The following is a 72,089-nucleotide window of genomic DNA, read 5'->3' on the forward strand; positions in this document are numbered from 1 at the left end:
CGTTCCACATCACCATGAGAATCTCCCGTTCCACCACATCACCATGACTCTCCTGTTGCACCTCATCACCATGAGAATCTCCGTTCCACCACATCATGATGAGAATCTCCCGTTCCACCACATCACCATGAGAATCCCCGTTCCACCTCATCATGATGAGAATCACCCGTTCCACCTCATCACCATGAGGATCTCCGTTCCACCTCATCACCATGAGAATCTCACGTTCCACCACATCACCATAAGAATCTCCCGTTCCACCTCATCACCATTAGGATCTCCGTTCCACCTCATCACCATGAGAATCTCCCGTTCCACAACATCATAATGAGAATCTCCCGTCCCACCTCATCACCATGAGAATCTCCCGTTCCACCTCATCACCATGAGACTCTCACGTCCCACCTCATCACCATGAGAATCTCCCGTTCCACCTCATCACCATGAGACTCTCCCATCCCACCTCATCACCATGAGAATCTCCGTTCCACCACATCATGACGAGAATCTCCCGTTTTACAACATCATGATGAGAATCTCCCGTTCCACCACATCACCATGAGAATCTCCGTTCCACCACATCACCATGAGAATCTCCTGTTCCGCCTCATCACCATGAGAATCTCTCGTTCCACCTCATCACCATGAGAATCTCCCGTTACACCACATCACCATAAGAATCTCCCGTTCCACCTCATCACCAAGAGAATCTCCCGTTCCACCACATCATGATCAGAATTTCCCGTTCCACCTCATCACCATGAGAATCTCCCGTTCCACCTCATCACCATAAGAATCTCCTGTTCCAATACATCACCATGAGACTCTCCTGTTCCACCTCATCACCATGAGAATCTCCGTTCCACCACATCATGATGAGAATCTCCCGTTCCACCACATCACCATGAGATTCTCCGTTCCACCTCATCATGATGAGAATCTCCCGTTCCACCTCATCACCATGAGGATCTCCGTTCCACCTCATCACCATGAGAATCTCACGTTCCACCACATCACCATAAGAATCTCCCGTCCCACCTCATCACCATGAGAATCTCCCGTTCCACCTCATCACCATGAGACTCTCCCATCCCACCTCATCACCATGAGAATCTCCGTTCCACCACATCACCATGAGAATCTCCGTTCCACCACATCACCATGAGAATCTCCCGTTCCACCTCATCACCATGAGAATCTCCCGTTCCACCTCATCAGCAAGAGAATCTCCATTCCAACGCATCATGACGAGAATCTCCCGTTCAACCTCATCACCATGAGAATCTCCCATTCCACCACATCACCATGAGAATCTCCGTTCCACCACATCATGATGAGAATCTCCCGTTCCACCTCATCACCATGAGAATCTCCCATTCCACCTCATCACCATGAGAATCTCCCGTTCCACCTCATCACCAAGAGAATCTCCCGTTCCACCACATCACCATGAGAATCTCCTGTTCCACCACATCACCATGAGAATCTCCTGCTCCACCACATCACCATGAGAATCTCCTGTTCCACCTCATCACCATGAGAATCCCCCGTTTCACCACATCACCATGAGAATCTCCCGTTCCACAACATCATGATGAGAATCTCCCGTTCCACCACATCACCATGAGAATCTCCCGTTCCACCTCATCACCGTGAGAATCCCCCGTTTCACCACATCACCATGAGAATCTCCCGTTCCACAACATCATGATGAGAATCTCCGTTCCACCACATCACTATGATAATCTCCGTTCCACCACATCACCATGAGAATCTCCCGTTCCACCTCATCACCATGAGAATCTCCCGTTCCACCTCATCACCATGAGACTCTCCCATCCCACCTCATCACCATGAGAATCTCCGTTCCACCACATCATGACGAGAATCTCCCGTTCCAAAACATCATGATGAGAATCTCCCGTTCCACCACATCACCATGAGAATCTCCGTTCCACCACATCACCATGAGAATCTCCCATTCCACCTCATCACCATGAGGATCTCCGTTCCACCTCATCACCATGAGAATCTCCCGTTCCACAACATCACCATGAGAATCTCCCGTTCCACCTCATCACCATGAGACTCTCCCATCCCACCTCATCACCATGAGAATCTCCGTTCCACCACATCATGACGAGAATCTCCCGTTCCAAAACATCATGATGAGAATCTCCCGTTCCACCACATCACCATGAGAATCTCCGTTCCACCACATCACCATGAGAATCTCCCATTCCACCTCATCACCATGAGGATCTCCGTTCCACCTCATCACCATGAGAATCTCCCGTTCCACAACATCATAATGAGAATCTCCCGTCCCACCTCATCACCATGAGAATCTCCCGTTCCACCTCATGACCATGAGACTCTCCCGTCCCACCTTATCACCATGAGAATCTCCCGTTCCACCTCATCACCATGAGACTCTCCCATCCCACCTCATCACCATGAGAATCTCCGTTCCACCACATCATGACGAGAATCTCCCGTTCCACACCATCATGATGAGAATCTCCCGTTCCACCACATCACCATGATAATCACCGTTCCACCACATCACCATGAGAATCTCCGTTCCACCTCGACAATAAGGATCTCCGTTCCACCTCATCACCATGAGAATCTCCCGTTCCACCCCATCACCTTGAGAATCTCCCGTTCCACCACATCACCATGAGAATCTCCCGTTTCACCACATCAGCATGAGAATTTCCCGTTCCACATCACCATGAGAATCTCCGTTCCACCACATCATGATGAGAATCTCCCGTTCCACCACATCACCATGAGAATCTCCGTTCCACCTCATCATGATGAGAATCTCCCGTTCCACCTCATCACCATGAGGATCTCCGTTCCACCTCATCACCATGAGAATCTCACGTTCCACCACATCACCATAAGAATCTCCCGTTCCACCTCATCACCATGAGGATCTCCGTTCCACCTCATCACCATGAGACTCTCCCGTCCCACCTCATCACCATGAGAATCTCCGTTCCACCACATCATGATGAGAATCTCCCGTTCCACCTCATCACCATGAGAATCTCCCCTGTAACCACATCACCATGAGAATCTCCCGTTCCACAACATCATGATGAGAATCTCCCATTCCACCACATCACCATGAGAATTTCCCGTTCCACATCACCATGAGAATCTCCTGTTCCAACACATCACCATGAGAATCTCCTGTTCCACCTCATCACCATGAGAATCTCCCGTTTCACCACATCACCATGAGAATCTCCCGTTCCACCTCATCACCATGAGAATCTCCCGTTCCACCACATCACCATAAGATTCTCCCGTTCCACCACATCACCATGAGAATCTCCCGTTCCACCTCATCACCATGAGAATCTCCCGTTCCACCACATCATGATCAGAATTTCCCGTTCCACCTCATCACCATGAGAATCTCCCGTTCCACCACATCACCATGAGAATCTCCGTTCCACCTCATCATGATGAGAATCTCCCGTTCCACCTCATCACCATGAGAATCTCCCGTTCCACCACATCACCATGAGAATTTCCCGTTCCACCACATCACCATGAGAATCTCCCATTCCACCACATCACCATGAGAATCTCCGTTCCACCTCATCACAATGAGGATCTCCGTTCCACCTCATCACCATGAGAATCTCCCGTTCCACCTCATCACCATGAGAATCTCACGTTCCACCACATCACCATGAAAATCTCCCGTTTCACCACATCAGCATGAGAATTTCCCGTTCCACATCACCATGAGAATCTCCCGATCCACCTCATCACCATAAGAATCTCCCGTCCCACCTCATCACCATGAGAATCTCCGTTCCACCACATCACCATGAGAATCTCCCGTTCCACCTCATCACCATGAGAATCTCCCGTTTCACCACATCACCATGAGAATCTCCCGTTCCACAACATCATGATGAGAATCTCCCGTTCCACCACATCACCATGAGAATTTCCCGTTCCCCATCACCATGAGAATCTCCGTTCCACCACATCACCATGAGAATCTCCGTTCCACCACATCACCATGAGAATCTCCCGTTCCACCGCATCACCATGAGAATCTCCCGTTCCACCTCATCAGCAAGAGAATCTCCGTTCCACCACATCATGATGAGAATCTCCGTTCCACCACATCAGCATGAGAATCTCCGTTCCACCACATCAGCATGAGAATTTCCCGTTCCACCTCATCATGAGAATCTCCTGTTCCACCACATCAGCATGAGAATTTCCCGTTCCACCTCTTCATGAGAATCTACTGTTCCACCACATCACCATGAGAATCTCCGTTCCACCACATCACCATGAGAATCTCCTGTTCCGCCTCATCACCATGAGAATCTCTCGTTCCACCTCATCACCATGAGAATCTCCCGTTACACCACATCACCATAAGAATCTCCCGTTCCACCACATCACCATGAGAATCTCCCGTTCCACCTCATCACCATGAGAATCTCCCGTTCCACCACATCATGATCAGAATTTCCCGTTCCACCTCATCACCATGAGAATCTCCCATTCCACCACATCACGATGAGAATCTCCGTTCCACCTCATCATGATGAGAATCTCCCGTTCCACCTCATCACCATGAGAATCTCCCGTTCCACCACATCACCATGAGAATTTCCCGTTCCACCACATCACCATGAGAATCTCCCGTTCCACCACATCACCATGAGAATCTCCGTTCCACCTCATCACAATAAGGATCTCCGTTCCACCTCATCACCATGAGAATCTCCAGTTCCACCCCATCACCATGAGAATCTCCCGTTCCACCACATCACCATGAGAATCTCCCGTTTCACCACATCAGCATGAGAATTTCCCGTTCCACATCACCATGAGAATCTCCCGTTCCACCTCATCACCATAAGGATCTCCTGTTCCACCACATCACCATGAGACTCTCCTGTTCCACCTCATCACCATGACAATCTCCGTTCCACCACATCATGATGAGAATCTCCCGTTCCACCTCATCACCATGAGGATCTCCGTTCCACCTCATCATGATGAGAATCTCCCGTTCCACCTCATCACCATGAGGATCTCCGTTCCACCTCATCACCATGAGAATCTCAAGTTCCACCACATCACCATAAGAATCTCCGGTTCCACCTCATCACCATGAGGATCTCCGTTCCACCTCATCACCATGAGAATCTCCCGTTCCACAACATCATAATGAGAATCTCCCGTCCCACCTCATCACCATGAGAATCTCCCGTTCCACCTCATCACCATGAGACTCTCCCGTCCCACCTCATCACCATGAGAATCTCCGTTCCACCACATCATGATGAGAATCTCCCGTTCCACCTCATCACCATGAGAATCTCCCGTTTCACCACATCACCATGAGAATCTCCCGTTCCACAACATCATGATGAGAATCTCCCGTTCCACCACATCACCATGAGAATTTCCCGTTCCCCATCACCATGAGAATCTCCGTTCCACCACATCACCATGAGAATCTCCGTTCCACCACATCACCATGAGAATCTCCCGTTCCACCTCATCACCATGAGAATCTCCCGTTCCACCTCATCAGCAGGGGAATCTCCATTCCAACGCATCATGACGAGAATCTCCCGTTCAACCTCATCACCATGAGAATCTCCCATTCCACCACATCACCATGAGAATTTCCCGTTCCACATCACCATGAGAATCTCCTGTTCCAACACATCACCATGAGAATCTCCTGTTCCACCTCATCACCATGAGAATCTCCCGTTTCACCACATCACCATGAGAATCTCCCGTTCCACAACATCATGATGAGAATCTCCCGTTCCGCCTCATCACCATGAGAATCTCCCGTTCCACCTCATCACCATGAGAATCTCCCGTTCCACCACATCACCATAAGAATCTCCCGTTCCACCACATCACCATGAGAATCTCCCGTTCCACCTCATCACCATGAGAATCTCCGTTCCACCACATCAGCATGAGAATCTCCGTTCCACCACATCAGCATTAGAATTTCCCGTTCCACCTCATCATGAGAATCTCCCGTTCCACCTCATCACCATGAGAATCTCACGTTCCACCACATCACCATGAAAATCTCCCGTTTCACTACATCAGCATGAGAATTTCCCGTTCCACATCACCATGAGAATCTCCCGTTCCACCTCATCACCATAAGAATCTCCTGTTCCACCACATCACCATGAGAATCTCCGTTCCACCACATCACCATGAGAATCTCCGTTCCACCACATCACCATGAGAATCTCCCGTTCCACCTCATCACCATGAGAATCTCCCGTTCCACCTCATCAGCAAGAGAATCTCCATTCCAACGCATCATGACGAGAATCTCCCGTTCAACCTCATCACCATGAGAATCTCCCATTCCACCACATCACCATGAGAATCTCCGTTCCACCACATCATGATGAGAATCTCCCGTTCCACCTCATCACCATGAGAATCTCCCATTCCACCTCATCACCATGAGAATCTCCCGTTCCACCTCATCACCAAGAGAATCTCCCGTTCCACCACATCACCATGAGAATCTCCTGTTCCACCACATCACCATGAGAATCTCCTGCTCCACCACATCACCATGAGAATCTCCTGTTCCACCTCATCACCATGAGAATCCCCCGTTTCACCACATCACCATGAGAATCTCCCGTTCCACAACATCATGATGAGAATCTCCTGTTCCTCCACATCACCATGAGAATCTCCCGTTCCACCTCATCACCGTGAGAATCCCCCGTTTCACCACATCACCATGAGAATCTCCCGTTCCACAACATCATGATGAGAATCTCCGTTCCACCACATCACTATGATAATCTCCGTTCCACCACATCACCATGAGAATCTCCCGTTCCACCTCATCACCATGAGAATCTCCCGTTCCACCTCATCACCATGAGACTATCCCATCCCACCTCATCACCATGAGAATCTCCGTTCCACCACATCATGACGAGAATCTCCCGTTCCAAAACATCATGATGAGAATCTCCCGTTCCACCACATCACCATGAGAATCTCCGTTCCACCACATCACCATGAGGATCTCCCATTCCACCTCATCACCATGAGGATCTCCGTTCCACCTCATCACCATGAGAATCTCCGTTCCACCTCATCACCATGAGAATCTCACGTTCCACCACATCACCATGAGAATCTCCCGTTCCACCTCATCACCGTGAGAATCCCCCGTTTCACCACATCACCATGAGAATCTCCCGTTCCACAACATCATGATGAGAATCTCCGTTCCACCACATCACTATGATAATCTCCGTTCCACCACATCACCATGAGAATCTCCCGTTCCACCTCATCACCATGAGAATCTCCCGTTCCACCTCATCACCATGAGACTATCCCATCCCACCTCATCACCATGAGAATCTCCGTTCCACCACATCATGACGAGAATCTCCCGTTCCAAAACATCATGATGAGAATCTCCCGTTCCACCACATCACCATGAGAATCTCCGTTCCACCACATCACCATGAGGATCTCCCATTCCACCTCATCACCATGAGGATCTCCGTTCCACCTCATCACCATGAGAATCTCCGTTCCACCTCATCACCATGAGAATCTCACGTTCCACCACATCACCATAAGAATCTCCCGTTCCACCTCATCACCATGAGGATCTCCGTTCCACCTCATCACCATGAGACTCTCCCGTCCCACCTCATCACCATGAGAATCTCCGTTCCACCACATCATGATGAGAATCTCCCGTTCCACCTCATCACCATGAGAATCTCCCCTGTAACCACATCACCATGAGAATCTCCCGTTCCACAACATCATGATGAGATCTCCCGTTCCACCACATCACCATGAGAATTTCCCGTTCCTCATCACCATGAGAATCTCCGTTCCACCACATCACCATGAGAATCTCCGTTCCACCACATCACCATGAGAATCTCCCGTTCCACCTCATCACCTTGAGAATCTCCCGTTCCACCTCATCAGCAAGAGAATCTCCATTCCAACGCATCATGACGAGAATCTCCCGTTCAACCTCATCACCATGAGAATCTCCCATTCCACCACATCACCATGAGAATTTCCCGTTCCACATCACCATGAGAATCTCCTGTTCCAACACATCACCATGAGAATCTCCTGTTCCACCTCATCACCATGAGAATCTCCCGTTTCACCACATCACCATGAGAATCTCCCGTTCCAAAACATCATGATGAGAATCTCCCGTTCCGCCTCATCACCATGAGAATCTCCCGTTCCACCTCATCACCATGAGAATCTCCCGTTCCACCACATCACCATAAGAATCTCCCGTTCCACCACATCACCATGAGAATCTCCCGTTCCACCTCATCACCATGAGAATCTCCCGTTCCACCACATCATGATCAGAATTTCCCGTTCCACCTCATCACCATGAGAATCTCCCGTTCCACCACATCACGATGAGAATCTCCGTTCCACCTCATCATGATGAGAATCTCCCGTTCCACCTCATCACCATGAGAATCTCCCGTTCCACCACATCACCATGAGAATTTCCCGTTCCACCACATCACCATGAGAATCTCCCATTCCACCACATCACCATGAGAATCTCCGTTCCACCTCATCACAATGAGGATCTCCGTTCCACCTCATCACCATGAGAATCTCCCGTTCCACCTCATCACCATGAGAATCTCACGTTCCACCACATCACCATGAAAATCTCCCGTTTCACCACATCAGCATGAGAATTTCCCGTTCCACATCACCATGAGAATCTCCCGATCCACCTCATCACCATAAGAATCTCCCATCCCACCTCATCACCATGAGAATCTCCGTTCCACCACATCATGATGAGAATCTCCCGTTCCACCTCATCACCATGAGAATCTCCCGTTTCACCACATCACCATGAGAATCTCCCGTTCCACAACATCATGATGAGAATCTCCCGTTCCACCACATCACCATGAGAATTTCCCGTTCCCCATCACCATGAGAATCTCCGTTCCACCACATCACCATGAGAATCTCCGTTCCACCACATCACCATGAGAATCTCCCGTTCCACCTCATCACCATGAGAATCTCCCGTTCCACCTCATCAGCAAGAGAATCTCCGTTCCACCACATCATGATGAGAATCTCCGTTCCACCACATCAGCATGAGAATCTCCGTTCCACCACATCAGCATGAGAATTTCCCGTTCCACCTCATCATGAGAATCTCCTGTTCCACCACATCAGCATGAGAATTTCCCGTTCCACCTCTTCATGAGAATCTATTGTTCCACCACATCACCATGAGAATCTCCGTTCCACCACATCACCATGAGAATCTCCTGTTCCGCCTCATCACCATGAGAATCTCTCGTTCCACCTCATCACCATGAGAATCTCCCGTTACACCACATCACCATAAGAATCTCCCGTTCCACCACATCACCATGAGAATCTCCCGTTCCACCTCATCACCATGAGAATCTCCCGTTCCACCACATCATGATCAGAATTTCCCGTTCCACCTCATCACCATGAGAATCTCCCATTCCACCACATCACGATGAGAATCTCCGTTCCACCTCATCATGATGAGAATCTCCCGTTCCACCTCATCACCATGAGAATCTCCCGTTCCACCACATCACCATGAGAATTTCCCGTTCCACCACATCACCATGAGAATCTCCCGTTCCACCACATCACCATGAGAATCTCCGTTCCACCTCATCACAATAAGGATCTCCGTTCCACCTCATCACCATGAGAATCTCCAGTTCCACCCCATCACCATGAGAATCTCCCGTTCCACCACATCACCATGAGAATCTCCCGTTTCACCACATCAGCATGAGAATTTCCCGTTCCACATCACCATGAGAATCTCCCGTTCCACCTCATCACCATAAGGATCTCCTGTTCCACCACATCACCATGAGACTCTCCTGTTCCACCTCATCACCATGACAATCTCCGTTCCACCACATCATGATGAGAATCTCCCGTTCCACCTCATCACCATGAGGATCTCCGTTCCACCTCATCATGATGAGAATCTCCCGTTCCACCTCATCACCATGAGGATCTCCGTTCCACCTCATCACCATGAGAATCTCACGTTCCACCACATCACCATAAGAATCTCCGGTTCCACCTCATCACCATGAGGATCTCCGTTCCACCTCATCACCATGAGAATCTCCCGTTCCACAACATCATAATGAGAATCTCCCGTCCCACCTCATCACCATGAGAATCTCCCGTTCCACCTCATCACCATGAGACTCTCCCGCCCCTCCTCATCACCATGAGAATCTCCGTTCCACCACATCATGATGAGAATCTCCCGTTCCACCTCATCACCATGAGAATCTCCCGTTTCACCACATCACCATGAGAATCTCCCGTTCCACAACATCATGATGAGAATCTCCCGTTCCACCACATCACCATGAGAATTTCCCGTTCCCCATCACCATGAGAATCTCCGTTCCACCACATCACCATGAGAATCTCCGTTCCACCACATCACCATGAGAATCTCCCGTTCAACCTCATCACCATGAGAATCTCCCATTCCACCACATCACCATGAGAATTTCTCGTTCCACATCACCATGAGAATCTCCTTTTCCAACACATCACCATGAGAATCTCCTGTTCCACCTCATCACCATGAGAATCTCCCGTTTCACCACATCACCATGAGAATCTCCTGTTCCGCCTCATCACCATGAGAATCTCTCGTTCCACCTCATCCCCATGAGAATCTCCCTTTACACCACATCACCATAAGAATCTCCCGTTCCACCACATCACCATGAGAATCTCCCGTTCCACCTCATCACCATGAGAATCTCCCGTTCCACCTCATCATGATTAGAATTTCCCGTTCCACCTCATCACCATGAGAATCTCCCATTCCACCACATCACGATCAGAATCTCCGTTCCACCTCATCATGATGAGAATCTCCCGTTCCACCTCATCACCATGAGAATCTCCCGTTCCACCACATCACCATGAGAATTTCCCGTTCCACCACATCACCATGAGAATCTCCCGTTCCACCACATCACCATGAGAATCTCCGTTCCACCTCATCACAATAAGGATCTCCGTTCCACCTCATCACCATGAGAATATCCCGTTCCACCCCATCACCATGAGAATCTCCCGTTCCACCACATCACCATGAGAATCTCCCGTTTCACATCATCAGCATGAGAATTTCCCGTTCCACATCACCATGAGAATCTCCCGTTCCACCTCATCACCATAAGAATCTCCTGTTCCACCACATCACCATGAGACTCTCCTGTTCCACCTCATCACCATGAGAATCTCCGTTCCACCACATCATGATGAGAATCTCCCGTTCCACCACATCACCATGAGAATCTCCGTTCCACCTCATCATGATGAGAATCTCCCGTTCCACCTCATCACCATGAGGATCTCCGTTCCACCTCATCACCATGAGAATCTCACGTTCCACCACATCACCATAAGAATCTCCCGTTCCACCTCATCACCATGAGGATCTCCGTTCCACCTCATCACCATGAGAATCTCCCGTTCCACAACATCATAATGAGAATCTCCCGTCCCACCTCATCACCATGAGAATCTCCCGTTCCACCTCATCACCATGAGACTCTCCCGTCCCACCTCATCACCATGAGAATCTCCGTTCCACCACATCATGATGAGAATCTCCCGTTCCACCTCATCACCATGAGAATCTCCCGTTTCACCACATCACCATGAGAATCTCCCGTTCCACAACATCATGATGAGAATCTCCCATTCAACCACATCACCATGAGAATTTCCCGTTCCTCATCACCATGAGAATTTCCGTTCCACCACATCACCATGAGAATCTCCGTTCCACCACATCACCATGAGAATCTCCCGTTCCACCTCATCACCATGAGAATCTCCCGTTCCACCTCATCACCATGAGAATCTCCCGTTCCACCTCATCAGCAAGAGAATCTCCATTCCAACGCATCATGACGAGAATCTCCCGTTCAACCTCATCACCATGAGAATCTCCCATTCCACCACATCACCATGAGAATTTCCCATTCCACATCACCATGAGAATCTCCTGTTCCAACACATCACCATGAGAATCTCCTGTTCCACCTCATCACCATGAGAATCTCCCGTTTCACCACATCACCATGAGAATCTCCCGTTCCACAACATCATGATGAGAATCTCCCGTTCCACAACATCATGATGAGAATCTCCCGTTCCGCCTCATCACCATGAGAATCTCCCGTTCCACCTCATCACCATGAGAATCTCCCGTTCCACCACATCACCATAAGAATCTCCCGTTCCACCACATCACCATGAGAATCTCCCGTTCCACCACATCACCATGAGAATTTCCCGTTCCACCACATCACCATGTGAATCTCCCGTTCCACCACATCACCATGAGAATCTCCGTTCCACCTCATCATGATGAGAATCTCCCATTCCACCACATCACCATGAGAATCTGCGTTCCACCACATCACCATGAGAATATCCGTTCCACCTCATCATGATGAGAATCTCCCGTTCCACCACATCACCATGAGAATCTCCCGTTCCACCACATCAGCATGAGAATTTCCTGTTCCACATCACCATGAGAATCTCCTGTTCCACCACATCACCATGAGAATCTCCCGTTTCACCACATCACCATGAGAATCTCCGTTCCACCTCATCACCATGAGAATATCCCGTTTCACCACATCACCATGAGGATCTCCGTTCCACCTCATAACCATGAGAATCTCATGTTCCACCTCATCACCATGAGAATCTCCGTTCCACCACATCATGATGAGAATCTCCCGTTCCACCTCATCACAATAACGATCTCCGTTCCACCTCATCACCATGAGAATCTCCCGTTCCACCACATCATGATGAGAATTTCCCGTTCCACCACATCACCATGAGAATCTCCCGTTCCACCACATCACCATGAGAATCTCCGTTCCACCTCATCATGATGAGAATCTCCCGTTCCACCACATCACCATGAGAATCTCCGTTCCACCACATCACCATGAGAATCTCCGTTCCACCTCATCATGATGAGAATCTCCCGTTCCACCACATCACCATGAGAATCTCCCGTTCCACCACATCACCATGAGAATCTCCGTTCCAGCTCATCACCATGAGAATCTCCTGTTCCACCTCATCACCATGAGAATCTCCCGTTCCACCACATCACCATAAGAATCTCCCATTCCACCTCATCACCATGAGAATCTCCTCTTCCACCTCATCACCATGAGAATCTCCCGTTTCACCACATCACCATGAGAATCTCCGTTCCACCACATCACCATGAGAATCTCCCGTTCCACCACATCACCATGAGAATCTCCTGTTCCACCTCATCACCATGAGAATCTCCATTTTCACCACATCACCATGAGAATCTCCGTTCCACCTCATCACCATGAGAATCTCTGTTCCACCACAACACCATGAGAATCTTCTGTTCCAGCTCATCACCATGAGAATCTCCCGTTCCACCACATCACCATGAGAATCTCCTTTTCCACCTCATCACCATGAGAATCTCCTGTTCCACCTCATCACCATGAGAATCTCCATTTTCACCACATCACCATGAGAATCTCCGTTCCACCTCATCACCATGAGAATCTCTGTTCCACCACATCACCATGAGAATCTTCTGTTCCACCTCATCACCATGAGAATCTCCCGTTCCACCACATCACCATGAGAATCACCTGTTCCACCTCATCACCATGAGAATCTCCCGTTCCACCACATCACCATAAGAATCTCCCGTTCCACCTCATCAACATGAGAATCTCCTGTTCCACCACATAACTATGAGAATCTCCCGTTCCAAAACATCATAATGAGAATCTCCCGTTCCACCTCATCACCATGAGAATCTCCCGTTCCACTTCATCACCATAAGAATCTCCCGTTCCACCACATCACCATGAGACTCTCCCGTCCCACCTCATCACCATGAAAATCTCAGTTCCACCACATCATGATGAGAATCTCCAGTTCCACCTCATCACCATGAGAATCTCCCGTTCCACCACATCACCATGAGAATCTCCGTTCCACCTCATCACCATGAGACTCTCCCGTCCCACCTCATCACCATGAGAATCTCCGTTCCACCACATCATGATGAGAATCTCCCGTTCCACCTCATCACCATGAGAATCTCCCGTTTCACCACATCACCATGAGAATCTCCAGTTCCACAACATCATGATGAGAATCTCCCGTTCAACCACATCACCATGAGAATTTCCCGTTCCTCATCACCATGAGAATCTCCGTTCCACCACATCACCATGAGAATCTCCGTTACACCACATCACCATGAGAATCTCCCGTTCCACCTCATCACCATGAGAATCTCCCGTTCCACGTCATCAGCAAGAGAATTTCCATTCCAACGCATCATGACGAGAATCTCCCGTTCAACCTCATCACCATGAGAATCTCCCATTCCACCACATCACCATGAGAATTTCCCATTCCACATCACCATGAGAATCTCCTGTTCCAACACATCACCATGAGAATCTCCTGTTCCACCTCATCACCATGAGAATCTCCCGTTTCACCACATCACCATGAGAATCTCCCGTTCCCCAACATCATGATGAGAGTCTCCCGTTTCACCACATCACCATGAGAATTTCCCGTTCCTCATCACCATGAGAATCTCCGTTCCACCACATCACCATGAGAATCTCCGTTCCACCACATCACCATGAGAATCTCCGTTCCACCTCATCACCATGAGAATCTCCGTTCCACCTCATCATCATGAGAATCTCCCGTTCCACCTCATCGCCATGAGGATCTCCGTTCCACCTCATCACCATGAGAATCTCCCGTTCCACCCCATCACCATGAGAATCTCCCGTTGCACCTCATCACCATGAGAATCTCCCGTTCCACCACATCACCATAAGAATCTCTGTTCCACCACATCAGCATGAGAATTTCCCGTTCCACCTCATCACCATGAGAATCTCCGTTCCACCACATCACCATGAGAATCTCCCGTTCCACCACATCACCATAAGAATCTCTGTTCCACCACATCACCATGAAAATCTCCCGTTCCACCTCATCACCATGAGAATCTCCGTTCCAACACATCAGCATGAGAATTTCCCGTTCCACCACATCACCATGAGAATCTCCGTTCCACCTCATCACCATGAGAATCTCACGTTCCACCACATCACCATAAGAATCTCCCGTTCCACCTCATCACCATGAGGATCTCCGTTCCACCACATCACCATGAGAATCTCCGTTCCACCACATCACCATGAGAATCTCCCGTTCCACCTCATCACCATGAGAATCTCCCGTTCCACCTCATCACCATGAGGATCTCCGTTCCACCACATCACCATGAGAATCTCCCGTTCCACCACATCAGCATGAGAATCTCCCGTTCCACCTCATCACCATGAGAATCTCCTGTTCCACCACATCACCATGAGAATCTCCCGTTTCACCACATCACCATGAGAATCTCCGTTCCACCTCATCACCATGAGAATATCCCGTTTCACCACATCACCATGAGGATCTCCGTTCCACCTCATAACCATGAGAATCTCATGTTCCACCTCATCACCATGAGAATCTCCGTTCCACCACATCATGATGAGAATCTCCCGTTCCACCTCATCACAATAACGATCTCCGTTCCACCTCATCACCATGAGAATCTCCCGTTCCACCACATCATGATGAGAATTTCCCGTTCCACCACATCACCATGAGAATCTCCCGTTCCACCACATCACCATGAGAATCTCCGTTCCACCTCATCATGATGAGAATCTCCCGTTCCACCTCATCACTATGAGAATTTCCCGTTCCACCACATCACCATGAGAATCTCCCGTTCCACCACATCACCATGAGAATCTCCGTTCCACCTCATCATGATGAGAATCTCCCGTTCCACCACATCACCATGAGAATCTCCGTTCCACCACATCACCATGAGAATCTCCGTTCCACCTCATCATGATGAGAATCTCCCGTTCCACCACATCACCATGAGAATCTCCCGTTCCACCACATCACCATGAGAATCTCCGTTCCAGCTCATCACCATGAGAATCTCCTGTTCCACCTCATCACCATGAGAATCTCCCGTTCCACCACATCACCATAAGAATCTCCCATTCCACCTCATCACCATGAGAATCTCCTCTTCCACCTCATCACCATGAGAATCTCCCGTTTCACCACATCACCATGAGAATCTCCGTTCCACCACATCACCATGAGAATCTCCCGTTCCACCACATCACCATGAGAATCTCCTGTTCCACCTCATCACCATGAGAATCTCCATTTTCACCACATCACCATGAGAATCTCCGTTCCACCTCATCACCATGAGAATCTCTGTTCCACCACAACACCATGAGAATCTTCTGTTCCACCTCATCACCATGAGAATCTCCCGTTCCACCACATCACCATGAGAATCTCCTTTTCCACCTCATCACCATGAGAATCTCCTGTTCCACCTCATCACCATGAGAATCTCCATTTTCACCACATCACCATGAGAATCTCCGTTCCACCTCATCACCATGAGAATCTCTGTTCCACCACATCACCATGAGAATCTTCTGTTCCATCTCATCACCATGAGAATCTCCCGTTCCACCACATCACCATGAGAATCACCTGTTCCACCTCATCACCATGAGAATCTCCCGTTCCACCACATCACCATAAGAATCTCCCGTTCCACCTCATCAACATGAGAATCTCCTGTTCCACCACATAACTATGAGAATCTCCCGTTCCAAAACATCATAATGAGAATCTCCCGTTCCACCTCATCACCATGAGAATCTCCCGTTCCACTTCATCACCATAAGAATCTCCCGTTCCACCACATCACCATGAGACTCTCCCGTCCCACCTCATCACCATGAAAATCTCAGTTCCACCACATCATGATGAGAATCTCCAGTTCCACCTCATCACCATGAGAATCTCCCGTTCCACCACATCACCATGAGAATCTCCGTTCCACCTCATCACCATGAGACTCTCCCGTCCCACCTCATCACCATGAGAATCTCCGTTCCACCACATCATGATGAGAATCTCCCGTTCCACCTCATCACCATGAGAATCTCCCGTTTCACCACATCACCATGAGAATCTCCAGTTCCACAACATCATGATGAGAATCTCCCGTTCAACCACATCACCATGAGAATTTCCCGTTCCTCATCACCATGAGAATCTCCGTTCCACCACATCACCATGAGAATCTCCGTTACACCACATCACCATGAGAATCTCCCGTTCCACCTCATCACCATGAGAATCTCCCGTTCCACGTCATCAGCAAGAGAATTTCCATTCCAACGCATCATGACGAGAATCTCCCGTTCAACCTCATCACCATGAGAATCTCCCATTCCACCACATCACCATGAGAATTTCCCATTCCACATCACCATGAGAATCTCCTGTTCCAACACATCACCATGAGAATCTCCTGTTCCACCTCATCACCATGAGAATCTCCCGTTTCACCACATCACCATGAGAATCTCCCGTTCCCCAACATCATGATGAGAGTCTCCCGTTTCACCACATCACCATGAGAATTTCCCGTTCCTCATCACCATGAGAATCTCCGTTCCACCACATCACCATGAGAATCTCCGTTCCACCACATCACCATGAGAATCTCCGTTCCACCTCATCACCATGAGAATCTCCGTTCCACCTCATCATCATGAGAATCTCCCGTTCCACCTCATCGCCATGAGGATCTCCGTTCCACCTCATCACCATGAGAATCTCCCGTTCCACCCCATCACCATGAGAATCTCCCGTTGCACCTCATCACCATGAGAATCTCCCGTTCCACCACATCACCATAAGAATCTCTGTTCCACCACATCAGCATGAGAATTTCCCGTTCCACCTCATCACCATGAGAATCTCCGTTCCACCACATCACCATGAGAATCTCCCGTTCCACCACATCACCATAAGAATCTCTGTTCCACCACATCACCATGAAAATCTCCCGTTCCACCTCATCACCATGAGAATCTCCGTTCCAACACATCATGATCAGAATTTCCCGTTCCACCTCATCACCATGAGAATCTCCCATTCCACCACATCACGATGAGAATCTCCGTTCCACCTCATCATGATGAGAATCTCCCGTTCCACCTCATCACCATAAGAATCTCCCATTCCACCTCATCACCATGAGGATCTCCGTTCCACCACATCACCATGAGAATCTCCGTTCCACCACATCACCATGAGAATCTCCCGTTCCACCTCATCACCATGAGAATCTCCCGTTCCACCTCATCACCATGAGGATCTCCGTTCCACCACATCACCATGAGAATCTCCGTTCCACCACATCACCATGAGAATCTCCCGTTCCACCACATCACCATGAGAATCTCCCGTTCCACCACATCATGATCAGAATTTCCCGTTCCACCTCATCACCATGAGAATCTCCCATTCCACCACATCACGAGGAGAATCTCCGTTCCACCTCATCATGATGAGAATCTCCCGTTCCACCTCATCACCATGAGAATCTCCCGTTCCACCACATCACCATGAGAATTTCCCGTTCCACCACATCACCATGAGAATCTCCCGTTCCACCACATCACCATGAGAATCTCCGTTCCACCTCATCACAATAATGATCTCCGTTCCACCTCATCACCATGAGAATCTCCCGTTCCACCCCATCACCATGAGAATCTCCCGTTCCACAACATCACCATGAGAATCTCCCGTTTCACCACATCAGCATGAGAATTTCCCGTTCCACATCACCGTGAGAATCTCCCGTTCCACCTCATCACCATAAGAATCTCCTGTTCCACCACATCACCATGAGACTCTCCTGTTCCACCTCATCACCATGAGAATCTCCGTTCCACCACATCATGATGAGAATCTCCCGTTCCACCACATCACCATGAGAATCTCCGTTCCACCTCATCATGATGAGAATCTCCCGTTCCACCTCATCACCATGAGGATCTCCGTTCCACCTCATCACCATGAGAATCTCACGTTCCACCACATCACCATAAGAATCTCCCGTTCCACCTCATCACCATGAGGATCTCCGTTCCACCTCATCACCATGAGAATCTCCCGTTCCACAACATCATAATGAGAATCTCCCGTCCCACCTCATCACCATGAGAATCTCCCGTTCCACCTCATCACCATGAGACTCTCCCGTCCCACCTCATCACCATGAGAATCTCCGTTCCACCACATCATGATGAGAATCTCCCGTTCCACCTCATCACCATGAGAATCTCCCGTTTCACCACATCACCATGAGAATCTCCCGTTCCACAACATCATGATGAGAATCTCCCGTTCAACCACATCACCATGAGAATTTCCCGTTCCTCATCACCATGAGAATCTCCGTTCCACCACATCACCATGAGAATCTCCGTTCCACCACATCACCATGAGAATCTCCCGTTCCACCTCATCACCATAAGAATCTCCCGTTCCACCTCATCAGCAAGAGAATCTCCATTCCAACGCATCATGACGAGAATCTCCCGTTCAACTTCATCACCATGAGAATCTCCCATTCCACATCACCATGAGAATCTCCTGTTCCAACACATCACCATGAGAATCTCCCGTTCCACCACATCACCATGAGAATCTCCCGTTCCACAACATCATGATGAGAATCTCCCGTTCCACAACATCATGATGAGAATCTCCTGTTCCGCCTCATCACCATGAGAATCTCCCGTTCCACCTCATCACCATGAGAATCTCCCGTTCCACCACATCACCATAAGAATCTCCCGTTCCACGTCATCACCATGAGAATCTCCCGTTCCACCACATCACCATGAGAATTTCCCGTTCCACCACATCACCATGTGAATCTCCCGTTCCACCACATCACCATGAGAATCTCCGTTCCACCTCATCATGATGAGAATCTCCCGTTCCACCACATCACCATGAGAATCTCCGTTCCACCACATCACCATGAGAATGTCCGTTCCACCTCATCATGATGAGAATCTCCCGTTCCACCACATCACCATGAGAATCTCCCGTTCCACCACATCAGCATGAGAATTTCCCGTTCCACATCACCATGAGAATCTCCTGTTCCACCACATCACCATGAGAATCTCCGTTCCACCTCATCACCATGAGAATATCCCGTTTCACCACATCACCATGAGGATCTCCCGTTCCACCTCATAACCATGAGAATCTCATGTTCCACCTCATCACCATGAGAATCTCCGTTCCACCACATCATGATGAGAATCTCCCGTTCCACCTCATCGCCATGAGAATCTCCCATTCCACCTCATCACCAAGAGAATCTCCCGTTCCACCACATCACCATGAGAATTTCCCGTTCCACATCACCATGAGAATCTCCTGTTCCACCACATCACCATGAGAATCTCCAATTCCACCTCATCACCATGAGAATCTCACGTTCCACCACATCACCATAAGAAACTCCCGTTCCACCTCATCACCATGAGGATCTCCGTTCCACCACATCACCATGAGAATCTCCGTTCCACCACATCACCATGAGAGTCTCCCGTTCCACCTCATCACCATGAGAATCTCCCGTTCCACCTCATCACCATGAGGATCTCCGTTCCACCACATCACCATGAGAATCTCCGTTCCACCACATCACCATGAGAATCTCCCGTTCCACCTCATCACCATGAGAATCTCCCGTTCCACCACATCATGATCAGAATTTCCCGTTCCACCTCATCACCATGAGAATCTCCCATTCCACCACATCACCATGAGAATTTCCCGTTCCACCACATCACCATGAGAATCTCCCGTTCCACCTCATCACCATGAGGATCTCCGTTCCACCTCATCACCATGAGAATCTCACGTTCCACCACATCACCATAAGAATCTCCCGTTCCACCTCATCACCATGAGGATCTCCGTTCCACCTCATCACCATGAGAATCTCCCGTTCCACAACATCATAATGAGAATCTCCCGTCCCACCTCATCACCATGAGAATCTCCCGTTCCACCTCATCACCATGAGACTCTCCCGTCCCACCTCATCACCATGAGAATCTCCGTTCCACCACATCATGATGAGAATCTCCCGTTCCACCTCATCACCATGAGAATCTCCCGTTTCACCACATCACCATGAGAATCTCCCGTTCCACAACATCATGATGAGAATCTCCCGTTCAACCACATCACCATGAGAATTTCCCGTTCCTCATCACCATGAGAATCTCCGTTCCACCACATCACCATGAGAATCTCCGTTCCACCACATCACCATGAGAATCTCCCGTTCCACCTCATCACCATAAGAATCTCCCGTTCCACCTCATCAGCAAGAGAATCTCCATTCCAACGCATCATGACGAGAATCTCCCGTTCAACTTCATCACCATGAGAATCTCCCATTCCACATCACCATGAGAATCTCCTGTTCCAACACATCACCATGAGAATCTCCCGTTCCACCACATCACCATGAGAATCTCCCGTTCCACAACATCATGATGAGAATCTCCCGTTCCACAACATCATGATGAGAATCTCCTGTTCCGCCTCATCACCATGAGAATCTCCCGTTCCACCTCATCACCATGAGAATCTCCCGTTCCACCACATCACCATAAGAATCTCCCGTTCCACGTCATCACCATGAGAATCTCCCGTTCCACCACATCACCATGAGAATTTCCCGTTCCACCACATCACCATGTGAATCTCCCGTTCCACCACATCACCATGAGAATCTCCGTTCCACCTCATCATGATGAGAATCTCCCGTTCCACCACATCACCATGAGAATCTCCGTTCCACCACATCACCATGAGAATGTCCGTTCCACCTCATCATGATGAGAATCTCCCGTTCCACCACATCACCATGAGAATCTCCCGTTCCACCACATCAGCATGAGAATTTCCCGTTCCACATCACCATGAGAATCTCCTGTTCCACCACATCACCATGAGAATCTCCGTTCCACCTCATCACCATGAGAATATCCCGTTTCACCACATCACCATGAGGATCTCCCGTTCCACCTCATAACCATGAGAATCTCATGTTCCACCTCATCACCATGAGAATCTCCGTTCCACCACATCATGATGAGAATCTCCCGTTCCACCTCATCGCCATGAGAATCTCCCATTCCACCTCATCACCAAGAGAATCTCCCGTTCCACCACATCACCATGAGAATTTCCCGTTCCACATCACCATGAGAATCTCCTGTTCCACCACATCACCATGAGAATCTCCAATTCCACCTCATCACCATGAGAATCTCACGTTCCACCACATCACCATAAGAAACTCCCGTTCCACCTCATCACCATGAGGATCTCCGTTCCACCACATCACCATGAGAATCTCCGTTCCACCACATCACCATGAGAGTCTCCCGTTCCACCTCATCACCATGAGAATCTCCCGTTCCACCTCATCACCATGAGGATCTCCGTTCCACCACATCACCATGAGAATCTCCGTTCCACCACATCACCATGAGAATCTCCCGTTCCACCTCATCACCATGAGAATCTCCCGTTCCACCACATCATGATCAGAATTTCCCGTTCCACCTCATCACCATGAGAATCTCCCATTCCACCACATCACCATGAGAATTTCCCGTTCCACCACATCACCATGAGAATCTCCCGTTCCACCACATCACCATGAGAATCTCCGTTCCACCTCATCACAATAATGATCTCCGTTCCACCTCATCACCATGAGAATCTCCCGTTCCACCCCATCACCATGAGAATCTCCCGTTCCACAACATCACCATGAGAATCTCCCGTTTCACCACATCAGCATGAGAATTTCCCGTTCCACATCACCATGAGAATCTCCCGTTCCACCTCATCACCATAAGAATCTCCTGTTCCACCACATCACCATGAGACTCTCCTGTTCCACCTCATCTCCATGAGAATCTCCGTTCCACCACATCATGATGAGAATCTCCCGTTCCACCACATCACCATGAGAATCTCCGTTCCACCTCATCATGATGAGAATCTCCCGTTCCACCTCATCACCATGAGGATCTCCGTTCCACCTCATCACCATGAGAATCTCACGTTCCACCACATCACCATAAGAATCTCCCGTTCCACCTCATCACCATGAGGATCTCCGTTCCACCTCATCACCATGAGAATCTCCCGTTCCACAACATCATAATGAGAATCTCCCGTCCCACCTCATCACCATGAGAATCTCCGTTCCACCACATCATGATGAGAATCTCCCGTTCCACCTCATCACCATGAGAATCTCCCGTTTCACCACATCACCATGAGAATATCCCGTTCCACAACATCATGATGAGAATCTCCCGTTCAACCACATCACCATGAGAATTTCCCGTTCCTCATCACCATGAGAATCTCCGTTCCACCACATCACCATGAGAATCTCCGTTCCACCACATCACCATGAGAATCTCCCGTTCCACCTCATCGCCATAAGAATCTCCCGTTCCACCTCATCAGCAAGAGAATCTCCATTCCAACGCATCATGACGAGAATCTCCCGTTCAACCTCATCACCATGAGAATCTCCCATTCCCCATCACCATGAGAATCTCCTGTTCCAACACATCACCATGAGAATCTCCCGTTCCACCACATCACCATGAGAATCTCCCGTTCCACAACATCACCATGAGAATCTCCCGTTCCACCACATCACCATAAGAATCTCCCGTTCCACCTCATCACCATGAGAATCTCCCGTTCCACCACATCACCATGAGAATTTCCCGTTCCACCACATCACCATGTGAATCTCCCGTTCCACCACATCACCATGAGAATCTCCGTTCCACCTCATCATGATGAGAATCTCCCGTTCCACCACATCACCATGAGAATCTCCGTTCCACCACATCACCATGAGAATGTCCGTTCCACCTCATCATGATGAGAATCTCCCGTTCCACCACATCACCATGAGAATCTCCCGTTCCACCACATCAGCATGAGAATTTCCCGTTCCACATCACCATGAGAATCTCCTGTTCCACCACATCACCATGAGAATCTCCGTTCCACCTCATCACCATGAGAATATCCCGTTTCACCACATCACCATGAGGATCTCCCGTTCCACCTCATAACCATGAGAATCTCATGTTCCACCTCATCACCATGAGAATCTCCGTTCCACCACATCATGATGAGAATCTCCCGTTCCACCTCATCGCCATGAGAATCTCCCATTCCACCTCATCACCAAGAGAATCTCCCGTTCCACCACATCACCATGAGAATTTCCCGTTCCACATCACCATGAGAATCTCCTGTTCCACCACATCACCATGAGAATCTCCAATTCCACCTCATCACCATTAGAATCTCACGTTCCACCACATCACCATAAGAATCTCTCGTTCCACCTCATCACCATGAGGATCTCCGTTCCACCACATCACCATGAGAATCTCCGTTCCACCTCATCACCATGAGAATCTCCCGTTCCACCTCATCACCATGAGAATCTCCCGTTCCACCTCATCACCATGAGGATCTCCGTTCCACCAAATCACCATGAGAATCTCCGTTCCACCACATCACCATGAGAATCTCCCGTTCCACCTCATCACCATGAGAATCTCCCGTTCCACCACATCATGATCAGAATTTCCCGTTCCACCTCATCACCATGAGAATCTCCCATTCCACCACATCACCATGAGAATTTCCCGTTCCACCACATCACCATGAGAATCTCCCGTTCCACCACATCACCATGAGAATCTCCGTTCCACCTCATCACAATAATGATCTCCGTTCCACCTCATCACCATGAGAATCTCCCGTTCCACCCCATCACCATGAGAATCTCCCGTTCCACAACATCACCATGAGAATCTCCCGTTTCACCACATCAGCATGAGAATTTCCCGTTCCACATCACCATGAGAATCTCCCGTTCCACCTCATCACCATAAGAATCTCCTGTTCCACCACATCACCATGAGACTCTCCTGTTCCACCTCATCACCATGAGAATCTCCGTTCCACCACATCATGATGAGAATCTCCCGTTCCACCACATCACCATGAGAATCTCCGTTCCACCTCATCATGATGAGAATCTCCCGTTCCACCTCATCACCATGAGGATCTCCGTTCCACCTCATCACCATGAGAATCTCACGTTCCACCACATCACCATAAGAATCTCCCGTTCCACCTCATCACCATGAGGATCTCCGTTCCACCTCATCACCATGAGAATCTCCCGTTCCACAACATCATAATGAGAATCTCCCGTCCCACCTCATCACCATGAGAATCTCCCGTTCCACCTCATCACCATGAGACTCTCCCGTCCCACCTCATCACCATGAGAATCTCCGTTCCACCACATCATGATGAGAATCTCCCGTTCCACCTCATCACCATGAGAATCTCCCGTTTCACCACATCACCATGAGAATCTCCCGTTCCACAACATCATGATGAGAATCTCCCGTTCAACCACATCACCATGAGAATTTCCCATTCCTCATCACCATGAGAATCTCCCGTTCCACCTCATCACCATAAGAATCTCCCGTTCCACCTCATCAGCAAGAGAATCTCCATTCCAACGCATCATGACGAGAATCTCCCGTTCAACCTCATCACCATGAGAATCTCCCATTCCACCACATCACCATGAGAATTTCCCATTCCACATCACCATGAGAATCTCCTGTTCCAACACATCACCATGAGAATCTCCCGTTCCACCACATCACCATGAGAATCTCCCGTTCCACAACATCATGATGAGAATCTCCCGTTCCACAACATCACCATGAGAATCTCCGTTCCACCTCATCACAATAATGATCTCCGTTCCACCTCATCACCATGAGAATCTCCCGTTCCACCCCATCACCATGAGAATCTCCCGTTCCACAACATCACCATGAGAATCTCCCGTTTCACCACATCAGCATGAGAATTTCCCGTTCCACATCACCATGAGAATCTCCCGTTCCACCTCATCACCATAAGAATCTCCTGTTCCACCACATCACCATGAGACTCTCCTGTTCCACCTCATCACCATGAAAATCTCCGTTCCACCACATCATGATGAGAATATCCCGTTCCACCACATCACCATGAGAATCTCCGTTCCACCTCATCATGATGAGAATCTCCCGTTCCACCTCATCACCATGAGGATCTCCGTTCCACCTCATCACCATGAGAATCTCACGTTCCACCACATCACCATAAGAATCTCCCGTTCCACCTCATCACCATGAGGATCTCCGTTCCACCTCATCACCATGAGAATCTCCCGTTCCACAACATCATAATGAGAATCTCCCGTCCCACCTCATCACCATGAGAATCTCCCGTTCCACCTCATCACCATGAGACTCTCCCGTCCCACCTCATCACCATGAGAATCTCCGTTCCACCACATCATGATGAGAATCTCCCGTTCCACCTCATCACCATAAGAATCTCCCGTTCCACCTCATCAGCAAGAGAATCTCCATTCCAACGAATCATGACGAGAATCTCCCGTTCAACCTCATCACCATGAGAATCTCCCATTCCACCACATCACCATGAGAATTTCCCATTCCACATCACCATGAGAATCTCCTGTTCCAACACATCACCATGAGAATCTCCCGTTCCACCACATCACCATGAGAATCTCCCGTTCCACCTCATCACCATGAGAATCTCCCGTTCCACCACATCACCATAAGAATCTCCCATTCCACCTCATCACCATGAGAATCTCCTCTTCCACCTCATCACCATGAGAATCTCCCGTTTCACCACATCACCATGAGAATCTCCGTTCCACCACATCACCATGAGAATCTCCCGTTCCACCACATCACCATGAGAATCTCCTGTTCCACCTCATCACCATGAGAATCTCCTTTTTCACCACATCACCATGAGAATCTCCGTTCCACCTCATCACCATGAGAATCTCTGTTCCACCACAACACCATGAGAATCTTCTGTTCCACCTCATCACCATGAGAATCTCCCATTCCACCACATCACCATGAGAATCTCCTTTTCCACCTCATCACCATGAGAATCTCCTGTTCCACCTCATCACCATGAGAATCTCCATTTTCACCACATCACCATGAGAATCTCCGTTCCACCTCATCACCATGAGAATCTCTGTTCCACCACATCACCATGAGAATCTTCTGTTCCACCTCATCACCATGAGAATCTCCCGTTCCACCACATCACCATGAGAATCACCTGTTCCACCTCATCACCATGAGAATCTCCCGTTCCACCACATCACCATAAGAATCTCCCGTTCCACCTCATCAACATGAGAATCTCCTGTTCCACCACATAACTATGAGAATCTCCCGTTCCAAAACATCATAATGAGAATCTCCCGTTCCACCTCATCACCATGAGAATCTCCCGTTCCACTTCATCACCATAAGAATCTCCCGTTCCACCACATCACCATGAGACTCTCCCGTCCCACCTCATCACCATGAAAATCTCAGTTCCACCACATCATGATGAGAATCTCCAGTTCCACCTCATCACCATGAGAATCTCCCGTTCCACCACATCACCATGAGAATCTCCGTTCCACCTCATCACCATGAGACTCTCCCGTCCCACCTCATCACCATGAGAATCTCCGTTCCACCACATCATGATGAGAATCTCCCGTTCCACCTCATCACCATGAGAATCTCCCGTTTCACCACATCACCATGAGAATCTCCAGTTCCACAACATCATAATGAGAATCTCCCGTTCAACCACATCACCATGAGAATTTCCCGTTCCTCATCACCATGAGAATCTCCGTTCCACCACATCACCATGAGAATCTCCGTTCCACCACATCACCATGAGAATCTCCCGTTCCACCTCATCACCATGAGAATCTCCCGTTCCACCTCATCAGCAAGAGAATCTCCATTCCAACGCATCATGACGAGAATCTCCCGTTCAACCTCATCACCATGAGAATCTCCCATTCCACCACATCACCATGAGAATTTCCCATTCCACATCACCATGAGAATCTCCTGTTCCAACACATCACCATGAGAATCTCCTGTTCCACCTCATCACCATGAGAATCTCCCGTTTCACCACATCACCATGAGAATCTCCCGTTCCCCAACATCATGATGAGAGTCTCCCGTTTCACCACATCACCATGAGAATTTCCCGTTCCTCATCACCATGAGAATCTCCGTTCCACCACATCACCATGAGAATCTCCGTTCCACCACATCACCATGAGAATCTCCGTTCCACCTCATCACCATGAGAATCTCCGTTCCACCTCATCATCATGAGAATCTCCCGTTCCACCTCATCGCCATGAGGATCTCCGTTCCACCTCATCACCATGAGAATCTCCCGTTCCACCCCATCACCATGAGAATCTCCCGTTGCACCTCATCACCATGAGAATCTCCCGTTCCACCACATCACCATAAGAATCTCTGTTCCACCACATCAGCATGAGAATTTCCCGTTCCACCTCATCACCATGAGAATCTCCGTTCCACCACATCACCATGAGAATCTCCCGTTCCACCTCATCACCATGAGAATCTCCGTTCCAACACATCAGCATGAGAATTTCCCGTTCCACCTCATCACCATGAGAATCTCCGTTCCACCACATCACCATGAGAATCTCCGTTCCACCTCATCACCATGAGAATCTCACGTTCCACCACATCACCATAAGAATCTCCCGTTCCACCTCATCACCATGAGGATCTCCGTTCCACCACATCACCATGAGAATCTCCGTTCCACCACATCACCATGAGAATCTCCCGTTCCACCTCATCACCATGAGAATCTCCCGTTCCACCTCATCACCATGAGGATCTCCGTTCCACCACATCACCATGAGAATCTCCGTTCCACCACATCACCATGAGAATCTCCCGTTCCACCTCATCACCATGAGAATCTCCCGTTCCACCACATCATGATCAGAATTTCCCGTTCCACCTCATCACCATGAGAATCTCCCATTCCACCACATCACGATGAGAATCTCCGTTCCACCTCATCATGATGAGAATCTCCCGTTCCACCTCATCACCATAAGAATCTCCCATTCCACCTCATCACCATGAGGATCTCCGTTCCACCACATCACCATGAGAATCTCCGTTCCACCACATCACCATGAGAATCTCCCGTTCCACCTCATCACCATGAGAATCTCCCGTTCCACCTCATCACCATGAGGATCTCCGTTCCACCACATCACCATGAGAATCTCCGTTCCACCACATCACCATGAGAATCTCCCGTTCCACCTCATCACCATGAGAATCTCCCGTTCCACCACATCATGATCAGAATTTCCCGTTCCACCTCATCACCATGAGAATCTCCCATTCCACCACATCACGAGGAGAATCTCCGTTCCACCTCATCATGATGAGAATCTCCCGTTCCACCTCATCACCATGAGAATCTCCCGTTCCACCACATCACCATGAGAATTTCCCGTTCCACCACATCACCATGAGAATCTCCCGTTCCACCACATCACCATGAGAATCTCCGTTCCACCTCATCACAATAATGATCTCCGTTCCACCTCATCACCATGAGAATCTCCCGTTCCACCCCATCACCATGAGAATCTCCCGTTCCACAACATCACCATGAGAATCTCCCGTTTCACCACATCAGCATGAGAATTTCCCGTTCCACATCACCATGAGAATCTCCCGTTCCACCTCATCACCATAAGAATCTCCTGTTCCACCACATCACCATGAGACTCTCCCGTTCCACCTCATCACCATGAGAATCTCCGTTCCACCACATCATGATGAGAATCTCCCGTTCCACCACATCACCATGAGAATCTCCGTTCCACCTCATCATGATGAGAATCTCCCGTTCCACCTCATCACCATGAGGATCTCCGTTCCACCTCATCACCATGAGAATCTCACGTTCCACCACATCACCATAAGAATCTCCCGTTCCACCTCATCACCATGAGGATCTCCGTTCCACCTCATCACCATGAGAATCTCCCGTTCCACAACATCATAATGAGAATCTCCCGTCCCACCTCATCACCATGAGAATCTCCCGTTCCACCTCATCACCATGAGACTCTCCCGTCACACCTCATCACCATGAGAATCTCCGTTCCACCACATCATGATGATAATCTCCCGTTCCACTTCATCACCATGAGAATCTCCCGTTTCACCACATCACCATGAGAATCTCCCGTTCCACAACATCATGATGAGAATCTCCCGTTCAACCACATCACCATGAGAATTTCCCGTTCCTCATCACCATGAGAATCTCCGTTCCACCACATCACCATGAGAATCTCCGTTCCACCACATCACCATGAGAATCTCCCGTTCCACCTCATCACCATAAGAATCTCCCGTTCCACCTCATCAGCAAGAGAATCTCCATTCCAACGCATCATGACGAGAATCTCCCGTTCAACCTCATCACCATGAGAATCTCCCATTCCACATCACCATGAGAATCTCCTGTTCCAACACATCACCATGAGAATCTCCCGTTCCACCACATCACCATGAGAATCTCCCGTTCCACAACATCATGATGAGAATCTCCCGTTCCACAACATCATGATGAGAATCTCCCGTTCCGCCTCATCACCATGAGAATCTCCCGTTCCACCTCATCACCATGAGAATCTCCCGTTCCACCACATCACCATAAGAATCTCCCGTTCCACCTCATCACCATGAGAATCTCCCGTTCCACCACATCACCATGAGAATTTCCCGTTCCACCACATCACCATGTGAATCTCCCGTTCCACCACATCACCATGAGAATCTCCGTTCCACCTCATCATGATGAGAATCTCCCGTTCCACCACATCACCATGAGAATCTCCGTTCCACCACATCACCATGAGAATGTCCGTTCCACCTCATCATGATGAGAATCTCCCGTTCCACCACATCACCATGAGAATCTCCCGTTCCACCACATCAGCATGAGAATTTCCCGTTCCACATCACCATGAGAATCTCCTGTTCCACCACATCACCATGAGAATCTCCGTTCCACCTCATCACCATGAGAATATCCCGTTTCACCACATCACCATGAGGATCTCCCGTTCCACCTCATAACCATGAGAATCTCATGTTCCACCTCATCACCATGAGAATCTCCGTTCCACCACATCATGATGAGAATCTCCCGTTCCACCTCATCGCCATGAGAATCTCCCATTCCACCTCATCACCAAGAGAATCTCCCGTTCCACCACATCACCATGAGAATTTCCCGTTCCACATCACCATGAGAATCTCCTGTTCCACCACATCACCATGAGAATCTCCAATTCCACCTCATCACCATGAGAATCTCACGTTCCACCACATCACCATAAGAATCTCCCGTTCCACCTCATCACCATGAGGATCTCCGTTCCACCACATCACCATGAGAATCTCCGTTCCACCACATCACCATGAGAATCTCCCGTTCCACCTCATCACCATGAGAATCTCCCGTTCCACCTCATCACCATGAGGATCTCCGTTCCACCACATCACCATGAGAATCTCCGTTCCACCACATCACCATGAGAATCTCCCGTTCCACCTCATCACCATGAGAATCTCCCGTTCCACCACATCATGATCAGAATTTCCCGTTCCACCTCATCACCATGAGAATCTCCCATTCCACCACATCACCATGAGAATTTCCCGTTCCACCACATCACCATGAGAATCTCCCGTTCCACCACATCACCATGAGAATCTCCGTTCCACCTCATCACAATAATGATCTCCGTTCCACCTCATCACCATGAGAATCTCCCGTTCCACCCCATCACCATGAGAATCTCCCGTTCCACAACATCACCATGAGAATCTCCCGTTTCACCACATCAGCATGAGAATTTCCCGTTCCACATCACCATGAGAATCTCCCGTTCCACCTCATCACCATAAGAATCTCCTGTTCCACCACATCACCATGAGACTCTCCTGTTCCACCTCATCACCATGAGAATCTCCGTTCCACCACATCATGATGAGAATCTCCCGTTCCACCTCATAACCATGAGAATCTCCGTTCCACCTCATCACCATGAGAATCTCCGTTCCACCACATCATGATGAGAATCTCCCGTTCCACCTCATCGCCATGAGAATCTCCCATTCCACCTCATCACCAAGAGAATCTCCCGTTCCACCACATCACCATGAGAATTTCCCGTTCCACATCACCATGAGAATCTCCTGTTCCACCACATCACCATGAGAATCTCCAATTCCACCTCATCACCATGAGAATCTCACGTTCCACCACATCACCATAAGAATCTCCCGTTCCACCTCATCACCATGAGGATCTCCGTTCCACCACATCACCATGAGAATCTCCGTTCCACCACATCACCATGAGAATCTCCCGTTCCACCTCATCACCATGAGAATCTCCCGTTCCACCTCATCACCATGAGGATCTCCGTTCCACCACATCACCATGAGAATCTCCGTTCCACCACATCACCATGAGAATCTCCCGTTCCACCTCATCACCATGAGAATCTCCCGTTCCACCACATCATGATCAGAATTTCCCGTTCCACCTCATCACCATGAGAATCTCCCATTCCACCACATCACCATGAGAATTTCCCGTTCCACCACATCACCATGAGAATCTCCCGTTCCACCACATCACCATGAGAATCTCCGTTCCACCTCATCACAATAATGATCTCCGTTCCACCTCATCACCATGAGAATCTCCCGTTCCACCCCATCACCATGAGAATCTCCCGTTCCACAACATCACCATGAGAATCTCCCGTTTCACCACATCAGCATGAGAATTTCCCGTTCCACATCACCATGAGAATCTCCCGTTCCACCTCATCACCATAAGAATCTCCTGTTCCACCACATCACCATGAGACTCTCCTGTTCCACCTCATCACCATGAGAATCTCCGTTCCACCACATCATGATGAGAATCTCCCGTTCCACCACATCACCATGAGAATCTCCGTTCCACCTCATCATGATGAGAATCTCCCGTTCCACCTCATCACCATGAGGATCTCCGTTCCACCTCATCACCATGAGAATCTCACGTTCCACCACATCACCATAAGAATCTCCCGTTCCACCTCATCACCATGAGGATCTCCGTTCCACCTCATCACCATGAGAATCTCCCGTTCCACAACATCATAATGAGAATCTCCCGTCCCACCTCATCACCATGAGAATCTCCCGTTCCACCTCATCACCATGAGACTCTCCCGTCCCACCTCATCACCATGAGAATCGCCGTTCCACCACATCATGATGAGAATCTCCCGTTCCACCTCATCACCATGAGAATCTCCCGTTTCACCACATCACCATGAGAATCTCCCGTTCCACAACATCATGATGAGAATCTCCCGTTCAACCACATCACCATGAGAATTTCCCGTTCCTCATCACCATGAGAATCTCCGTTCCACCACATCACCATGAGAATCTCCGTTCCACCACATCACCATGAGAATCTCCCGTTCCACCTCATCACCATAAGAATCTCCCGTTCCACCTCATCAGCAAGAGAATCTCCATTCCAACGCATCATGACGAGAATCTCCCGTTCAACCTCATCACCATGAGAATCTCCCATTCCACATCACCATGAGAATCTCCTGTTCCAACACATCACCATGAGAATCTCCCGTTCCACCACATCACCATGAGAATCTCCCGTTCCACAACATCATGATGAGAATCTCCCGTTCCACAACATCATGATGAGAATCTCCCGTTCCGCCTCATCACCATGAGAATCTCCCGTTCCACCTCATCACCATGAGAATCTCCCGTTCCACCACATCACCATAAGAATCTCCCGTTCCACCTCATCACCATGAGAATCTCCCGTTCCACCACATCACCATGAGAATTTCCCGTTCCACCACATCACCATGAGAATCTCCGTTCCACCTCATCATGATGAGAATCTCCCGTTCCACCACATCACCATGAGAATCTCCGTTCCACCACATCACCATGAGAATGTCCGTTCCACCTCATCATGATGAGAATCTCCCGTTCCACCACATCACCATGAGAATCTCCCGTTCCACCACATCAGCATGAGAATTTCCCGTTCCACATCACCATGAGAATCTCCTGTTCCACCACATCACCATGAGAATCTCCGTTCCACCTCATCACCATGAGAATATCCCGTTTCACCACATCACCATGAGGATCTCCCGTTCCACCTCATAACCATGAGAATCTCATGTTCCACCTCATCACCATGAGAATCTCCGTTCCACCACATCATGATGAGAATCTCCCGTTCCACCTCATCGCCATGAGAATCTCCCATTCCACCTCATCACCAAGAGAATCTCCCGTTCCACCACATCACCATGAGAATTTCCCGTTCCACATCACCATGAGAATCTCCTGTTCCAGCACATCACCATGAGAATCTCCAATTCCACCTCATCACCATGAGAATCTCACGTTCCACCACATCACCATAAGAATCTCTCGTTCCACCTCATCACCATGAGGATCTCCGTTCCACCACATCACCATGAGAATCTCCGTTCCACCACATCACCATGAGAATCTCCCGTTCCACCTCATCACCATGAGAATCTCCCGTTCCACCTCATCACCATGAGGATCTCCGTTCCACCACATCACCATGAGAATCTCCGTTCCACCACATCACCATGAGAATCTCCCGTTCCACCTCATCACCATGAGAATCTCCCGTTCCACCACATCATGATCAGAATTTCCCGTTCCACCTCATCACCATGAGAATCTCCCATTCCACCACATCACCATGAGAATTTCCCGTTCCACCACATCACCATGAGAATCTCCCGTTCCACCACATCACCATGAGAATCTCCGTTCCACCTCATCACAATAATGATCTCCGTTCCACCTCATCACCATGAGAATCTCCCGTTCCACCCCATCACCATGAGAATCTCCCGTTCCACAACATCACCATGAGAATCTCCCGTTTCACCACATCAGCATGAGAATTTCCCGTTCCACATCACCATGAGAATCTCCCGTTCCACCTCATCACCATGAGAATCTCCTGTTCCACCACATCACCATGACACTCTCCTGTTCCACCTCATCACCATGAGAATCTCCGTTCCACCACATCATGATGAGAATCTCCCGTTCCACCACATCACCATGAGAATCTCCGTTCCACCTCATCATGATGAGAATCTCCCGTTCCACCTCATCACCATGAGGATCTCCGTTCCACCTCATCACCATGAGAATCTCACGTTCCACCACATCACCATAAGAATCTCCCGTTCCACCTCATCACCATGAGGATCTCCGTTCCACCTCATCACCATGAGAATCTCCCGTTCCACAACATCATAATGAGAATCTCCCGTCCCACCTCATCACCATGAGAATCTCCCGTTCCACCTCATCACCATGAGACTCTCCCGTCCCACCTCATCACCATGAGAATCTCCGTTCCACCACATCATGATGAGAATCTCCCGTTCCACCTCATCACCATGAGAATCTCCCGTTTCACCACATCACCATGAGAATCTCCCGTTCCACAACATCATGATGAGAATCTCCCGTTCAACCACATCACCATGAGAATTTCCCGTTCCTCATCACCATGAGAATCTCCGTTCCACCACATCACCATGAGAATCTCCGTTCCACCACATCACCATGAGAATCTCCCGTTCCACCTCATCACCATAAGAATCTCCCGTTCCACCTCATCAGCAAGAGAATCTCCATTCCAACGCATCATGACGAGAATCTCCCGTTCAACCTCATCACCATGAGAATCTCCCATTCCACCACATCACCATGAGAATTTCCCATTCCACATCACCATGAGAATTTCCCATTCCACATCACCATGAGAATCTCCTGTTCCAACACATCACCATGAGAATCTCCCGTTCCACCACATCACCATGAGAATCTCCCGTTCCACAACATCATGATGAGAATCTCCCGTTCCACAACATCACCATGAGAATCTCCGTTCCACCTCATCACAATAATGATCTCCGTTCCACCTCATCACCATGAGAATCTCACGTTCCACCACATCACCATAAGAATCTCCCGTTCCACCTCATCACCATGAGGATCTCCGTTCCACCTCATCACCATGAGAATCTCCCGTTCCACAACATCATAATGAGAATCTCCCGTCCCACCTCATCACCATGAGAATCTCCCGTTCCACCTCATCACCATGAGACTCTCCCGTCCCACCTCATCACCATGAGAATCTCCGTTCCACCACATCATGATGAGAATCTCCCGTTCCACCTCATCACCATGAGAATCTCCCGTTTCACCACATCACCATGAGAATCTCCCGTTCCACAACATCATGATGAGAATCTCCCGTTCAACCACATCACCATGAGAATTTCCCGTTCCTCATCACCATGAGAATCTCCGTTCCACCACATCACCATGAGAATCTCCGTTCCACCACATCACCATGAGAATCTCCCGTTCCACCTCATCACCATAAGAATCTCCCGTTCCACCTCATCAGCAAGAGAATCTCCATTCCAACGCATCATGACGAGAATCTCCCGTTCAACCTCATCACCATGAGAATCTCCCATTCCACCACATCACCATGAGAATTTCCCATTCCACATCACCATGAGAATTTCCCATTCCACATCACCATGAGAATCTCCTGTTCCAACACATCACCATGAGAATCTCCCGTTCCACCACATCACCATGAGAATCTCCCGTTCCACAACATCATGATGAGAATCTCCCGTTCCACAACATCACCATGAGAATCTCCGTTCCACCTCATCACAATAATGATCTCCGTTCCACCTCATCACCATGAGAATCTCCCGTTCCACCCCATCACCATGAGAATCTCCCGTTCCACAACATCACCATGAGAATCTCCCGTTTCACCACATCAGCATGAGAATTTCCCGTTCCACATCACCATGAGAATCTCCCGTTCCACCTCATCACCATAAGAATCTCCTGTTCCACCACATCACCATGAGACTCTCCTGTTCCACCTCATCACCATGAAAATCTCCGTTCCACCACATCATGATGAGAATCTCCCGTTCCACCACATCACCATGAGAATCTCCGTTCCACCTCATCATGATGAGAATCTCCCGTTCCACCTCATCACCATGAGGATCTCCGTTCCACCTCATCACCATGAGAATCTCACGTTCCACCACATCACCATAAGAATCTCCCGTTCCACCTCATCACCATGAGGATCTCCGTTCCACCTCATCACCATGAGAATCTCCCGTTCCACAACATCATACTGAGAATCTCCCGTCCCACCTCATCACCATGAGAATCTCCCGTTCCACCTCATCACCATGAGACTCTCCCGTCCCACCTCATCACCATGAGAATCTCCGTTCCACCACATCATGATGAGAATCTCCCGTTCCACCTCATCACCATGAGAATCTCCGTTCCACCACATCACCATGAGAATCTCCCGTTCCACCTCATCACCATAAGAATCTCCCGTTCCACCTCATCAGCAAGAGAATCTCCATTCCAATGAATCATGACGAGAATCTCCCGTTCAACCTCATCACCATGAGAATCTCCCATTCCACCACATCACCATGAGAATTTCCCATTCCACATCACCATGAGAATCTCCTGTTCCAACACATCACCATGAGAATCTCCCGTTCCACCACATCACCATGAGAATCTCCCGTTCCACAACATCATGATGAGAATCTCCCGTTCCACAACATCATGATGAGAATCTCCCGTTCCGCCTCATCACCATGAGAATCTCCCGTTCCACCTCATCACCATGAGAATCTCCCGTTCCACCACATCACCATAAGAATCTCCCGTTCCACCTCATCACCATGAGAATCTCCCGTTCCACCACATCACCATGAGAATTTCCCGTTCCACCACATCACCATGAGAATCTCCGTTCCACCTCATCATGATGAGAATCTCCCGTTCCACCACATTACCATGAGAATCTCCGTTCCACCACATCACCATGAGAATGTCCGTTCCACCTCATCATGATGAGAATCTCCCGTTCCACCACATCACCATGAGAATCTCCCGTTCCACCACATCAGCATGAGAATTTCCCGTTCCACATCACCATGAGAATCTCCTGTTCCACCACATCACCATGAGAATCTCCGTTCCACCTCATCACCATGAGAATATCCCGTTTCACCACATCACCATGAGGATCTCCCGTTCCACCTCATAACCATGAGAATCTCATGTTCCACCTCATCACCATGAGAATCTCCGTTCCACCACATCATGATGAGAATCTCCCGTTCCACCTCATCGCCATGAGAATCTCCCATTCCACCTCATCACCAAGAGAATCTCCCGTTCCACCACATCACCATGAGAATTTCCCGTTCCACATCACTATGAGAATCTCCTGTTCCACCACATCACCATGAGAATCTCCAATTCCACCTCATCACCATGAGAATCTCACGTTCCACCACATCACCATAAGAATCTCCCGTTCCACCTCATCACCATGAGGATCTCCGTTCCACCACATCACCATGAGAATCTCCGTTCCACCACATCACCATGAGAATCTCCCGTTCCACCTCATCACCATGAGAATCTCCCGTTCCACCTCGTCACCATGAGGATCTCCGTTCCACCACATCACCATGAGAATCTCCGTTCCACCACATCACCATGAGAATCTCCCGTTCCACCTCATCACCATGAGAATCTCCCGTTCCAACACATCATGATCAGAATTTCCCGTTCCACCTCATCACCATGAGGATCTCCGTTCCACCACATCACCATGAGAATCTCCGTTCCACCACATCACCATGAGAATCTCCCGTTCCACCACATCACCATGAGAATCTCCCGTTCCACCACATCACCATGAGAATCTCCGTTCCACCACATCACCATGAGAATCTCCCGTTCCACCTCATCACCATGAGAATCTCCCGTTCCACCACATCATGATCAGAATTTCCCGTTCCACCTCATCACCATGAGAATCTCCCATTCCACCACATCACGAGGAGAATCTCCGTTCCACCTCATCATGATGAGAATCTCCCGTTCCACCTCATCACCATGAGAATCTCCCGTTCCACCACATCACCATGAGAATTTCCCGTTCGACCACATCACCATGAGAATCTCCCGTTCCACCACATCACCATGAGAATCTCCGTTCCACCTCATCACAATAATGATCTCCGTTCCACCTCATCACCATGAGAATCTCCCGTTCCACCCCATCACCATGAGAATCTCCCGTTCCACAACATCACCATGAGAATCTCCAGTTTCACCACATCAGCATGAGAATTTCCCGTTCCACATCACCATGAGAATCTCCCGTTCCACCTCATCACCATAAGAATCTCCTGTTCCACCACATCACCATGAGACTCTCCTGTTCCACCTCATCACCATGAGAATCTCCGTTCCACCACATCATGATGAGAATCTCCCGTTCCACCACATCACCATGAGAATCTCCGTTCCACCTCATCATGATGAGAATCTCCCGTTCCACCTCATCACCATGAGGATCTCCGTTCCACCTCATCACCATGAGAATCTCACGTTCCACCACATCACCATAAGAATCTCCCGTTCCACCTCATCACCATGAGGATCTCCGTTCCACCTCATCACCATGAGAATCTCCCGTTCCACAACATCATAATGAGAATCTCCCGTTCCACCTCATCACCATAAGAATCTCCCGTTCCACCTCATCAGCAAGAGAATCTCCATTCCAACGCATCATGACGAGAATCTCCCGTTCAACCTCATCACCATGAGAATCTCCCATTCCACCACATCACCATGAGAATTTCCCATTCCACATCACCATGAGAATCTCCTGTTCCAACACATCACCATGAGAATCTCCCTTTCCACCACATCACCATGAGAATCTCCCGTTCCACAACATCATGATGAGAATCTCCCGTTCCACAACATCATGATGAGAATCTCCCGTTCCGCCTCATCACCATGAGAATCTCCCGTTCCACCTCATCACCATGAGAATCTCCCGTTCCACCACATCACCATAAGAATCTCCCGTTCCACCACATCACCATAAGAATCTCCCATTCCACCTCATCACCATGAGAATCTCCTCTTCCACCTCATCACCATGAGAATCTCCGTTCCACCACATCACCATGAGAATCTCCCGTTCCACCACATCACCATGAGAATCTCCTGTTCCACCTCATCACCATGAGAATCTCCATTTTCACCACATCACCATGAGAATCTCCGTTCCACCTCATCACCATGAGAATCTCTTTTCCACCACATCACCATGAGAATATTCTGTTCCACCTCATCACCATGAGAATCTCCCGTTCCACCACATCACCATAAGAATCTCCCGTTCCACCTCATCACCATGAGAATCTCCCGTTCCACCACATCACCATGAGAATTTCCCGTTCCACCACATCACCATGTGAATCTCCCGTTCCACCACATCACCATGAGAATCTCCGTTCCACCTCATCATGATGAGAATCTCCCGTTCCGCCACATCACCATGAGAATCTCCGTTCCACCACATCACCATGAGAATGTCCGTTCCACCTCATCATGATGAGAATCTCCCGTTCCACCACATCACCATGAGAATCTCCCGTTCCACCACATCAGCATGAGAATTTCCCGTTCCACATCACCATGAGAATCTCCTGTTCCACCACATCACCATGATAATCTCCGTTCCACCTCATCACCATGAGAATATCCCGTTTCACCACATCACCATGAGGATCTCCCGTTCCACCTCATAACCATGAGAATCTCATGTTCCACCTCATCACCATGATAATCTCCGTTCCACCACATCATGATGAGAATCTCCCGTTCCACCTCATCGCCATGAGAATCTCCCATTCCACCTCATCACCAAGAGAATCTCCCGTTCCACCACATCACCATGAGAATTTCCCGTTCCACATCACCATGAGAATCTCCTGTTCCACCACATCACCATGAGAATCTCCAATTCCACCTCATCACCATGAGAATCTCCCGTTTCACCACATCACCATGAGAATCTCCCGTTCCACAACATCATGATGAGTATCTCCCGTTCCACCACATCACCATGAGAATTTCCCGTTCCTGATCACCATGAGAATCTCCGTTCCATCACATCACCATGAGAATCTCCGTTCCACCACATCACCATGAGAATCTCCGTTCCACCTCATCACCATGAGAATCTCCGTTCCACCACATCATGATGAGAATCTCCCGTTCCACCACATCACCATGAGAATATCCGTTCCACCTCATCATGATGAGAATCTCCCGTTCCACCTCATCACCATGAGGATCTCCGTTCCACCTCATCACCATGAGAATCTCCCGTTCCACCCCATCACCATGAGAATCTCCCGTTCCACCACATCACCATGAGAATCTCCCGTTCCACCACATCACCATAAGAATCTCCGTTCCACCACATCAGCATGAGAATTTCCCGTTCCACCTCATCACCATGAGAATCTCCGTTCCACCACATCACCATGAGAATCTCCCGTTCCACCACATCACCATAAGAATCTCCGTTCCACCACATCACCATGAAAATCTCCCGTTCCACCTCATCACCATGAGAATCTCCGTTCCACAACATCAGCATGAGAATTTCCCGTTCCACCTCATCATGAGAATCTCCTGTTCCACCACATCACCATGAGAATCTCCGTTCCACCACATCACCATGAGAATCTCCTGTTCCACCACATCACCATGAGAATCTCCTGTTCCGCCTCATCACCATGAGAATCTCTCGTTCCACCTCATCACCATGAGAATCTCCCGTTACACCACATCACCATAAGAATCTCCCGTTACACCACATCACCACTAGAATCTCCCGTTCCACCACATCACCATGAGAATCTCCGTTCCACCTCATCATGATGAGAATCTCCCGTTCCACCACATCACTATGAGAATCGCCGTTCCACCACATCACCATGAGAATCTCCGTTCCACCTCATCATGATGAGAATCTCCCGTTCCACCACATCACTATGAGAATCTCCGTTCCACCACATCACCATGAGAATCTCCGTTCCACCTCTTCATGATCAGAATCTCCCGTTCCACCACATCACCATGAGAATCTCCCGTTCCACCACATCACCATGAGAATGTCCGTTCCACCTCATCACCATGAGAATCTCCTGTTCCACCTCATCACCATGAGAATCTCCCGTTCCACCACATCACCATAAGAATCTCCCATTCCACCTCATCACCATGAGAATCTCCTCTTCCACCTCATCACCATGAGAATCTCCCGTTTCACCACATCACCATGAGAATCTCCGTTCCACCACATCACCATGAGAATCTCCCGTTCCACCACATCACCATGAGAATCTCCTGTTCCACCTCATCACCATGAGAATCTCCATTTTCACCACATCACCATGAGAATCTCCGTTCCACCTCATCACCATGAGAATCTCTTTTCCACCACATCACCATGAGAATCTTCTGTTCCACCTCATCACCATGAGAATCTCCCGTTCCACCACATCACCATGAGAATCTCCTTTTCCACCTCATCACCATGAGAATCTCCTGTTCCACCTCATCACCATGAGAATCTCCATTTTCACCACATCACCATGAGAATCTCCGTTCCACCTCATCACCATGAGAATCTCTGTTCCACCACATCACCATGAGAATCTTCTGTTCCACCTCATCACCATGAGAATCTCCCGTTCCACCACATCACCATAAGAATCTCCCGTTCCACCTCATCACCATGAGAATCTCTGTTCCACCACATCACCATGAGAATCTCCCGTTCCACCACATCACCATGAGAATCTCCTGTTCCACCACATAACTATGAGAATCTCCCGTTCCAAAACATCATAATGAGAATCTCCCGTTCCACCTCATCACCATGAGAATCTCCCGTTCCACCACATAACCATAAGAATCTCCCGTTCCACCACATCACCATGAGACTCTCCCGTCCCACCTCATCACCATGAGAATCTCATTTCCACCACATCATGATGAGAATCTCCAGTTCCACCTCATCACCATTAGAATCTCCCGTTCCACCTCATCACCATGAGAATCTCCGTTTCACCACATCATGATGAGAATCTCCCGTTCCACCTCATCGCCATGAGAATCTCCCATTCCACCTCATCACCAAGAGAATCTCCCGTTCCACCACATCACCATGAGAATTTCCCGTTCCACATCACCATGAGAATCTCCTGTTCCACCACATCACCATGAGAATCTCCAATTCCACCTCATCACCATGAGAATCTCCCGTTCCACCACATCACCATGAGAATCTCCCGTTCCACCTCATCACCATGAGAATCTCTGTTCCACCACATCACCATGAGAATCTCCCGTTCCACCACATCACCATGAGAATCTCCTGTTCCACCACATAACTATGAGAATCTCCCGTTCCAAAACATCATAATGAGAATCTCCCGTTCCACCTCATCACCATGAGAATCTCCCGTTCCACCACATCACCATAAGAATCTCCCGTTCCACCACATCACCATGAGACTCTCCCGTCCCACCTCATCACCATGAGAATCTCAGTTCCACCACATCATGATGAGAATCTCCAGTTCCACCTCATCACCATTAGAATCTCCCGTTCCACCTCATCACCATGAGAATCTCCGTTCCACCACATCACCATGAGAATATCTGTTCCACCTCATCATGATGAGAATCTCCGTTCCACCACATCACCATGAGAATCTCCCGTTCCACCACATCACCATAAGAATCTCCGTTCCACCACATCAACATGAAAATCTCCCGTTCCACCTCATCACCATGAGAATCTCCATTCCACCACATCAGCATGAGAATTTCCCGTTCCACCTCATCATGAGAATCTCCTGTTCCACCACATCACCATGAGAATCTCCGTTCCACCACATCACCATGAGAATCTCCTGTTCCACCACATCACCATGAGAATCTCCTGTTCCGCCTCATCACCATGAGAATCTCTCGTTCCACCTCATCACCATAAGAATCTCCCGTTACACCACATCACCACTAGAATCTCCCGTTCCACCTCATCACCATGAGAATCTCCCGTTCCACCTCATCACCATGAGAATCTCCCGTTCCACCACATCACCATGAGAATTTCTCGTTCCACCACATCACCATGAGAATCTCCCGTTCCACCACATCATGATCAGAATTTCCCGTTCCACCACATCATGATCAGAATTTCCCGTTCCACCACATCACCATGAGAATCTCCCGTTCCACCACATCACCATGAGAATCTCCGTTCCACCTCATCACCATGAGAATCTCCGTTCCACCACATCATGATGAGAATCTCCCGTTCCACCACATCACCATGAGAATATCCGTTCCACCTCATCATGATGAGAATCTCCCGTTCCACCTCATCACCATGAGGATCTCCGTTCCACCTCATCACCATGAGAATCTCCCGTTCCACCCCATCACCATGAGAATCTCCCGTTCCACCACATCACCATGAGAATCTCCCGTTCCACCACATCACCATAAGAATCTCCGTTCCACCACATCAGCATGAGAATTTCCCGTTCCACCTCATCACCATGAGAATCTCCGTTCCACCACATCACCATGAGAATCTCCCGTTCCACCACATCACCATAAGAATCTCCGTTCCACCACATCACCATGAAAATCTCCCGTTCCACCTCATCACCATGAGAATCTCCGTTCCACAACATCAGCATGAGAATTTCCCGTTCCACCTCATCATGAGAATCTCCTGTTCCGCCTCATCACCATGAGAATCTCTCGTTCCACCACATCACCATGAGAATCTCCTGTTCCACCACATCACCATGAGAATCTCCTGTTCCGCCTCATCACCATGAGAATCTCTCGTTCCACCTCATCACCATGAGAATCTCCCGTTACACCACATCACCATAAGAATCTCCCGTTACACCACATCACCACTAGAATCTCCCGTTCCACCACATCACCATGAGAATCTCCGTTCCACCTCATCATGATGAGAATCTCCCGTTCCACCACATCACTATGAGAATCTCCGTTCCACCACATCACCATGAGAATCTCCGTTCCACCTCTTCATGATGAGAATCTCCCGTTCCACCACTTCACTAAGAGAATCTCCCGTTCCACCACATCACCATGAGAATGTCCGTTCCACCTCATCACCATGAGAATCTCCCGTTTCACCACATCACCATGAGAATCTCCCGTTACACCACATCACCACTAGAATCTCCCGTTCCACCTCATCACCATGAGAATCTCCCGTTCCACCTCATCACCATGAGAATCTCCCGTTCCACCACATCACCATGAGAATTTCTCGTTCCACCACATCACCATGAGAATCTCCCGTTCCACCACATCATGATCAGAATTTCCCGTTCCACCACATCATGATCAGAATTTCCCGTTCCACCACATCACCATGAGAATCTCCCGTTCCACCACATCACCATGAGAATCTCCGTTCCACCTCATCACCATGAGAATCTCCGTTCCACCACATCATGATGAGAATCTCCCGTTCCACCACATCACCATGAGAATATCCGTTCCACCTCATCATGATGAGAATCTCCCGTTCCACCTCATCACCATGAGGATCTCCGTTCCACCTCATCACCATGAGAATCTCCCGTTCCACCCCATCACCATGAGAATCTCCCGTTCCACCACATCACCATGAGAATCTCCCGTTCCACCACATCACCATAAGAATCTCCGTTCCACCACATCAGCATGAGAATTTCCCGTTCCACCTCATCACCATGAGAATCTCCGTTCCACCACATCACCATGAGAATCTCCCGTTCCACCACATCACCATAAGAATCTCCGTTCCACCACATCACCATGAAAATCTCCCGTTCCACCTCATCACCATGAGAATCTCCGTTCCACAACATCAGCATGAGAATTTCCCGTTCCACCTCATCATGAGAATCTCCTGTTCCACCACATCACCATGAGAATCTCCGTTCCACCACATCACCATGAGAATCTCCTGTTCCACCACATCACCATGAGAATCTCCTGTTCCGCCTCATCACCATGAGAATCTCTCGTTCCACCTCATCACCATGAGAATCTCCCGTTACACCACATCACCATAAGAATCTCCCGTTACACCACATCACCACTAGAATCTCCCGTTCCACCACATCACCATGAGAATCTCCGTTCCACCTCATCATGATGAGAATCTCCCGTTCCACCACATCACTATGAGAATCTCCGTTCCACCACATCACCATGAGAATCTCCGTTCCACCTCTTCATGATGAGAATCTCCCGTTCCACCACATCACTAAGAGAATCTCCCGTTCCACCACATCACCATGAGAATGTCCGTTCCACCTCATCACCATGAGAATCTCCCGTTTCACCACATCACCATGAGAATCTCCGTTCCACCACATCACCATGAGAATCTCCCGTTCCACCACATCACCATGAGAATCTCCTGTTCCACCTCATCACCATGAGAATCTCCATTTTCACCACATCACCATGAGAATCTCCGTTCCACCTCATCACCATGAGAATCTCTTTTCCACCACATCACCATGAGAATCTTCTGTTCCACCTCATCACCATGAGAATCTCCCGTTCCACCACATCACCATGAGAATCTCCTTTTCCACCTCATCACCATGAGAATCTCCTGTTCCACCTCATCACCATGAGAATCTCCATTTTCACCACATCACCATGAGAATCTCCGTTCCACCTCATCACCATGAGAATCTCTGTTCCACCACATCACCATGAGAATCTTCTGTTCCACCTCATCACCATGAGAATCTCCCGTTCCACCACATCACCATAAGAATCTCCCGTTCCACCTCATCACCATGAGAATCTCTGTTCCACCAAATCACCATGAGAATCTCCCGTTCCACCACATCACCATGAGAATCTCCTGTTCCACCACATAACTATGAGAATCTCCCGTTCCAAAACATCACCATGAGAATCTCCCGTTCCACCTCATCACCATGAGAATCTCTGTTCCACCTCATCACCATGAGACTCTCCCGTCCCACCTCATCACCATGAGAATCTCATTTCCACCACATCATGATGAGAATCTCCAGTTCCACCTCATCACCATTAGAATCTCCCGTTCCACCTCATCACCATGAGAATCTCCGTTTCACCACATCATGATGAGAATCTCCCGTTCCACCTCATCGCCATGAGAATCTCCCATTCCACCTCATCACCAAGAGAATCTCCCGTTCCACCACAGCACCATGAGAATTTCCCGTTCCACATCACCATGAGAATCTCCTGTTCCACCACATCACCATGAGAATCTCCAATTCCACCACATCACCATGAGAATCTCCGTTCCACCTCATCACCATGAGAATCTCTTTTCCACCACATCACCATGAGAATCTTCTGTTCCACCTCATCACCATGAGAATCTCCCGTTCCACCACATCACCATGAGAATCTCCTTTTCCACCTCATCACCATGAGAATCTCCTGTTCCACCTCATCACCATGAGAATCTCCATTTTCACCACATCACCATGAGAATCTCCGTTCCACCTCATCACCATGAGAATCTCTGTTCCACCACATCACCATGAGAATCTTCTGTTCCACCTCATCACCATGAGAATCTCCCGTTCCACCACATCACCATAAGAATCTCCCGTTCCACCTCATCACCATGAGAATCTCTGTTCCACCACATCACCATGAGAATCTCCCGTTCCACCACATCACCATGAGAATCTCCTGTTCCACCACATAACTATGAGAATCTCCCGTTCCAAAACATCACCATGAGAATCTCCCGTTCCACCTCATCACCATGAGAATCTCTGTTCCACCACATCACCATGAGAATCTCCCGTTCCACCACATCACCATGAGAATCTCCTGTTCCACCACATAACTATGAGAATCTCCCGTTCCAAAACATAACCATAAGAATCTCCCGTTCCACCACATCACCATGAGACTCTCCCGTCCCACCTCATCACCATGAGAATCTCATTTCCACCACATCATGATGAGAATCTCCAGTTCCACCTCATCACCATTAGAATCTCCCGTTCCACCTCATCACCATGAGAATCTCCGTTTCACCACATCATGATGAGAATCTCCCGTTCCACCTCATCGCCATGAGAATCTCCCATTCCACCTCATCACCAAGAGAATCTCCCGTTCCACCACATCACCATGAGAATTTCCCGTTCCACATCACCATGAGAATCTCCTGTTCCACCACATCACCATGAGAATCTCCAATTCCACCTCATCACCATGAGAATCTCCCGTTCCACCACATCACCATGAGAATCTCCCGTTCCACCTCATCACCATGAGAATCTCTGTTCCACCACATCACCATGAGAATCTCCCGTTCCACCACATCACCATGAGAATCTCCTGTTCCACCACATAACTATGAGAATCTCCCGTTCCAAAACATCATAATGAGAATCTCCCGTTCCACCTCATCACCATGAGAATCTCCCGTTCCACCACATCACCATAAGAATCTCCCGTTCCACCACATCACCATGAGACTCTCCCGTCCCACCTCATCACCATGAGAATCTCAGTTCCACCACATCATGATGAGAATCTCCAGTTCCACCTCATCACCATTAGAATCTCCCGTTCCACCTCATCACCATGAGAATCTCCATTCCACCACATCAGCATGAGAATTTCCCGTTCCACCTCATCATGAGAATCTCCTGTTCCACCACATCACCATGAGAATCTCCGTTCCACCACATCACCATGAGAATCTCCTGTTCCACCACATCACCATGAGAATCTCCTGTTCCGCCTCATCACCATGAGAATCTCTCGTTCCACCTCATCACCATGAGAATCTCCCGTTACACCACATCACCATAAGAATCTCCCGTTACACCACATCACCACTAGAATCTCCCGTTCCACCTCATCACCATGAGAATCTCCCGTTCCACCTCATCACCATGAGAATCTCCCGTTCCACCACATCACCATGAGAATTTCCCGTTCCACCACATCACCATGAGAATCTCCCGTACCACCACATCATGATCAGAATTTCCCGTTCCACCACATCATGATCAGAATTTCCCGTTCCACCACATCACCATGAGAATCTCCCGTTCCACCACATCACCATGAGAATCTCCGTTCCACCTCATCATGATGAGAATCTCCCGTTCCACCTCATCACCATGAGAATCTCCCGTTCCACCACATCACCATGAGAATTTCCCGTTCCACCACATCACCATGAGAATCTCCCGTTCCACCTCATCACCATGAGAATCTCCCATTCCACCACATCACCATGAGAATTTCTCGTTCCACCACATCACCATGAGAATCTCCCGTTCCACCACATCATGATCAGAATTTCCCGTTCCACCACATCATGATCAGAATTTCCCGTTCCACCACATCACCATGAGAATCTCCCGTTCCACCACATCACCATGAGAATCTCCGTTCCACCTCATCATGATGAGAATCTCCCGTTCCAACTCATCACCATGAGAATCTCCCGTTCCACCTCATCACCATGAGAATCTCCCGTTCCACCACATTACCATGAGAATTTCCCGTTCCACCACATCACCATGAGAATCTCCGTTCCACCACATTGACCTGCAGTATTGGAGCACCTCAGGGCACGGTGTTGTCGCCCCTCCTCTTCACTCTTTACACCTCTGACTTTCAGTACAACTCAGATACATGCCACATGCAGAAGTTCTCTGATGACACTGCAATTGTGGCATGTATTAGGGAGGGTAAAGAGGGGGAGTACAGGGGCCTGGTGAAGGACTTTGTGGAGTGGTGCCAGCACAACAAGCTCCAGCTTAATACATCAAAGACAAAGGAGCTGGTGCTGGATTTCCGCCGGGCGCCCCCTGCTGTACAGTCCATCAACATCAGTGGATCTGAGGTGGAGGTGGTCTCTAACTACAAATATCTGGGGCTGCAGCTGGATAACAGTCTGAGCTGGGCAGCTAACACAGATGCTGTGTACAAAAAGGCTCAGAGCAGGATGTATTTTTTAAGAAGGCTGGCATCCTTTAGAGTCTGTTCAAAGTTACTGTACATGTTCTACCAATCGATTGTATCTAGTGCTCTTTTTTATGCTGTTGTGTGCTGGGGGGGCAACGCTAAAAAGAGGGACACTCAGAGGCTGGACAGGCTCATAAGGAAAGCAGGCTCTGTGGTTGGACTCGGCCTGGACTCTGTGGAAAAGGTGGTGGAGCAGAGGACGCTCGCTAAGATCAGGGCAATCCTCTCCAATCAGAGCCACCCCCTATATCTTGTCTTCTCTCGGCAGAGGAGCTCTGTTAGCTCCAGGTTTCTCTCATTTCGCTGCTCCACTGATAGACTAAAAACCTCTTTCATCCCTCGTGCCATCAGGCTGTATAATGCAGCCACTTCAGGGAGGAGCAGGAGAGACTGATACTAGTCCTGAACTTTGTTTTTTCAGTGCCTTAACTTGTAGCACCTTAACCTGTAGCACTTTATCTTTAAATGCTGTTGAATTATTTATTTGTCTGGTTTTTCTAAACTTTAAATTTTCTCTTTTGCTGTTTTATGAATGTGAGCAACAGACAACTGCACAATTTCCTTCGGGATTAATAAAGTATTTATCTATCTATCTATCTATCTATCTATCTATCTATCTATCTATCATGATGAGAATCTCCCGTTCCACCTCATCACCAAGAGAATCTCCCGTTCCACCTCATCACCATAAGAATCTCCCGTTCCACCTCATCACCATGAGAATCTCCGTTCCACCACATCATGATGAGAATCTCCTGTTCCACCTCATCACCATGAGAATCTCCCGTTTCACCACATCACCATGAGAATCTCCGTTCCACCTCATCATGATGAGAATCTCCCGTTCCACCACATCACCATGAGAATCTCCGTTCCACCACATCATGATGAGAATCTCCCGTTCCACCTAATCTCCATGACAATCTCCCGTTCCACCTCATCACCATGAGAATCTCCCGTTCCACCACATCATGATGAGAATCTCCCGTTCCACCTCATCACCATGAGAATCTCCGTTCCACCACATCATGATGAGAATCTCCCGTTCCACCTCATTACCATGAGAATCTCCGTTCCACCTCATCATGATGAGAATCTCCCGTTCCACCACATCACCATGAGAATCTCCGTTCCACCACATCATGATGAGAATCTCCCGTTCCACCTAATCTCCATGACAATCTCCCGTTCCACCTCATCACCATGAGAATCTCCCGTTCCACCACATCATGATGAGAATCTCCTGTTCCACCTCATCACCATGAGAATCTCCGTTCCACAACATCATAATGAGAATCTCCCATTCCACCTCATCACCATGAGAATCTCCCGTTCCACCTCATCACCATGAGAATCTCCCGTTCCACCTCATCACCATGAGAATCTCCCGTTCCACCTCATCATGATGAGAATCTCCCGTTCCACCACATCATGATGAGAATCTCTCGTTCCACCTCATCACCATGACAATCTCCCGTTTCACCACATCACCATGAGAATCTCCGTTCCACCACATCATGATGAGAATCTCTCGTTCCACCTCATCACAATAAGGATCTCCGTTCCACCTCATCACCATTAGAATCTCCCGTTCCACCATATCACCATGAGAATCTCCCGTTTCACCACATCACCATGAGAATCTCCCGTTTCACCACATCAGCATGAGAATTTCCCGTTCCACATCACCATGAGAATCTCCCGTTCCACCTCATCACCATAAGAATCTCCCGTTCCACCACATCACCATGAGACTCTCCTGTTCCACCTCATCACCATGAGAATCTCCGTTCCACCACATCATGATGAGAATCTCCCGTTCCACCACATCACCATGAGAATCTCCCATTCCACCTCATCACCATGAGGATCTCCATTCCACCTCATCACCATGAGAATCTCACGTTCCACCACATCACCATAAGAATCTCCCGTTCCACCTCATCACCATGAGTATCTCCGTTCCACCTCATCACCATGAGAATCTCCCGTTCCACAACATCATAATGAGAATCTCCCGTTCCACCTCATCACCATGAGAATCTCCCGTTCCACCTCATCACCATAAGAATCTCCCGTTCCACCACATCACCATGAGAATCTCCCGTTCCACCTCATCACCATGAGAATCTCCGTTCCACCACATCATGATGAGAATCTCCCGTTCCACCTCATCACCATGAAAATCTCCCATTCCACCTCATCACCAAGAGAATCTCCCGTTCCACCACATCACCATGAGAATTTCCCGTTCCACATCACCATGAGAATCTCCTGTTCCACCACATCACCATGAGAATCTCCTGTTCCACCTCATCACCATGAGAATCCCCCGTTTCACCACATCACCATGAGAATCTCCCGTTCCACAACATCATGATGATAATCTCCCGCTCCACCACATCACCATGAGAATTTCCTGTTCCTCATCACCATGAGAATCTCCGTTCCACCACATCACCATGAGAATCTCCGTTCCACCACGTCACCATGAAAATCTCCCGTTCCACCTCATCACCATGAGAATCTCCCGTTCCACCTCATCAGCAAGAGAATCTCCGTTCCAACGCATCATGACGAGAATCTCCCGTTCAACCTCATCACCATGAGAATCTCCCATTCCACCACATCACCATGAGAATTTCCCATTCCACATCACCATGAGAATCTCCTGTTCCACCACATCACCATGAGAATCTCCTGTTCCACCTCATCACCATGAGAATCTCCCGTTTCACCACATCACCATGAGAATCTCCCGTTCCACAACATCATGATGAGAATCTCCCGTTCCGCCTCATCACCATGAGAATCTCCCGTTCCACCTCATCACCATAAGAATCTCCCGTTCCACCACATCACCATGAGACTCTCCTGTTCCACCTCATCACCATGAGAATCTCCATTCCACCACATCACCATGAGAATCTCACGTTCCACCACATCACCATAAGAATCTCCCGTTCCACCTCATCACCATGAGTATCTCCGTTCCACCTCATCACCATGAGAATCTCCCATTCCACCTCATCACCATGAGAATCTCCGTTCCACCTCATCACCATGAGAATCTCCGTTCCACCACATCATGATGAGAATCTCCCGTTCCACCTCATCACCATGAGAATCTCCCATTCCACCTCATCACCAAGAGAATCTCCCGTTCCACCACATCACCATGAGAATTTCCCGTTCCACATCACCATGAGAATCTCCTGTTCCACCACATCACCATGAGAATCTCCTGTTCCACCTCATCACCATGAGAATCCCCCGTTTCACCACATCACCTTGAGAATCTCCCGTTCCACAACATCATGATGAGAATCTCTCGTTCCACCACTTCACCATGAGAATTTCCTGTTCCTCATCACCATGAGAATCTCCGTTCCACCACATCACCATGAGAATCTCCGTTCCACCACGTCACCATGAGAATCTCCCGTTCCACCTCATCACCATGAGAATCTCCCGTTCCACCTCATCAGCAAGAGAATCTCCCATTCCACAACATCATGATGAGAATCTCCCGTTCCACCACATCACCATGAGAATTTCCTGTTCCTCATCACCATGAGAATCTCCGTTCCACCACATCACCATGAGAATCTCCCGTTCCACAACATCATGATGAGAATCTCCCGTTCCGCCTCATCACCATGAGAATCTCCCGTTCTACCTCATCACCATGAGAATCTCCCATTCCACCACATCACCATAAGAATCTCCCGTTCCACCACATCACCATTAGAATCTCGCGTTCCACCTCATCACCATGAGAATCTCCGTTCCACCACATCAGCATGAGAATTTCCCGTTCCACCTCATCATGAGAATCTCCTGTTCCACCACATCACCATGAGAATCTCCGTTCCACCACATCACCATGAGAATCTCCTGTTCCGCCTCATCACCATGAGAATCTCTCGTTCCACCTCATCACCATGAGAATCTCCCGTTACACCACATCACCATAAGAATCTCCCGTTCAACCACATCACCATGAGAATCTCCCGTTCCACCTCATCACCATGAGAATCTCCCGTTCCACCACATCATGATCAGAATTTCCCGTTCCACCTCATCACCATGAGAATCTCCGTTCCACCACATCACGATGAGAATCTCTGTTCCACCTCATCATGATGAGAATCTCCCGTTCCACCTCATCACCATGAGAATCTCCCGTTCCACCACATCACCATGAGAATTTCCTGTTCCACCACATCACCATGAGAATCTCCCGTTCCACCACATCACCATGAGAATCTCCGTTCCACCTCATCACAATAAGGATCTCCGTTCCACCTCATCACCATGAGAATCTCCCGTTCCACCTCATCACCATGAGAATCTCCCGTTCCACCACATCACCATGAGAATCTCCCGTTTCACCACATCAGCATGAGAATTTCCCGTTCCACATCACCATGAGAATCTCCCGTTCCACCTCATCACCATAAGAATCTCCCGTTCCACCACATCACCATGAGACTCTCCTTTTCCACCTCATCACCATGAGAATCTCCGTTCCACCACATCATGATGAGAATCTCCCGTTCCACCACATCACCATGAGAATCTCCGTTCCACCTCATCATGATGAGAATCTCCCGTTCCACCTCATCACCATGAGGATTTCCGTTCCACCTCATCACCATGAGAATCTCACGTTCCACCACATCACCATAAGAATCTCCAGTTCCACCTCATCACCATGAGGATCTCCGTTCCACCTCATCACCATGAGAATCTCCCGTTCCACAACATCATAATGAGAATCTCCCGTTCCACCACATCACCATGAGAATCTCCGTTCCACCTCATCATGATGAGAATCTCCCGTTCCACCTCATCACCATGAGGATCTCCGTTCCACCTCATCACCATGAGAATCTCACGTTCCACCACATCACCATAAGAATCTCCTGTTCCACCACATCACCATGAGACTCTCCTGTTCCACCTCATCACCATGAGAATCTCCGTTCCACCACATCATGATGAGAATCTCCCGTTCCACCACATCACTATGAGAATCTCCGTTCCACCTCATCATGATGAGAATCTCCCGTTCCACCTCATAACCATGAGGATCTCCGTTCCACCTCATCACCATGAGAATCTCACGTTCCACCACATCACCATAAGAATCTCCCGTTCCACCTCATCACCATGAGGATCTCCGTTCCACCTCATCACCATGAGAATCTCCCGTTCCACAACATCATAATGAGAATCTCCCGTCCCACCTCATCACCATGAGAATCTCCCATTCCACCTCATCACCATGAGACTCTCCCGTCCCACCTCATCACCATGAGAATCTCCGTTCCACCACATCATGATGAGAATCTCCCGTTCCACCTCATCACCATGAGAATCTCCAGTTTCACCACATCACCATGAGAATCTCCCGTTCCACAACATCATGATGAGAATCTCCCGTTCAACCACATCACCATGAGAATTTCCCGTTCCTCATCACCATGAGAATCTCCGTTCCACCACATCACCATGAGAATCTCCGTTCCACCACATCACCTTGAGAATCTCCCGTTCCACCTCATCACCATAAGAATCTCCCGTTCCACCTCATCAGCAAGAGAATCTCCATTCCAACGCATCATGACGAGAATCTCCCGTTCAACCTCATCACCATGAGAATCTCCCATTCCACATCACCATGAGAATCTCCTGTTCCAACACATCACCATGAGAATCTCCCGTTCCACCACATCACCATGAGAATCTCCCGTTCCACAACATCATGATGAGAATCTCCCGTTCCACAACATCATGATGAGAATCTCCCGTTCCGCCTCATCACCATGAGAATCTCCCGTTCCACCTCATCACCATGAGAATCTCCCGTTCCACCACATCACCATAAGAATCTCCCGTTCCACCTCATCACCATGAGAATCTCCCGTTCCACCACATCACCATGAGAATTTCCCGTTCCACCACATCACCATGTGAATCTCCCGTTCCACCACATCACCATGAGAATCTCCGTTCCACCTCATAATGATGAGAATCTCCCGTTCCTCCTCATCACAATAAGGATCTCCGTTCCACCTCATCACCATGAGAATCTCCCGTTCCACCACATCATGTTGAGTATTTCCCGTTCCACCACATCACCATGAGAATCTCCCTTTCCACCTCATCACCATGAGAATCTCCGTTCCACCACATCATGATGAGAATCTCCCGTTCCACCTCATCGCCATGAGAATCTCCCATTCCACCTCATCACCAAGAGAATCTCCCGTTCCACCACATCACCATGAGAATTTCCCGTTCCACATCACCATGAGAATCTCCTGTTCCAACACATCACCATGAGAATCTCCAATTCCACCTCATCACCATGAGAATCTCACGTTCCACCACATCACCATAAGAATCTCTCGTTCCACCTCATCACCATGAGGATCTCCGTTCCACCACATCACCATGAGAATCTCCGTTCCACCACATCACCATGAGAATCTCCCGTTCCACCTCATCACCATGAGAATCTCCCGTTCCACCTCATCACCATGAGGATCTCCGTTCCACCACATCACCATGAGAATCTCCGTTCCACCACATCACCATGAGAATCTCCCGTTCCACCTCATCACCATGAGAATCTCCCGTTCCACCACATCATGATCAGAATTTCCCGTTCCACCTCATCATGATGAGAATCTCCCGTTCCACCTCATCACCATAAGAATCTCCCATTCCACCTCATCACCATGAGGATCTCCGTTCCACCACATCACCATGAGAATCTCCGTTCCACCACATCACCATGAGAATCTCCCATTCCACCTCATCACCATGAGAATCTCCCGTTCCACCTCATCACCATGAGGATCTCCGTTCCACCACATCACCATGAGAATCTCCGTTCCACCACATCACCATGAGAATCTCCCGTTCCACCTCATCACCATGAGAATCTCCCGTTCCACCACATCATGATCAGAATTTCCCGTTCCACCTCATCACCATGAGAATCTCCCATTCCACCACATCACGAGGAGAATCTCCGTTCCACCTCATCATGATGAAAATCTCCCGTTCCACCTCATCACCATGAGAATCTCCCGTTCCACCACATCACCATGAGAATTTCCCGTTCCACCACATCACCATGAGAATCTCCCGTTCCACCACATCACCATGAGAATCTCCGTTCCACCTCATCACAATAATGATCTCCGTTCCACCTCATCACCATGAGAATCTCCCGTTCCACCCCATCACCATGAGAATCTCCCGTTCCACAACATCACCATGAGAATCTCCCGTTTCACCACATCAGCATGAGAATTTCCCGTTCCACATCACCATGAGAATCTCCCGTTCCACCTCATCACCATAAGAATCTCCTGTTCCACCACATCACCATGAGACTCTCCTGTTCCACCTCATCACCATGAGAATCTCCCGTTCCACCACATCATGATCAGAATTTCCCGTTCCACCTCATCACCATGAGAATCTCCCGTTCCACCACATCACGATGAGAATCTCTGTTCCACCTCATCATGATGAGAATCTCCCGTTCCACCTCATCACCATGAGAATCTCCCGTTCCACCACATCACCATGAGAATTTCCTGTTCCACCACATCACCATGAGAATCTCCCGTTCCACCACATCACCATGAGAATCTCCGTTCCACCTCATCACAATAAGGATCTCCGTTCCACCTCATCACCATGAGAATCTCCCGTTCCACCTCATCACCATGAGAATCTCCCGTTCCACCACATCACCATGAGAATCTCCCGTTTCACCACATCAGCATGACAATTTCCCGTTCCACATCACCATGAGAATCTCCCGTTCCACCTCATCACCATAAGAATCTCCCGTTCCACCACATGACCATGAGACTCTCCTTTTCCACCTCATCACCATGAGAATCTCCGTTCCACCACATCATGATGAGAATCTCCCGTTCCACCACATCACCATGAGAATCTCCGTTCCACCTCATCATGATGAGAATCTCCCGTTCCACCTCATCACCATGAGGATTTCCGTTCCACCTCATCACCATGAGAATCTCACGTTCCACCACATCACCATAAGAATCTCCAGTTCCACCTCATCACCATGAGGATCTCCGTTCCACCTCATCACCATGAGAATCTCCCGTTCCACAACATCATAATGAGAATCTCCCGTTCCACCACATCACCATGAGAATCTCCGTTCCACCTCATCATGATGAGAATCTCCCGTTCCACCTCATCACCATGAGGATCTCCGTTCCACCTCATCACCATGAGAATCTCACGTTCCACCACATCACCATAAGAATCTCCTGTTCCACCACATCACCATGAGACTCTCCTGTTCCACCTCATCACCATGAGAATCTCCGTTCCACCACATCATGATGAGAATCTCCCGTTCCACCACATCACTATGAGAATCTCCGTTCCACCTCATCATGATGAGAATCTCCCGTTCCACCTCATAACCATGAGGATCTCCGTTCCACCTCATCACCATGAGAATCTCACGTTCCACCACATCACCATAAGAATCTCCCGTTCCACCTCATCACCATGAGGATCTCCGTTCCACCTCATCACCATGAGAATCTCCCGTTCCACAACATCATAATGAGAATCTCCCGTCCCACCTCATCACCATGAGAATCTCCCGTTCCACCTCATCACCATGAGACTCTCCCGTCCCACCTCATCACCATGAGAATCTCCGTTCCACCACATCATGATGAGAATCTCCCCTTCCACCTCATCACCATGAGAATCTCCAGTTTCACCACATCACCATGAGAATCTCCCGTTCCACAACATCATGATGAGAATCTCCCGTTCAACCACATCACCATGAGAATTTCCCGTTCCTCATCACCATGAGAATCTCCGTTCCACCACATCACCATGAGAATCTCCGTTCCACCACATCACCATGAGAATCTCCCGTTCCACCTCATCACCATAAGAATCTCCCGTTCCACCTCATCAGCAAGAGAATCTCCATTCCAACGCATCATGACGAGAATCTCCCGTTCAACCTCATCACCATGAGAATCTCCCATTCCACATCACCATGAGAATCTCCTGTTCCGCCTCATCACCATGAGAATCTCCCGTTCCACCACATCACCATGAGAATCTCCCGTTCCACAACATCATGATGAGAATCTCCCGTTCCACAACATCATGATGAGAATCTCCCGTTCCGCCTCATCACCATGAGAATCTCCCGTTCCACCTCATCACCATGAGAATCTCCCGTTCCACCACATCACCATAAGAATCTCCCGTTCCACCTCATCACCATGAGAATCTCCCGTTCCACCACATCACCATGAGAATTTCCCGTTCCACCACATCACCATGTGAATCTCCCGTTCCACCACATCACCATGAGAATCTCCGTTCCACCTCATAATGATGAGAATCTCCCGTTCCTCCTCATCACAATAAGGATCTCCGTTCCACCTCATCACCATGAGAATCTCCCGTTCCACCACATCATGTTGAGTATTTCCCGTTCCACCACATCACCATGAGAATCTCCCTTTCCACCTCATCACCATGAGAATCTCCGTTCCACCACATCATGATGAGAATCTCCCGTTCCACCTCATCGCCATGAGAATCTCCCATTCCACCTCATCACCAAGAGAATCTCCCGTTCCACCACATCACCATGAGAATTTCCCGTTCCACATCACCATGAGAATCTCCTGTTCCACCACATCACCATGAGAATCTCCAATTCCACCTCATCACCATGAGAATCTCACGTTCCACCACATCACCATAAGAATCTCTCGTTCCACCTCATCACCATGAGGATCTCCGTTCCACCACATCACCATGAGAATCTCCGTTCCACCACATCACCATGAGAATCTCCCGTTCCACCTCATCACCATGAGAATCTCCCGTTCCACCTCATCACCATGAGGATGTCCGTTCCACCACATCACCATGAGAATCTCCGTTCCACCACATCACCATGAGAATCTCCCGTTCCACCTCATCACCATGAGAATCTCCCGTTCCACCACATCATGATCAGAATTTCCCGTTCCACCTCATCATGATGAGAATCTCCCGTTCCACCTCATCACCATAAGAATCTCCCATTCCACCTCATCACCATGAGGATCTCCGTTCCACCACATCACCATGAGAATCTCCGTTCCACCACATCACCATGAGAATCTCCCGTTCCACCTCATCACCATGAGAATCTCCCGTTCCACCTCATCACCATGAGGATCTCCGTTCCACCACATCACCATGAGAATCTCCGTTCCACCACATCACCATGAGAATCTCCCGTTCCACCTCATCACCATGAGAATCTCCCGTTCCACCACATCATGATCAGAATTTCCCGTTCCACCTCATCACCATGAGAATCTCCCATTCCACCACATCACGAGGAGAATCTCCGTTCCACCTCATCATGATGAAAATCTCCCGTTCCACCTCATCACCATGAGAATCTCCCGTTCCACCACATCACCATGAGAATTTCCCGTTCCACCACATCACCATGAGAATCTCCCGTTCCACCACATCACCATGAGAATCTCCGTTCCACCTCATCACAATAATGATCTCCGTTCCACCTCATCACCATGAGAATCTCCCGTTCCACCCCATCACCATGAGAATCTCCCGTTCCACAACATCACCATGAGAATCTCCCGTTTCACCACATCAGCATGAGAATTTCCCGTTCCACATCACCATGAGAATCTCCCGTTCCACCTCATCACCATAAGAATCTCCTGTTCCACCACATCACCATGAGACTCTCCTGTTCCACCTCATCACCATGAGAATCTCCGTTCCACCACATCATGATGAGAATCTCCCGTTCCACCACATCACCATGAGAATCTCCGTTCCACCTCATCATGATGAGAATCTCCCGTTCCACCTCATCACCATGAGGATCTCCGTTCCACCTCATCACCATGAGAATCTCACGTTCCACCACATCACCATAAGAATCTCCCGTTCCACCTCATCACCATGAGGATCTCCGTTCCACCTCATCACCATGAGAATCTCCCGTTCCACAACATCATAATGAGAATCTCCCGTCCCACCTCATCACCATGAGACTCTCCCGTCCCACCTCATCACCATGAGAATCTCCGTTCCACCACATCATGATGAGAATCTCCCGTTCCACCTCATCACCATGAGAATCTCCCGTTTCACCACATCACCATGAGAATCTCCCGTTCCACAACATCATGATGAGAATCTCCCGTTCAACCACATCACCATGAGAATTTCCCGTTCCTCATCACCATGAGAATCTCCGTTCCACCACATCACCATGAGAATCTCCGTTCCACCACATCACCATGAGAATCTCCCGTTCCACCTCATCACCATAAGAATCTCCCGTTCCACCTCATCAGCAAGAGAATCTCCATTCCAACGCATCATGACGAGAATCTCCCGTTCAACCTCATCACCATGAGAATCTCCCATTCCACCACATCACCATGAGAATTTCCCATTCCACATCACCATGAGAATCTCCTGTTCCAACACATCACCATGAGAATCTCCCGTTCCACCACATCACCATGAGAATCTCCCGTTCCACAACATCATGATGAGAATCTCCCGTTCCACAACATCACCATGAGAATCTCCGTTCCACCTCATCACAATAATGATCTCCGTTCCACCTCATCACCATGAGAATCTCCCGTTCCACCCCATCACCATGAGAATCTCCCGTTCCACAACATCACCATGAGAATCTCCCGTTTCACCACATCAGCATGAGAATTTCCCGTTCCACATCACCATGAGAATCTCCCGTTCCACCTCATCACCATAAGAATCTCCTGTTCCACCACATCACCATGAGACTCTCCTGTTCCACCTCATCACCATGAGAATCTCCCGTTCCACCACATCACCATGAGAATCTCCGTTCCACCTCATCATGATGAGAATCTCCCGTTCCACCTCATCACCATGAGGATCTCCGTTCCACCTCATCACCATGAGAATCTCACGTTCCACCACATCACCATAAGAATCTCCCGTTCCACCTCATCACCATGAGGATCTCCGTTCCACCTCATCACCATGAGAATCTCCCGTTCCACAACATCATAATGAGAATCTCCCGTCCCACCTCATCACCATGAGAATCTCCCGTTCCACCTCATCACCATGATACTCTCCCGTCCCACCTCATCACCATGAGAATCTCCGTTCCACCACATCATGATGAGAATCTCCCGTTCCACCTCATCACCATGAGAATCTCCCGTTTCACCACATCACCATGAGAATCTCCCGTTCCACAACATCATGATGAGAATCTCCCGTTCAACCACATCACCATGAGAATTTCCCGTTCCTCATCACCATGAGAATCTCTGTTCCACCACATCACCATGAGAATCTCCGTTCCACCACATCACCATGAGAATCTCCCGTTCCACCTCATCACCATAAGAATCTCCCGTTCCACCTCATCAGTGAGAGAATCTCCATTCCAACGCATCATGACGAGAATCTCCCGTTCAACCTCATCAATATGAGAATCTCCCATTCCACCACATCACCATGAGAATTTCCCATTCCACATCACCATGAGAATCTCCTGTTCCAACACATCACCATGAGAATCTCCCGTTCCACCACATCACCATGAGAATCTCCCGTTCCACAACATCATGATGAGAATCTCCCGCTCCACAACATCATGATGAGAATCTCCCGTTCCGCCTCATCACCATGAGAATCTCCCGTTCCACCTCATCACCATGAGAATCTCCCGTTCCACCACTTCACCATAAGAATCTCCCGTTCCACCTCATCACCATGAGAATCTCCCGTTCCACCACATCACCATGAGAATTTCCCGTTCCACCACATCACCATGTGAATCTCCCGTTCCACCACATCACCATGAGAATCTCCGTTCCACCTCATCATGATGAGAATCTCCCGTTCCACCACATTACCATGAGAATCTCCGTTCCACCACATCACCATGAGAATGTCCGTTCCACCTCATCATGATGAGAATCTCCCGTTCCACCACATCACCATGAGAATCTCCCGTTCCACCACATCAGCATGAGAATTTCCCGTTCCACATCACCATGAGAATCTCCTGTTCCACCACATCACCATGAGAATCTCCGTTCCACCTCATCACCATGAGAATATCCCGTTTCACCACATCACCATGAGGATCTCCCGTTCCACCTCATAACCATGAGAATCTCATGTTCCACCTCATCACCATGAGAATCTCCGTTCCACCACATCATGATGAGAATCTCCCGTTCCACCTCATCGCCATGAGAATCTCCCATTCCACCTCATCACCAAGAGAATCTCCCGTTCCACCACATCACCATGAGAATTTCCCGTTCCACATCACCATGAGAATCTCTGTTCCACCACATCACCATGAGAATCTCCGTTCCACCACATCACCATGAGAATCTCCCGTTCCACCTCATCACCATAAGAATCTCCCGTTCCACCTCATCAGTGAGAGAATCTCCATTCCAACGCATCATGACGAGAATCTCCCGTTCAACCTCATCAATATGAGAATCTCCCATTCCACCACATCACCATGAGAATTTCCCATTCCACATCACCATGAGAATCTCCTGTTCCAACACATCACCATGAGAATCTCCCGTTCCACCACATCACCATGAGAATCTCCCGTTCCACAACATCATGATGAGAATCTCCCGCTCCACAACATCATGATGAGAATCTCCCGTTCCGCCTCATCACCATGAGAATCTCCCGTTCCACCTCATCACCATGAGAATCTCCCGTTCCACCACATCACCATAAGAATCTCCCGTTCCACCTCATCACCATGAGAATCTCCCGTTCCACCACATCACCATGAGAATTTCCCGTTCCACCACATCACCATGTGAATCTCCCGTTCCACCACATCACCATGAGAATCTCCGTTCCACCTCATCATGATGAGAATCTCCCGTTCCACCACATTACCATGAGAATCTCCGTTCCACCACATCACCATGAGAATGTCCGTTCCACCTCATCATGATGAGAATCTCCCGTTCCACCACATCACCATGAGAATCTCCCGTTCCACCACATCAGCATGAGAATTTCCCGTTCCACATCACCATGAGAATCTCCTGTTCCACCACATCACCATGAGAATCTCCGTTCCACCTCATCACCATGAGAATATCCCGTTTCACCACATCACCATGAGGATCTCCCGTTCCACCTCATAACCATGAGAATCTCATGTTCCACCTCATCACCATGAGAATCTCCGTTCCACCACATCATGATGAGAATCTCCCGTTCCACCTCATCGCCATGAGAATCTCCCATTCCACCTCATCACCAAGAGAATCTCCCGTTCCACCACATCACCATGAGAATTTCCCGTTCCACATCACCATGAGAATCTCCTGTTCCACCACATCACCATGAGAATCTCCAATTCCACCTCATCACCATGAGAATCTCACGTTCCACCACATCACCATAAGAATCTCCCGTTCCACCTCATCACCATGAGGATCTCCGTTCCACCACATCACCATGAGAATCTCCGTTCCACCACATCACCATGAGAATCTCCCGTTCCACCTCATCACCATGAGAATCTCCCGTTCCACCTCATCACCATGAGGATCTCCGTTCCACCACATCACCATGAGAATCTCCGTTCCACCACATCACCATGAGAATCTCCCGTTCCACCTCATCACCATGAGAATCTCCCGTTCCACCACATTATGATCAGAATTTCCCGTTCCACCTCATCACCATGAGAATCTCCCATTCCACCACATCACGATGAGAATCTCCGATCCACCTCATCATGATGAGAATCTCCCGTTCCACCTCATCACCATAAGAATCTCCCATTCCACCTCATCACCATGAGGATCTCCGTTCCACCACATCACCATGAGAATCTCCGTTCCACCACATCACCATGAGAATCTCCCGTTCCACCTCATCACCATGTGAATCTCCCGTTCCACCACATCACCATGAGAATCTCCGTTCCACCTCATCATGATGAGAATCTCCCGTTCCACCACATTACCATGAGAATCTCCGTTCCACCACATCACCATGAGAATGTCCGTTCCACCTCATCATGATGAGAATCTCCCATTCCACCACATCACCATGAGAATCTCCCGTTCCACCACATCAGCATGAGAATTTCCCGTTCCACATCACCATGAGAATCTCCTGTTCCACCACATCACCATGAGAATCTCCGTTCCACCACATCACCATGAGAATCTCCCGTTCCACCTCATCACCATGAGAATCTCCCGTTCCACCACATTATGATCAGAATTTCCCGTTCCACCTCATCACCATGAGAATCTCCCATTCCACCACATCACGATGAGAATCTCCGTTCCACCTCATCATGATGAGAATCTCCCGTTCCACCTCATCACCATAAGAATCTCCCATTCCACCTCATCACCATGAGGATCTCCGTTCCACCACATCACCATGAGAATCTCCGTTCCACCACATCACCATGAGAATCTCCCGTTCCACCTCATCACCATGTGAATCTCCCGTTCCACCACATCACCATGAGAATCTCCGTTCCACCTCATCATGATGAGAATCTCCCGTTCCACCACATTACCATGAGAATCTCCGTTCCACCACATCACCATGAGAATGTCCGTTCCACCTCATCATGATGAGAATCTCCCATTCCACCACATCACCATGAGAATCTCCCGTTCCACCACATCAGCATGAGAATTTCCCGTTCCACATCACCATGAGAATCTCCTGTTCCACCACATCACCATGAGAATCTCCGTTCCACCTCATCACCATGAGAATATCCCGTTTCACCACATCACCATGAGGATCTCCCGTTCCACCTCATAACCATGAGAATCTCATGTTCCACCTCATCACCATGAGAATCTCCGTTCCACCACATCATGATGAGAATCTCCCGTTCCACCTCATCGCCATGAGAATCTCCCATTCCACCTCATCACCAAGAGAATCTCCCGTTCCACCACATCACCATGAGAATTTCCCGTTCCACATCACCATGAGAATCTCCTGTTCCACCACATCACCATGAGAATCTCCAATTCCACCTCATCACCATGAGAATCTCCCGTTCCACCTCATCACCATGAGGATCTCCGTTCCACCACATCACCATGAGAATCTCCGTTCCACCACATCACCATGAGAATCTCCCGTTCCACCTCATCACCATGAGAATCTCCCGTTCCACCTCATCACCATGAGGATCTCCGTTCCACCACATCACCATGAGAATCTCCGTTCCACCACATCACCATGAGAATCTCCCGTTCCACCTCATCACCATGAGAATCTCCCGTTCCACCACATTATGATCAGAATTTCCCGTTCCACCTCATCACCATGAGAATCTCCCATTCCACCACATCACGATGAGAATCTCCGTTCCACCTCATCATGATGAGAATCTCCCGTTCCACCTCATCACCATAAGAATCTTCCATTCCACCTCATCACCATGAGGATCTCCGTTCCACCACATCACCATGAGAATCTCCGTTCCACCACATCACCATGAGAATCTCCCGTTCCACCTCATCACCATGAGAATCTCCCGTTCCACCTCATCACCATGAGGATCTCCGTTCCACCACATCACCATGAGAATCTCCGTTCCACCACATCACCATGAGAATCTCCCGTTCCACCTCATCACCATGAGAATCTCCCGTTCCACCACATCATGATCAGAATTTCCCGTTCCACCTCATCACCATGAGAATCTCCCATTCCACCACATCACGAGGAGAATCTCCGTTCCACCTCATCATGATGAGAATCTCCCGTTCCACCTCATCACCATGAGAATCTCCCGTTCCACCACATCACCATGAGAATTTCCCGTTCCACCACATCACCATGAGAATCTCCCGTTCCACCACATCACCATGAGAATCTCCGTTCCACCTCATCACAATAATGATCTCCGTTCCACCTCATCACCATGAGAATCTCCCGTTCCACCCCATCACCATGAGAATCTCCCGTTCCACAACATCACCATGAGAATCTCCCGTTTCACCACATCAGCATGAGAATTTCCCGTTCCACATCACCATGAGAATCTCCCGTTCCACCTCATCACCATAAGAATCTCCTGTTCCACCACATCACCATGAGACTCTCCTGTTCCACCTCATCACCATGAGAATCTCCCGTTCCACCACATCACCATGAGAATCTCCGTTCCACCTCATCATGATGAGAATCTCCCGTTCCACCTCATCACCATGAGGATCTCCGTTCCACCTCATCACCATGAGAATCTCACGTTCCACCACATCACCATAAGAATCTCCCGTTCCACCTCATCACCATGAGGATCTCCGTTCCACCTCATCACCATGAGAATCTCCCGTTCCACAACATCATAATGAGAATCTCCCGTCCCACCTCATCACCATGAGAATCTCCCGTTCCACCTCATCACCATGAGACTCTCCCGTCCCACCTCATCACCATGAGAATTTCCGTTCCACCACATCATGATGAGAATCTCCCGTTCCACCTCATCACCATGAGAATCTCCCGTTTCACCACATCACCATGAGAATCTCCCGTTCCACAACATCATGATGAGAATCTCCCGTTCAACCACATCACCATGAGAATTTCCCGTTCCTCATCACCATGAGAATCTCCCGTTTCACCACATCACCATGAGAATCTCCCGTTCCACAACATCATGATGAGAATCTCCCGTTCAACCACATCACCATGAGAATTTCCCGTTCCTCATCACCATGAGAATCTCCGTTCCACCAAATCACCATGAGAATCTCCGTTCCACCACATCACCATGAGAATCTCCCGTTCCACCTCATCACCATAAGAATCTCCCGTTCCACCTCATCAGCAAGAGAATCTCCATTCCAACGCATCATGACGAGAATCTCCCGTTCAACCTCATCACCATGAGAATCTCCCATTCCACCACATCACCATGAGAATTTCCCATTCCACATCACCATGAGAATCTCCTGTTCCAACACATCACCATGAGAATCTCCCGTTCCACCACATCACCATGAGAATCACCCGTTCCACAACATCATGATGAGAATCTCCCGTTCCACAACATCATGATGAGAATCTCCCGTTCCGCCTCATCACCATGAGAATCTCCCGTTCCACCTCATCACCATGAGAATCTCCCGTTCCACCACATCACCATAAGAATCTCCCGTTCCACCTCATCACCATGAGAATCTCCCGTTCCACCACATCACCATGAGAATTTCCCGTTCCACCACATCACCATGTGAATCTCCCGTTCCACCACATCACCATGAGAATCTCCGTTCCACCTCATCATGATGAGAATCTCCCGTTCCACCACATCACCATGAGAATCTCCGTTCCACCACATCACCATGAGAATGTCCGTTCCACCTCATCATGATGAGAATCTCCCATTCCACCACATCACCATGAGAATCTCCCGTTCCACCACATCAGCATGAGAATTTCCCGTTCCACATCACCATGAGAATCTCCTGTTCCACCACATCACCATGAGAATCTCCGTTCCACCTCATCACCATAAGAATATCCCGTTTCACCACATCACCATGAGGATCTGCCGTTCCACCTCATAACCATGAGAATCTCATGTTCCACCTCATCACCATGAGAATCTCCGTTCCACCACATCATGATGAGAATCTCCCGTTCCACCTCATCGCCATGAGAATCTCCCATTCCACCTCATCACCAAGAGAATCTCCCGTTCCACCACATCACCATGAGAATTTCCCGTTCCACATCACCATGAGAATCTCCTGTTCCACCACATCACCATGAGAATCTCCAATTCCACCTCATCACCATGAGAATCTCCCGTTTCACCACATCACCATGAGAATCTCCCGTTCCACAACATCATGATGAGTATCTCCCGTTCCACCACATCACCATGAGAATTTCCCGTTCCTGATCACCATGAGAATCTCCGTTCCACCACATCACCATGAGAATCTCCGTTCCACCTCATCACCATGAGAATCTCCGTTCCACCACATCATGATGAGAATCTCCCGTTCCACCACATCACCATGAGAATATCCGTTCCACCTCATCATGATGAGAATCTCCCGTTCCACCTCATCACCATGAGGATCTCCGTTCCACCTCATCACCATGAGAATCTCCCGTTCCACCCCATCACCATGAGAATCTCCCGTTCCACCACATCACCATGAGAATCTCCCGTTCCACCACATCACCATAAGAATCTCCGTTCCACCACATCAGCATGTGAATTTCCCGTTCCACCTCATCACCATGAGAATCTCCGTTCCACCACATCACCATGAGAATCTCCCGTTCCACCACATCACCATAAGAATCTCCGTTCCACCACATCACCATGAAAATCTCCCGTTCCACCTCATCACCATGAGAATCTCCGTTCCACAACATCAGCATGAGAATTTCCCGTTCCACCTCATCATGAGAATCTCCTGTTCCACCACATCACCATGAGAATCTCCGTTCCACCACATCACCATGAGAATCTCCTGTTCCACCACATCACCATGAGAATCTCCTGTTCCGCCTCATCACCATGAGAATCTCTCGTTCCACCTCATCACCATGAGAATCTCCCGTTACACCACATCACCATAAGAATCTCCCGTTACACCACATCACCACTAGAATCTCCCGTTCCACCACATCACCATGATAATCTCAGTTCCACCTCATCATGATGAGAATCTCCCGTTCCACCACATCACTATGAGAATCTCCGTTCCACCACATCACCATGAGAATCTCCGTTCCACCTCTTCATGATGAGAATCTCCCGTTCCACCACATCACCATGAGAATCTCCCGTTCCACCACATCACCATGAGAATCTCCTGTTCCACCTCATCACCATGAGAATCTCCATTTTCACCACATCACCATGAGAATCTCCGTTCCACCTCATCACCATGAGAATCTCTTTTCCACCACATCACCATGAGAATCTTCTGTTCCACCTCATCACCATGAGAATCTCCCGTTCCACCACATCACCATGAGAATCTCCTTTTCCACCTCATCACCATGAGAATCTCCTGTTCCACCTCATCACCATGAGAATCTCCATTTTCACCACATCACCATGAGAATCTCCGTTCCACCTCATCACCATGAGAATCTCTGTTCCACCACATCACCATGAGAATCTTCTGTTCCACCTCATCACCATGAGAATCTCCCGTTCCACCACATCACCATAAGAATCTCCCGTTCCACCTCATCACCATGAGAATCTCTGTTCCACCACATCACCATGAGAATCTCCCGTTCCACCTCATCACCATGAGAATCTCCTGTTCCACCACATAACTATGAGAATCTCCCGTTCCAAAACATCATAATGAGAATCTCCCGTTCCACCTCATCACCATGAGAATCTCCCGTTCCACCACATAACCATAAGAATCTCCCGTTCCACCACATCACCATGAGACTCTCCCGTCCCACCTCATCACCATGAGAATCTCATTTCCACCACATCATGATGAGAATCTCCAGTTCCACCTCATCACCATTAGAATCTCCCGTTCCACCTCATCACCATGAGAATCTCCGTTTCACCACATCATGATGAGAATCTCCCATCCCACCTCATCACCAAGAGAATCTCCCGTTCCACCACATCACCATGAGAATTTCCCGTTCCACATCACCATGAGAATCTCCTGTTCCACCACATCAGCATGAGAATCTCCAATTCCACCTCATCACCATGAGAATCTCCCGTTCCACCACATCACCATGAGAATCTCCCGTTCCACCTCATCACCATGAGAATCTCTGTTCCACCACATCACCATGAGAATCTCCCGTTCCACCACATCACCATGAGAATCTCCTGTTCCACCACATAACTATGAGAATCTCCGTCCCACCTCATCACCATGAGAATCTCATTTCCACCACATCATGATGAGAATCTCCAGTTCCACCTCATCACCATTAGAATCTCCCGTTCCACCTCATCACCATGAGAATCTCCGTTCCACCACATCACCATGAGAATATCTGTTCCACCTCATCATGATGAGAATCTCCGTTCCACCACATCACCATGAGAATCTCCCGTTCCACCACATCACCATAAGAATCTCCGTTCCACCACATCAACATGAAAATCTCCCGTTCCACCTCATCACCATGAGAATCTCCATTCCACCACATCAGCATGAGAATTTCCCGTTCCACCTCATCATGAGAATCTCCTGTTCCACCACATCACCATGAGAATCTCCGTTCCACCACATCACCATGAGAATCTCCTGTTCCACCACATCACCATGAGAATCTCCTGTTCCGCCTCATCACCATGAGAATCTCTCGTTCCACCTCATCACCATGAGAATCTCCCGTTACACCACATCACCATAAGAATCTCCCGTTACACCACATCACCACTAGAATCTCCCGTTCCACCTCATCACCATGAGAATCTCCCGTTCCACCTCATCACCATGAGAATCTCCCGTTCCACCACATCACCATGAGAATTTCCCGTTCCACCACATCACCATGAGAATCTCCCGTTCCACCACATCATGA

Source organism: Telmatherina bonti (genome assembly GCF_933228915.1).
Source record: "Telmatherina bonti genome assembly, chromosome: 19".
In the NCBI taxonomy this organism is placed as follows: Eukaryota; Metazoa; Chordata; class Actinopteri; order Atheriniformes; family Telmatherinidae; genus Telmatherina; species Telmatherina bonti.